A 71,466-nucleotide genomic window follows, 5' to 3' on the forward strand; every position below is an offset into this window, starting at 1 on the left:
GCTTGTAGGCCGAGGATATATGCTTCATATTCGGCTATATTGTTGGTGCATGGAAACATTAATTTTGCAGCCACAGGATAATGTTGCCCATTTGGGGATATCAAGACAGCCCTGGTGCCTGAACCTGACAAATTTACAGCTCCGTCAAAGAACATAGTCCATGTGTCCTCTTCTACTGTTGAAATTTGGTCATCTGAGGAATGATCCTCGCGTACTTCTTTAGTGCAATCTGCTAACATATCAGCAATCACCCGATCTTTAACTGATTTTTGCGACATCACTTGGATGTCGAATTCTGAGATCAGGATTTGCCATTTGGCCAATTTTTCCACCAAGGCCGGGCAACCAAGCAAATACTTGATTGGGTCACTCTCAGTTACAAGGAATATTTGGTAATGCAAGGTATACTGCCGAAGTCTGTGCAACACCCATATCAATGCAACGCATGTTTTTTCTGATTTAGAGTAGTTTTGTTCTGACATTGTGAACTTTTTACTCAAATAGTAAATGGCTCGTTCCTTCCCATTATGGGGTCCTTTCTGTGCTAACATTGCACCTAGGGATTCACTGTTGATGGTAAGGTAGAGGGTCAAAGGGTACCTTGGAGTTGGGGGTATTAAAACCGGGGGTTTCATCAGGTACTGCTTTAGATGTTCAAACGCCAATCGGCAGTCATCATCCCATTTGATTTGTGCATATTTCCTGAGAAGTTTAAAGAAAGGTTTTGCAGTTTCGGAAAGCTGGGAAATGAATCGCGCAATGTAATTTGATCTTCCCAGGAGGCTCTAGACTTCTTTTACAGTCGAGGGAGGAGGCATCTCGAATATCGCTTTAGTTTTTGACGGGTCCACTTCTATCCCTTCACATCTCACAATGAATCCAAGTAATTTGCTAGGAGTTGCCCTGAACACACATTTTGTTGGATTCAAGCGTAACTTGAACTGGCGAAGTCGATTGAATAATTTTTCCAGGGTCTTCACATGGTCTTCTACATGTCTGGTTTTGGCGATCATGTCATTGACATATACTTCAATTTCTTTGTGCATCATGTCATGGAAAAAGGTGACTATGGCACGTTGGTAAGTTGCTCCAGCGTTTTTCAGGCCAAAAGGCATGACCTTATAGTGAAAAGTCCCCCATGGAGTAATGAATGCCGTCTTTTCCTTGTCTTCCTCCTTCATTTTTATTTGGTTGTTTCCTGAGAATCCATCCATGAAAGAGAAAAGTTTAAATCCAACAGTACTATCCACAAGAACGTCTATGTGAGGTAGCGGGAAATCATCCTTTGGGCTTGCTTTGTTCAAATCACGGTAGTCGACACAAATCCGGATTCGACCATCTTTCTTCTTCACCGGTACAATGTTTGCTACCCAACTAGGATATTGCGAGACTTCGAGGAAGCCTACTTCCAGGAGCTTCATTACTTCTTCTTCAATATTTTTTGACAACTCAGACTTAGTTCTTCTTAGCCATTGCTTCTTGGGGGCCACATCAGGGTTGGTTGGCAAGCTATGCTCCACGATCATTGGATCAAGGCCTGGCATATCGGCATATGACCATGCGAATACGTCTTGATACCTCTTTAGGAGGGCAATTAAGCTTGCAGATTCTTCTTTAGAAAGGTTTGCGCCAATCTTTATCTCCCTTGGACCTTCTATGTTGCCTAAATTGACAATGACGGTGTCTTCAGTAGGAGGGGGCCTTGTTTCTTCGTGGCACTTCCAATTCCGTTGAATTTCGTCGGAATCATCAAAATCATCATCTGAGTCATCAGAATTGCTATCATGGCTACTTACGGTGTTGGTCTGGACCATTCCCATACCCTCGCCTACCGCTAGATTATTCCTGTGTCATATTGTAGATAGGCTAAGGGAACAAATAAGGTTAGTAGCATGCATGCTTCTTTCTTTTGAAAATGTGATAAATTGTGCTTGAAGATTTAGGACAAGGAAACATGAGGAGACCCGGGCCTTAGATTTCTTCTTTCATTTGACGGTGGCTATCATCAACGAGCCGGTTTGGTGTGTCTCCTCATGCCCTCAAAATGTTTTCAACTTTATTTATTAGTAGACGGATTTACAAGGTGATTTCAAAAAATAGTTCCTTGAGTGGAACTGATGTTGAAAACAAAACAGGCCAGACTTTAAAAAATATGTACAAGCTCCCACGTAGGGGAGTATGCAGAGGAATTAAAAAGGATTCTACTCGAGCGGGTCTGAACCCATTTCCCCTGACGGTCCTTCGTTAATAGCGCCCACGAAGAAGTCTTCATACTAGTCGCCAGCCATGTCTCCCTGTGCTCCCGGCTTTGCGGATTTCAGATCATCCATGCCTTCCCATCCATCAGGGACGATGTTGCGATGATGATCATAGAAACTTTGGGGGATTGAATAATCGACATAGTAGTCAAATTTATCACTTGGTTGGCCCAAAGTGTCCATGATTGCCTCTCCTGTACGCGCTTCCTTAGCATGCTCATGGAACATGGTACGAGTGCTGGGTACCACGAGGAGGTGATCATTACCAAAACACAGCCACGGAGAGCGGAACATGAATACCCCAGCATCCAAAAGATCTTGAACCTTGTCTCTCAGGATGGTGCAGTCATCTAGCGAGTGTCGTAATTCCCCCGAATGATAATCACATTGCTTGGATGGATCATGATCAATGAAGTACTTGGGAGTAGGATGGCTCAGTTCCCTACCGATTATCCCTTGCTCTAGGAGGATGGGGAAAATAATAGCCATTGATTTAGGAAGAGGCGAATATGGCCGAGTACTTCATGGGGATAAGGGTAGCCGTGCCCCTCGCCAAGTCGTGTCGGTAGGGTTTTCTTCATTTACTACCAGCTCCTCATTGTGACGAGAGCGGAATGCACGGGTAGCCCGAGCGAAGTTTTCTATCAAATGGTGTACAGTCTCGTGTAATTCTTCGACTTGGTGTTGAAGCTGAATGAACGAGAAGTTATCGCCTATCTCTTCTAACTGCTCCTCCTCAATGGCACCTATGAAAATGTCCCCGAACATGGTGGTCATGTCATCCGACCCCTCTTTCTTTATAAGTGAGGGCCAAGTTGTGTCTTCCTGGATTATGGGCAATTTGCTTTTCCGGGGTTGAACCATTTTGAAGTATTCACTTCCTCTTCCTCATGCATCATCCTGGCTGGGCCTCGGAAAGTTTCCTTGAGACGGGGATATACAAGGCCGACTTTTTTCTTTGCTTTTCTATCTGAGGAATATCCTAAACCAATAGTATAGGGTCTCCTTAGGGCTTCAATAGGCTGACGGATGCCCTGGCCTCTCCTACCAAGCCCTTGTCCTGGAAGGAAACCGTGTCCAACCATGATTTTTCCTACCATGATTGCAGCACTTGATATCTCGGGGACGAGGGGCAAAATCCCTCAAGTTTCGTGTATAGTAGACATGAGCTCAAACCATTGATAGTTGGCTTCACTTTTGTCACTAGGTTCAACATAAGGGATGACTGTCTCATGGTAGATGCGGTGATCTTCTTCTCCTCGGACCGTGATCAGTTTTCCTCCAACCACGAACTTCACACTTTGGTGGAGGCTCGAAGGTACTGCTCCTGTGACGTGGATTCGTGGGTACCCTAAGAGGAAATTGAACGCAGTGGGGATATCCATCACTTGGAACAAAATTTTGAATATGGTTGGGCCAATTTGAATGTCTAGCTCGATCTCTCCCACTGTTTCCTTCTTTGTTCCATCGAATGCTCGAACAGAAGTCTTGGGTACCCGGATCCATGATCTCTTTATTTTAAGGCGACAGAGTGTCGCTAGTGGACATATGTTAAAAGCAAATCCATTGTTAATCAATACTCGAGCAACGTGAGATGCGTTGCACTTGACTGATATGTAGAGGCCTTTGGTGTGTCCTCTACCCTCCTCAGGAATTTCTTCATCAGAAAATGCCATTTGATCCTTTAGAATGATGGTACTAACAAATTCCTCGAGTTTGTCATGCTCAATTGTTTCAGGGATATGTACTTCACTTAATACCTTCATGAGGGATTTCTGGTGCTTGACAGATGTCTGAAGCAATTCCAACAGAGAGATCTGTGCTGGTGATTTTCGTAACTGTTCCACCACATTATATTCGCTGGCCTTAACTACGGCCAAAAACTCCTTGGCTTCTTCGTCAGTGATGGGCTTAGTAGACTAAGTATTTGCTTGAGCATAGATTCGCCTAGATCTCGTGACTAAACCAACATCAAAGTCATAAGACCATGGTACTGCATTGTTGTATTCGTATTTGTAAGGCTGGGGGATCTCGATGACTATAGCTGTTTCTGTTGTTAATGCTTGAACAATGGCTCCCTTCCTTTCAAAGACGCTCTCAGGTGAGGTGGAATCCTTCTTCTCCTTTTCCGCATTTAGCGCGGCAAATTCTTCCTCCCAATTGATAAGGACTTGCGATATGGTAGAAACTATGCTGGCATGGCCGGCGTACACGATTATTCCGGCCTCTATCATTCTTAATACCATTTCCTCCATTATTGCAAAGGGTGATATTTCATCACCCGAATAATACCCGGTTTCTACTAGCCCTCGATAGATGTCAATAATATGTGCATTGACATTTCTAATTTGACCAGCTTCAGAACTGAATATTATGTTTACTTTGTCAGCATGATCAGGGAGCGGATTGCTTTGGACATTTGGTTTTGCAGTTTGGAATGAGAAGGCCTTAGTATCCAGCAGGTTTTGGATCCGATGCTTAAAGACGAAACACTCATCAGTTGAATGGCCTACTTGTCCCATGTGATAGTCACATTTTTTGGACGGGTCATAGCTGGAAAAGTTTTCAGCGTTGGGTCGTCTTGGCTCAGTCGAAAGGAGGCTCTTGTTTCAGAGGATTGCCAAAACCTGGGAGGGAGATCCAGAAAGTGGAGTGAATTATCTTTGGTTGTTGTAGTGCTGGGGTGGACGGCTATTAGTATGTTGTTGGCCTATGCTTGTCTGAACGGTCGAGAGGTGACCGGTGTTTGTAGTGTGGGTGGCATTGACATCAATCAGGGGTTCTTTATCTTTTTTCATGTTGAGCCTTCTGCTGACAGGTGCAAGCTCAGTGAACCAGCCATCCCTTAAACCTGTCTCAATCTGCTCTCCCACTAGAATGAGTTGATTGAATGATTCAACGATTGTAGTCACCATCCGATTGCGGTATTCGTAAGGGAGGGTTTTGACGAACATTTTTCTCAATTCAAAGTCAGTTGGCTCAGGAATGATCTGGGTGGCGATATTCCTCCATCTAATAGCATATTCTTTGAAAGATTCCTGCTTTTTTTTTTTTCTGTGCGATCGAGATCCTCACGAGATGGGGTAATGTCCATTATGAATTTGTACTGCTTGAGGAATGCTTTACTTGCTTTACTCCATGTCTCGATGAGGTTTATGTTCTTTTTGATGTACCACCTCAGGGCGAGACCTACCGGGCTTGACTGGAACAACTGGATCATTAAAGGTACATTATTAACGTACTGGGTCATTTGGAACCAAATACATTTGCAAGTGAGCCCTTGGGTAGGTCGTGCCATCGTACTTCTCAAACTTAGGCATTTTGAATTTTTCTAGCATTTTGACCTTAGAGTAGATGGAGAGGTCTGTTGGAGTAGGATCTTGAAGGCCCTGCAATTGTTTTAGCCTCTCTTCAAGTTTCTCAAGGCATTTGTCATGTTCAGTCTTAGACAAACTGTTGGGCTTTGCTTTCTCGACTACGATTTGGTGCGTATCATCCTCCAATTTGGGCATGTTATCATCGGTATCTCTTCCTTGATCACCTCGAATAGACGATTGCGGTAACAATACTTCGATTGAGGCTGGGGCGGGAGCCAATTTGCCTTGGATGGAATCTATCTTCTTTGAGAGTTGTTGAAGCACATTGAAGACTTGCTTCATTTCACCTTTCATAATCTCGACACAGCTTGGTACATTTTCTTCAGCCATTCTAGCTTTTGGATTTGGCGAATACGACTATGATGTGATTACCTGTCAGCACAGAAAATGAAGAGAACGTAAACGAGGGAAACACATGGAAAACTGGCTCATGGCAAGGGTTGAGTCATTCTTATTTATTAACAGGAGATTTATACAATGCCAAAAGGGCTTTTTACACAAGTCAGAACGACCCTAGATATTCACATTAGAAATATTCACATCAAAAGTCCCGTTGCCCATTTTTATATGCGATGGGAAGTTCCAGTCTTGTGAAGCTGCTTGCTTCTTCGTACTAGCTTCAATACGTGTCTCCTACTTGTCTCCAAGCTCTTTTCAAGAGATTTGATTCGCCCTTGTAGGGTAAGTTTATCAACTACATCGGGGATTACTGGTTGCAGCTCCTCGGGAATTATATGGTTGAGGATGTAGAATGTTGATGCATGATGAGCTTTTTCCTGCCCCTTCAACCTTCTGGGTATGACAATCTTTTCAATGTGACATCTACTCCATGCGTTCTGAATTATGCGGATTTCCTCCAAGTAGTTGTAGTCTGTACAGGTGAAAAGGATTCGGAACAATCCTGATTTGAGAGGTGGCGGGATTTCTTGGAGGACCCTGTACTGACGAGCCACTCTATGGATAATATGAGGTAGCTCCGGAGAGGCCTAGCAACGGGATGGGGTCGTAATAATTAAGCGCAAAGCGCGCCTCTCCTGCAATGAACCACTTAGTTCGCCATAAGAATGTCTTAGGGATCGAGTCTTTTAGCAAGTTAATCCACCGAGAATACTCTTCATTGGGAGAATATTTTTCCAAAGTTTGAAACTTTTGGAGTGGGTGTTTAAACTCGTTGATTTCAAATATTTGCATGAGGTGCCCAAATCTTTTGATATGGGAAAAGAACCACATTTGTAAAATTTCTGGAGCCGCCCTCATGATTTTTTCTTTTTGGTCCTTGAAACAATTAAGGGATAAAAAGGTTTAAGCTAAAACCATGTTTACATATCCTGCTCCGAAAGTGACTTGATTTACTACCCATGAGATTGAAGGATTTATGGCATTCTTTCTATATGGGAAGATGATAAGTCCAAAGAAGGCCAATAGGAAGATCTTGGTTTTTTGGGTCATTGATTGTTTTTCAAAACATTCAGTTAAGGATGATAGTGAGAAAGCATTGTTGTTGGCTCCAACAATTTCTCTTACCGAATAATTTTTTAAAAAGCATGATAGACTGACCACGGGGTCAATGCCAAATGGTGGTTTAGCGAGCTCCTTTCTAAAGGGCATTCCTATGGCAAGACTGTACTCTTCCAATGTTGGAGTCAGTTCAAATTTTCTAAACACAAAGGTAGATGTTTCAGGACACCAGAAATGTGGTAGTGCTTGCATGACTCCAGAGTGGATATTGATTTGGAGCAATGGGAGGAGATGACCGATTCTTGCTTTGACGTGCTCTTAGCCAAGCTGATCTAACTGCTTCCACCATCCGAGAAGCTCTTCCTTGGGGGTAGGAATGAACTGGATATCAATTCTTCCCATCGCATATAAGAAAGGGAAATATACAACATGACCCTATTTTGCCATGAGCCAAAAAAGACTGAATAAATTACTTTGCTTTTAAAGAAAATGGCAAGCACAGAGACATACAGATGGGACGTGCGGCTCGATTTCTAATTGAGAAGGTTTGTTGAAATTAAAAGGGTATCCGCTTGTCGTAGTCTCGCGTTAGCAGCATACCCTCCTAACATCGGCTAAGAAATTCGAGGAAAAGAAAGGCAACCTCTACATCATAGTCTTGCATTCGAGGTTGTATCTTTCTTAACACCATCCTAGAAATCCTATGGCGGCCCAGGTTCGGCGGCCGAGTTGTGTGTGTCATGTGTAGTGTTAAAACAATAAAGCATGCACAATAGTTTATAATCACAAGACATTTTATTTTAACAAAAATTAAGATAAACTTCTAAGCTACTAACCTGTATAAAGAAAAAATAAAAACAAGTCAGTAAAGTGCTTAAACAAGATAAAACGGCTTAAGTCCTCAAATGTCCCCAGCGAAGTCGCCAAGTTGTTGCGACCTCTCTTTTTTTTCGGCGCCTGATCAGGGGTGGGCGCCTTACGGAGGCTAATGGCTCGGCTGAATGTATTAGGCCCGAACTCTCCCAAGTCCACCAATTCACGACTTTAATAGTCTAAGTTTTTAACCTGTAAATTAATTTTAAAACGAAGTCGTCACTAATCAGTTTGGGGTGGCTCGATTAGAAACCCAAGCAAAGTATCGGGATAAATACTCGCTCCTACGCAACCAAAGAAATTAGGATCGGGGACTTGATTACACTAGTTAATCACTAATGCCCTTTCGGTACCTAATCTTGTTTAAACCCTAAGGCTTTTTGGATTTTTTGAGGGTTTTCCATGCATTTGATGGGGAGGAAAAACAATTTTGGGTCTTTTCCTATTTTTTGGACACAAAAGGGAATTTTTTTTTTTTTTGGATTTTTTGGTATATTTCAGAAAGTACAAGTCTTTTTGGCATTTTATGAATTTTTTGGCTTTTTCATGAATTTTTTGCTTTTTTTGGATTTTTGGCATTTTTTGGAAAATATGAAATATTTTTTTTTTTTGGAAAAATAAATATTTTTTAATATTTTTTTGTAAAATAAATTATTTTTCATCTTTTCTTGATTTTTTTAAAAATAAATATTTTTACTATTTTTCGAAAATAAATCATTTTTTGATATTTTTTTTGAAAATAAATTATTTATTTATTTATTTTTATTAAAACATTATTTTAAATAAAAACCGACCCGAGTCGGATCCACGGGTTGTGTCCGACTCGGGCCAGCCCAAAACGTAGACAAGCCCTCTGCGCGGGCCCGACTTTTTAAAAAAAAATTCTTAAAACGACGCTGCGGCCCAGGAGCCCGTTTTCGAAAAGAACCGAGCCGACCCAACGACCCGGTTCGGCGAAACCCTACCCGACTCATCAACCCGGATTCCCGCCGCCCCAAAAATCACAAAAACCCTACCCGAATCGATTCGCGCCCAACTCGGCTCCGACCTCGCGACCCGGTTTCCAGCCGCCCTTGATCTCGCGAAACCCTACCCGATTCCGAGACCCAGATCCAATTCGATGACCCGAATCCGCGGCGCCGAGGGGGGGAAACCGAGGTGTTACGGCGGCAACGGCGTCGACGACGGTGACAAACCACTTACGAGGACGGCAAGGACGAGCGACAACGCGGCTATGTTGGTGTGGTCGGTGGCGACACGGTTCGAGAGGGGGAATGCAACGGCGACAACGCGACTGGCAGCGGCGACGGCTACTGTTACCTTTCTGTGACGAGGTGGTGAACGATGGTGGTGACAGGGCAACGACGGCGGCCACTCAGCTTCCAGATTTGGCGTGGCGTCAGCAGATCGGTCACGGCTACCGCTTCGGGGGGGAACGACAGCGAGCCTTCAAGGTCGGGACTTGGTCGAGGCGACGGCATCAGCACAGCGTCCGGTGGCAACGACAGCAGCAAAAACTCCAAATCTGAGGCGCAAATCTCGGTCGGACCTTCCTCAGCCTCGATTCTCTCTCACTATGGCCAGATCCGAGCCTCCACCGGTCAGATCTAACCTTCTCGAAGTCGCTCGCTGCCGGCCTTCCCCAAAGTTTCTTGGTGGAGGATGGGCTGAGCTCGCAACTCGAGTTCTCCCCTGCGCTCGCCCTTCGATCTTTCCCGATGTCTCTCAGTGAAAGATCTCCGAGCTCGCCACGCCCTCCGATGATCAGCCACCTATTTATAAGCGAAGGAAATCTGATCTATGGAGGGCCTCGACTGCCGGCCTTTGGCTTGCCCACCGGTTCCACTCGGTTGAACCGGTGTCCCATCGAGCTTTCGAGTGAAGCCCGCTCAGCATTAATGGCGCCTGAGATCTTATCCTCTCCAACTGACGTCGGCCTACCCTCCTCGGCCGTAGGTCGTCCTTCGCGCGTCGGTGATGATGCGCGTGGAATACAGAGGCGGAGGGGGAAGGCGCGAGGAAAAAGAAGAAGGAAGAAGAAGGAAGAGAGGGGCCGGGCCAGAAAGAGAAGCTAGGCTTGGGCCTACGAAAAAGATGGGGGTTGCCAATTTTGCTTTGCTTTTCTTATTTTTGTTTTTGCTTGGTTTGCTTTTTTTTTTTTTTGCTATTATCTTATTTATCCTAAAAGAATAAAATAAAAAATTAATTAATTAAATAAACCTAAATAAAATTAAGGCGTCAATAGAACGTCTGCTAAGTCCTTCAAATACCCGATTAGTCCCTATCATTTTTTACTACCGAAACATTGATTCACAATTAGTGTTCTTTCCTTTATGTGCTTTCTACTCCGCATGTCCGAAGGGTTCTTGGTTCCAAATGATATCTCTAGAGCATGTCCGAGTAGCTGGTTAAGTTCCGCCGGGTGTGGTAGTTGTATGTTCTACATGCACTAGATAATTCCCAAAAAACGTTGATTCATACTATGATCAGGTATTATTTGTTACTTTGTTTTACGTGCTTTAGAGAAATGCAACACATTATGTATACTTTCTCCATCGTACTTTCCTATTTATTATGGTAGCCAGTAAAAGCATACTCGAATGAAAGACAGCTTAATGTTTGAGAACTCTAATTCTCATATTTATTTTATTCCTATTGCTGCAAATACCAAATTTTCAAGGAGAGAGAGAGAGAGAGAGAGAGAGTTTAATTTGGTTGTAATGCCTAAAATCTGTGGAAAATATCAACAGATGAATTCTAATATAATATACCGACCAAAAAAAAAATCTAATATAATATTCATGGTTTTCTATGTTTTATAATAGTTCTTTTTTAGTGGATAAGTCCATGGATGACGTTTTACTTAAAGAAGAAGAAGAAGAGAAATCAAATCCCTTAATTAAGGTTAAATTTAACCGACCAAAAAAAATTAAGGTTAAATTTATTTTAGACAGGTTTTGCTTTTCTTTAATCTCATATCTCATGAAATTCATTTTTATTTAATAAAATATACCTAAAATCTTTCAAATTTTTAAACATCATCCATCATATTTATATTTCAAATGCTTATATATATTAATAGTGGCCATTTGATATTCGGGTCAAGATTTGTGTGCATCGACTAATCCACCTTCTCGAGCAATCTTAAATATGTGTGAAACTTTGACAATGCCTGGAACGAGATCTTTTATCATATAATATATTTTTTCTAAAAGGAATTATTAGATTCAAATTATAATTCTTCTCGGATTTGCAGACTTACCATTTTTGTTGGCTCTTTATTATTATTATCATCATCATCATCATCATCATCATCATTATTATTATTATTATTTTTGCTTTCCTTGCATAAAAACAAGGTCGAAGATTCCACCCATGAGGTGTAATCACGATTAGAAGGTAAATGCCAATGGCATGAAGCAATAAAACACTTGGATATGAAATTAGAACGTAAAGCCCTACAAAAGCCCACTTTGGGCCGGATTGTGTAATATTTAAATCAGTTATCTCAATTACCATTTTTATTCTTATAGAAAAATTATGAGGTTGAGAAAATTTTCGAAATTAATTTTGACTTCCAAAGTCCTTCGAGTGAAATCATATTAGACCTTGACCTTTTTAAAGATAGGCGTATGAAAGCTTCAGAGTGATTTTACCAAAATCCAAATTCACCGTCGAAATCTGGTCAAAAAAGGGAGGAAAAAAATTGGGTACTTGAAATTACAATGTGGCCATGTACTTATCAATCATAAAAAAGTTATTGAAATATTTTTCATTTAAGAAAGAGCATTTAGAGATGTTAATTAATTTATAAAATCAATGTACGAGATAATTTTCAGTCTATTTGGCGATCCTCAAAGTATGCGCGCCTCTAATACTTCTCAAACACCAATCCAAAACCTAGTTGCAAACCCGAGCATCATCTTCCTTCTTCATTGTTATCTTCTTCCTTTGGCCAAGACAAATTTGGAGTCCGGTCATTCATGGCTAGATTCGACATTTGCAATGTGAAGAGATACCGCCGCTGAACTTGTCTTCTTGCCGTCCATGAATTTGTAGAGCCGAAAACTCAATCCTGATACAATTCGGAAAATGCCCAAAAAAATTTGTTCTAGATCCATCAAAGACTGCACACTACCTAATGATGTTGGAGTGGATCCATTCAACTAATTATTCGAAAGACCGAGCGATTCCAAATTTTGCTATTTTCCCATGCCTTAAGAACTAGAACCAAGATGGAATTCCCAGAAAGCCATAAATATTTTGAGTTCCTCAAGTGCACTAACCAATTCAGCGACCCATTCAATTGGTTACCCAGAAGATATGCATTTGGCGTATCTAATAATTCCGGGAAAATGACACCATTGTTGTGCATTTCAATTGAAAAATGGAATGGGAAGCTTTTTCTTTCAATTAGAGTTTTGTAAACTCAATGTCAACAAAAACTCCAAGTCAACTCAACGTTGATCGCTCTTCGCATAATCTCTTATCTCATCCTCATCATACTATACAACAACTCGGGTCTACATTCACCTGGTTGCATTTCTTTCGGATGAATCCGAATTCTAACAGGATATTAATGAAATGGACATTCTCTCTTTGTGTGTAAATCAGGCAACCTCCAGTTTAGTATATGTCAAATGTGATGGATGCTGTAGGATCATTCCATGTAAATGAGTAGGAGGAAAAGGCTGAATTTTTTTACCTTACAGCAATTTCATTCAGCCGATAATGTTCATATTACTGGCCTTTCACATTGTAGCACGTTTGCGGGATGTACATATGGAGGAACTATTGGAAAGGTCATTATACTTTCGCCAAAGGCAAACAAGAGTTTAGACCCCTAGAGAGGTTTTAAATAAAGAGATTGCAAAAAATGATGAAGTTTGCCAACGAAAAAAGATGAACCGTGTTACAAAATCATGCAACATTGTCTAATTTTTGGGATATAATATGATTTTTTTTTTTCAAAAAGAAATGACATTATCTCATCATACATCAAAATCCGACCAATTTATGGACAAAATTGAAGTGTAAGATTTCAATGTATAATGTGATCGTAATTACAAAGATTTGAGAAAGAGAATCAAGAAAAAAAGAATGTTTAAAGAGGAAATAATTAGAAAAGACATGAAATTATAAATATATGGCATGTACTTGAATACATTACAGAGGAATATAGTAGTTTGTGTTGGGTAAAATAGACTGACGATTCACTCTAGTTTCAATAAAATAAGACAAACCCATAAGGTGCAAAAAGAATGGAAGAACATAATTGACACCTTTAAAAAAAAAATTAAACATAATTATATTGTATAATAGAAATGAAAAAAATGAAGAGAAAAGGTGTAGGGAGTGGCATGGAAGAGACCTTTAGGGGGGGCGTTTGTTTTCGTTTCTTTTTTTTTTTTTTTAAAGCTTTTCTGTTTTTTTGTTCCTGGGAACAAAAAGGAACAGAAACGCGTTTGGGTGCGTTTTTGTTCCAAAATTGTTTTTTTGTCCCCAGAAACACATGGAATGTAAAAACAAGAAAAAAAAAAGTTGTTTCTTGTTTCTGAAACAAAATTTAGAAATATTTTTTTATTTTCTTCTTCTTTTTCTTCTCTCTTTTTTCTTCTTCTTTTTTCTTTCTTTTTTCTTTTGCCGGTTGCCGGCAGCCTTGCCCAACCACGGCGAGGCTCGGCCTCGTCGGATCTCGGCCTCGCCGGATCTGGGCGAGCTCGAGCTCACCCAACCAAGGCGAGGCCGAGCCTTGCCCATCGATGGTGAGGCTCGGCCTCGCCGTGGCTGGGCGAGGCCGCTGGCCCTCGTCGGCCGATCGCCAGCCATGGCCGAGGCTGGCAACCGGCCAAAAGAAGAAAAAAGAAAAAAGGAAAAATAAATAAGAAAAATAAGAAAAGAAATAGAAAAAATTATACAAATTTACCAAACGTGTTTCTGTTTATTTTTTATTCCCGGAACAAGTTTACCAAACGCCTTTTTTTGTTCAAAAATTGTTCCTCGAAACAGAAACACTTTTTTCTATTTCTTTTTCCTGGAACAATTTTTAAACAGAAACGTTACCAAATGCACCCTTAGTAAATTATAAAAGGAAAAGATAGAAGGGGACGAAAGAAGGGAGGGAAGGACATATGTCGTCTCAAAACCCTCGTTTAATGTAAAGGATACAGCATAAGATATAAGATGCCGGGCAAACTACTATGAACTCAATTCACATAATATGCACGCCCTACACAATTCTTCTTTGCAATACATAACTCGCATAATATTGAGAAGAGACTACATTTATTTCACTATTTCCTTACAAAAAGCAACTACAGTTTGCAATGCTAAAGAAGCTGAATATTGCAACAAGGGATCTTAGAAAAAACACTTGGAATTGTTCTTTTTATCATTTGCATCACCTCATCGGTGAATATAGTCATTTAATAGATCGTGCATGCAGAGAAACAAAACGAAAGCCTATGTTAATACATAATTCCAATCACGACAAATAAGATGAATAAGAAGCAAAGAGCTACAGAGACAAGCTAAGTGAAGCTACAAAAGGACCGTAATCTTTCCTTGATAGCATCGTCTTGCCACACCAATGTAGACCACAATGATTGCTCGGCATCAATGGATCTTAATTGGTAGCATTTATCCTGGTAAAAGGAAGTTTCAACAAAGATGGACATGAAGCTATATCTAGTCTCTTTAGAGAAGGCCAAATCAATAAGTCATCTGGAGCAATGCTTCTTAAATTCGGAAGCTCATGAAGTACTAGCGTTTCAAGACTCGGGAGTGTTCTAGGGTCCAAGCAAGGATTCTCAGTTTCAATGATGATCTCCTCAATTTTGCTGCAGTTTTCGACACTCAAATGCTTTAGCATGGATAGTTGCTCAATCAATCCATTTGAGAATACGTTCTTGAGCTCAGGGCAATTGAAAAAGGTCAAACTAGTCATTCGGCCTAAGCTTCCCACGGTCACGGAACCCTCCCAAATACAATCCAATTTTGAGGCATTGTTTATGACCATTCTCTCTAGTTTGAATGCATAATCTGGTGCTCCGTTACCATCGATGATGCATGTAATGTCCTTGCAGCCCTCCACTGAACAATCTCCGAGTTCACTCAAGTTCTCAGTCCCAAAATCTGATAAGCTCTCTATATTCTTGTGATCAATCAGTTCAAACACTTCGGTCTTAGCAAGTACTTTTGAGATCACATCATGTTTGCCTTCATCGTTTGCGTACTTCAAGCACTTGCACAATTGATATTCAAAATAATCAAGAATATGATGCTTGACCGAATTGCAAATACCAACCGAAAACTGAAATGTGAACCGCAGGTCCTTCCATAAAGGGCTTGATCTGACGAAGATTTCAAGGCACTCTATTTAGGAAAGGAAAATGTGAGTGAAGTCAACCGTGTCAAGGTAGAAACCTCCTCCGTGATAGTCCTCATGACCTGATCAGACCACGAAGTGTTCGGGTCTACATCAATCATGAGTTCTTCTAATGATGAAATGCTCGAAATCACCATGGACATTGGGTTTGTGGCGTCAAAATTTGACAATGACATGCGCAAACATCTCATCTGCGTTAAACTTCCAACTTGAATAGGTAAAGCGCTGATTCCGGTGCGTCGAATGTCAAGCACCTCTAGATGCACCAGTGCCTCTAAGCTTGAAGGTATTTCTATTAAGCCCTTGCATGAATTCAAGTAGAGTGCCCTGAGATGAGTCAAGCAAGGCAAAGAAGGTGGAAGGGATGTTATTGCCGTAGCATGTAAGTCCAATACTCGGAGTCTTTGCATAGACAAGAAGAAGCTCTCTGGGATATTCATTAAATTCTTGTTTCTTTGCAAGAGTAAAGTCGAAAGATTTTTGCAATTTGAAGTTGCCGGTAAACTGCACAAGTCATTATCTATCAAAGAAATTCGACTTGCAGATATCCATTCTTCTTCCTTTGGCGGCTTTTTTAGCCCCTCGCATGGTCTTGCCAGGATCTTATGGTCTGAGACTCCTCGTGAAATTTTAAGAGCCATATTATGAAGTACTTTGTTCATTCGGACATGTCTCTTCATCACACTTTTTTCTAATAAAGATACCTTAATCAGATTATCCAATATGTTGTGCCCTCTATCACGTGCATCTCGAAACTCATCAAAGCTATGGAGAAATCCCTCCGCCTTCCAACATTCCACCAGATAGTCCACAAATATGTCAGAGTCTTCGGGAAACAATGCTCCATAAAGAAAGCAAACCTTTTGATCCTCCCCATCTAAATCCTCGTAACAGAACTTGAGGAATTCGAGCATTTCATTCATGCCTTGGATTTTGATACTCGGCCATCTCTGCAAACGTCTCAATTCATCTCTCCAGAGAGAAACGTCATCCTTCTTTCCAAAAACTTTCGCCACTCTATCAATTACAAGTGGCAAACCAGCACACTCTCTAACCACAAGTTTTGCTACTGCTACAATGCTTGGATCTTCCATAGTTCGACCTACTTTTTCTTTGAACATTTCATATGCATCGGCATCGGATAAACGCTTCATATTGACAAACTCGTCAGCATCCATTTCATGACACACAGCACGGAATCTACTTGCAAATACCACCTTGCTGCCATTATCATTGTTGGGAATACCTATCTCATGGAGATCAAAAGGATCCCAAACTTCATCAAGGAGAAGTAAATACCTCATACCTCCCAACTCATTTGATATAAGTTGAGCTGTCTCAACTGCGTTTGCTCCGCCCTCCAATCTCAGCTTCAGACGCTGCGTGATTGCATCTTGCACCTTTTCAATGCTCTAGGCCTTCGACACTGATACCCAAATGACAATATCAAACATTTTCTGAACTTCTTTATTATTATTCAGATTCTGCATCACCGTAGTTTTCCCAGTTCCCACCATTCCCCAGAGTCCGATCCTGTTGATTTTTCTCTCCTTCAAATTACCCAAAATCTCTTCAACAGCCCAGTTTAGTGAAGGCTTATCCTCAATCCCGCAAGTATCAATGACTCTCACGTGCTCCGGGGATCTTTCAGCTACCACCCCATTATCAAGCTTTCCTTCTTCTAAGAGGACTCGCAATTCCTCACGCTTTGTGGCCATATGCTTGCTCAGATTAGCACGTGACCAGATTCGAGTGTATCTCCAAGCACGCACGATCTCTTTCATGTACTTGCTTTCCAAATTGAGTACTTCTTGTTCGGCCACCTTGACCCTGTCAATCCAGGCTTCACATTCCTTGGTAACCCTCTTCATCTTGTTTCTGTTTATTTCTGCCTCTACATCATCCCTTCTTGCATATAGCATTTTTGCTTGGTCGGTCATCTTCTCAAAATTGACCTTGAAATCGTCAGCATAGTCAAATTTTTTACTGAGGTAGCCAAAAATGCCACGTCCATCCTTGTACGCTTCGACTGCTATTGCGGAAGCTGCTGCATCAACCATGACTATCACAAGAACAAAATCAATTTGAAAAAGCACTACAAGAAAATGCAGATTACTTGAATAGAAAAGAGCAAAATATCCAGTTTAGTCATGAGATGTATATTTAGACAAGAGGAAAACAGAAATATGACTTTACATTTGTCAAGCGGACGTACAGGGAAACATCCTCGAATAAAGAGGAATGAGATTAACTTTTGCAATGATTCAGAGATTTCAACAGGGATGTCTCAACAACAAATAACGTAGAACTTCTGCATTTGGCTCAATTACAGTCTTAGTGAATATGACCCCATATGTCCAAACCTATGTTTTTGGTAAAGATCGGCACCTAAACTAGAACATGCTCATATGCTACTGTAATAAAAGAATAAGCCAAGTCAGAAAAATAAAAGAAGTCTCAGCAGCCACAACCCTGCATTCTTGGTTCAGCTCAAATACATTCCACAAAAATGGGCACTTAAAAAGGTAGACCAAATGCAAAGAGAGCTTTATCTTATAACCGGATGCTTAAAGGAAGTTGCTGTCTCAGCCACACAGAGCAAAAATGTCAAGTTTTACATGGACATCCACTGAGTTCAATTCGAAAGATCCACTGATTCAGAAGAAGACAATTTTAGACCATTAGGAATTAGGAGATGGCAAAAGATAGCAACAGTGCAAGCTGCAAAAGTTGCATTTTTTGTGATCGCACCATCGTTTCATCACAGAGCAGAGGATCAATCTTGCAACGCAGACTGGATTTTTTCAAGGAGAGTCTTAGGCAACGGAAAGGAAAGAAAGAACGTGAAGAAGAAAAGATAAAAATACAGTCGCAGAAGCAACATATGTTAGATTCAGAGAGAGTGACGAAGCATCTCGCGTACCTGATTCTGCAGAGATTGAGATTGGCAAGATGGGAATCACATTTTAGAAAAGTCGTCCCCAGTGCTAATTTCGTATTTGAGCAGCAATAATAAACAAACTTGTCATTCATCGAAGAGAATATAATACAAACAGCATTTTAGAAGCAATAATAAACAAATTGAGTGAGCTTGCTGGTTCCATATTTGCATTTGAGACCATCCATCACTAGACAGAGGTTAGCACAATCCAACAATAAGCAAAATGACTTGGAAGAATAATATGTATAGCAAGAGGCACTTGTGAGATCAAACAGGTCTTGGAGTCAAACTTTGGCAAAAGATAGTAGGACATAAGATCACCTGGGAATAACTGTTCTCCTCCCACGTGCAGTGATTTGGTGATGCACCTCTGATTTCATTGGATCAAGGGCTGGTTGTGATATCTCAAGCCCTTCAGTCTTGATAATAGATATATACCTACAAGAATATGAACAAAAAAAAAAAAGGTATGACACTCAAATCATTGCCAAAAAGTCGACTAGAAGTTTGCAAGGAAACATGAAGCTGAGTATGTCACTGCGCTACTACTGTGCTGATGAAAAAACCAATTATAGAGACAAGATAAGCAAATTCAAGGCATTATAAAGAGGATTACCCAAAGAACTCTGTAGCACTCGAGTGAGCTTGCTATTATAGTAAGGCACACGAGGACTCTTCTGCGAAAGAGCAAAAATGAACAAGAAATGTAAGCAAGTGAATTTTTCTCTCATACTTAAAAGACTGCACTTATAAGCTGGAGCTATTCCATATTGAGGTTTGCTCTTCACCAGGAATCAGCTAAGAGAAGCTGCTGAGAGCACTGGCCTTCCAACTTCCCTTAGGACCTAAAACGACTTTGTTGCCGACATTGCCAACAACCTCACCTTGCTCCAAAGATGCACAGCCAAGCTCTTCACTTTTTCTCTGGATAAAATCAACCAAAGTCGGTTGTTGCCTATAAATAAGCAAGGATCCTCGGCTTAAAAAGAGAGAGCTCGAGAGAAAAAATTCCCTGGAGAGGTTTGTGAGAACTATTAAAAAAAGAGAGTTCGTAGAGAGACACACGACTGGAGAGAAAGGAAGAGATTAAAAAAGGGAGAGACGCTCGTCAGAGAGAAACAAGAAAAAATGAAGTCAGGGGGAGGAGATTAAAAAAGAGATGAATAGAGAGTCTGTCAGAGAAAAACCAAAAATAAGGTGAAGTCAGAGAGGGCAACAGAGAGAGAAAGAACGTGAGAAAAAATAAAAAAGATGGGTTGTGTTCTTCCCATGGTGTCCTAAGGGGCTTCGAGCGTCCGTTCTCGTACGTAGCAACCCGCAGCCGACTCCATCCTTCCGGCGATCTGAGGACGTAGACGCTGCAGCAAACCTCTGCTGCCTTCCTGCTCCCGGCGAGTTTCGAACGCCGCTGCTGCTGTAGTCCCGTGCCTCCGCTCGCCCACCTCCTGCAGCTCGAAGCTTCGAGCGACGCCTGCAACTCCCCCACCGCAGCTGCTGTCTCACGGTCGCCGGAGCTCCGCCGCACCACCGCAGCACCTTCATTCCGTCTCCTGCAGCAACCCGCGCCCGACGTCAGCAACCCGCATCACCTTCGCCCGCCGGTCGCAGCGCATCTCCGCCCAGACGCCTGCAAGCTGCAGCACCCGTCGCTGCGCCCTACCCGTCGCCGCACCTCCGCTCGCCCGTCGCCGCGTCTCCTCCGTCTTCGCCTGGCCCGAGCTGCGCGCTGCTGTTTCTTCCCTGCAGGTGCACCAGCGACGACTAGACGACTAGCCGTGCGAAGCACCACCAGCTATAATCTTTCCCTGCACACGACCCCGACCTGCAGCGCCAGAAGCCCCGACGCCCTGTTCCGCCTCTGCCGTCGCCGATCTGCTGCGACTGCCGGCCCCGAGTCCTCCGCCCGAGCGATCCTGCTCCACCGGTCCTTGCTGCCCGGTGTCCCCTGCTCGCCTGAATCGGTCTTGCACCAGCAAACCGCACGCGACTCCTGCTGTGGTCTTGCCGGAGCTCCTCGCCGGCGTTTTCCCCCTGCCAGAGCTCCGACCAGTGTCACCCCTCTCAATTGATTGAGCTGCCAAGCCGTGCGTGGGAGCAAAACAAAAAGAAAAAAAGGGAAAAGCAAATTAGGTAGTTTTTTATTTATTTTATTTTGTTTCTTATTTTACTTTACTTTTTTAGTAGAATCATTCCTTAATATAAGATCGAGAATGTTGGACATGAAATAGCCTGTGAAATTTGTGATTGACAGTCCGATTTTCGCGCCCGAAATCCGATTCGCAATTATTTGAAAAATCGCCAATCCGATCTCACGTTCGAGATTCGATTTGCGATTTATTTAAAATTGGCCCACCCGATCTCATGCGCAAGATATGGTTCGTCAATTTTGATGTCAATCTTGCTCTGATCTGCTGTCGTGTCGTTTAAGTTAATTTCGCTTTCATAAAAAAAAAATATTCCAAAAAAATGTAGGCTAGAATTAGGTTTATTTCTTGTTTTAAGGTCTGCATATTTAGAATAGGAATTTCTTTTCGAATTTAAAAAAAAAATCAAAAATCAAAAATCAAATCAATCAATTTAGGTTGCTAGTTTTTTAACCTAGGTTTCATGTTTAATTACTTGACAATTTTTAATTTCGAAATTAATACGAAAATATAAAAAAAAATTAGAATTATGGCATTCTTTGCACGTCACTACATTTTAGGGTAAAATTTCATATAGTTTAATTCTAGATAATAGTTTTCTAATTTATTATAAGTTTAGATAAATTTTTTAGATAGATTGCATTTTAGTTAGGGATTTCTAAGTTAGGATAACATTCTAGTTTAAATTAGGATTTGGCTTAACCTCATTCCTAATACAAATTAGATGGTATTTTAATTTAGATAGATAATTTTCACATTTTTTAATTCCGAATTTCATGAAAAATACAACAAAAGAAAATGTCTTAGGATAAATTAGCTTTATTTTCTAGGATAAATTGCATTTTTTAAGAAAAAAATAAAAAAAATGTCATGTGCATGTCATTTAGTGATTGTTATTAGGTTAATTTAATTAGAAATTGCTCGTCATTAGAATTAAGTCATTAGGTTAATTTAGGTTGCACATTTAATTATTGCATTTCTAAAAAAAAAATTACTATTTTGCTCATGTTATATAGTTTAGGCTATACTACCATGTCATATCACGTTAAATTAGTAGCATGCATTGCATATTGCATGATTTTCATTAATTAAGTGGAAAAAAAAAAGTGCGTGTTAATTAGAAATCATATTTAGACTATTGATGTGAATTATGATGTAACAATGCAGATGCTTTCGTTGCTATGAGGTAAGTCCTGCAATTTATTCATCGCTTCTTTGGGTGTTAAATTGGTGGTTTGCGCATCTGCATGATCACCTCACATGTTCGGAAGATAAATTAAAATCAATTCAAGCTGCCTGCAAAAAAAATTTGAAATAAAAAAGAAAATGTACTGGAAGATTGTTAGAGAAATCTAGCGTAATCAAATCCCCGAACTCATTTAATCTCTGGTTCGTAGGAGTTACTTTACCTAGGTTTCTAATCGACCCACCAAAAATAAATTAGTAGCGACTCTAGGATAAAAATCATCTGCATATTAAAAACTCAAACCCTAAGTTGCGAATAGGTAAGGGCTTGGGAGAACTCGAGCTAAGTCTAGGCTTAGCAATCCATTTACAATTCTATTAATCAAGTAAATACAAAGATGATTTCAATTTTAACATGGTTTCTTGTTTATATTAGTAATTCGGGGAGGTTGCGACTAGAGCAATATAATGCTTCTGTAGAGAGAGACTACGAGCAAATCCATTGCGATTCCTAATATTTGCTAAGTAATCTTTATTTAGGAAGTGCACAATAGTACTATATTATTTTCATTCGATTTCAATATGTAAGAGCACGCAAGAATTTTTTTTTTTTAAATTATTTTTATCTTTTTCCTTATATCAAATAACAACATACAGTGATATAAGATAAGGGGTTATGTTTAATATGTCTATTGTTTTTATGGATGTAGTAATTAAAATTCATATAGTTTGATAGAGTACATGCATGTCACCTTTATCAGTCCAACCCGTCCTTATCTTTCTCTACATTGAGGCTTTGCCTTTACGAAAAACAACTTATTGTATATTTTGGCTTCTAGGGGTGATCGGTTCCCAAAATTAGGAATTGGAAACTGGACTAGTTTGTCCTAGAACTGGGAACTAGACTTTTTTCCTTCCACTCGATGCCTTATGTTATGAAGAAATTAAAAAAGAAAAAGAAAATGTCGGTCACTTGGATATTTTTGAAGAAATTTTTAAAAAAATATTTATAGTCAGTCTAATATAGTTCCCCTTTAGAATTGAGAATTGCTTGGACATTAGTTCCACTTTTAGGAACTAGGAGTATGCGGGATATATATCATATTTCAAAAATTGGGGAATTGATAGTTGGGTATATATCAAATTTAAAAAAATTGGGAATTGATTTTGATGGGTAGATAGGTTCCAATGGAAGGTGGACCGATTCACTCCTAGCTCCACCAACAAGAAGAAGTTCAACTCGGCCGAACGCACTTGACCGGTTTGTTGTTCGCGTTCTACATTTAAAAAGCGATCGGTTTATCTCGGGAAACAACCTTGAGGCCGGTTCTAGCTCCCCCCCCCCTTCTCCTCTCCTCTTTTGAATCGCGTTAGGGTTGGGAACGCCAAAATAAATAGAGACGGTGCGGTGCTTCGTTTGCCACTTTCTTCTTTGGGGTGCGATCATGGGGAACAGCAGAAGCAAGCCAGAGTCGATAGGTCCTGCTTCGGTTTCAGGTTCGTCTGTTCAAGCATCGGATTCCGACAGAGATTTTTTAATACGTGTTTGGTTTTCGGCTGGAATCTTCATCTGTTGTTTTACTCGCGTGTTTGAATAGATTATTTTTCCAGTAGGATTGTTCATCATCTTTACTCATCATCAGGTAGCCCGCAATCGTCAGAGGAAATTGAGATACGGTCCGAGGACATTGACTCCAGTCCTCCATCGCAGATCTTCCATTCAGCTCCTGCTTCGGTTTCAGGTTCGTCTGTTCAAGCATCGGATTCCGACAGAGATTTTTTAATACGTGTTTGGTTTTCGGCTGGAATCTTCATGTGTTGTTTGACTCGCGTGTTTGAATATATTATTTTCTAGTGGGATTGTTCATCATCTTTCTTTTTTCTTTTTTCTTTTTTGTTGAACAGGGATTGTTCATCAATTTTTCTCATCATCACGTACACCGCAATCGGTGGAGGAACTTGAGATATGTTCTGACTACATCGAAGGCGCTCCACCTGAACATGGCAGCAGCAAGGTGCTTATGCTTGGGAGTCTAGGATTGATGGAGCCTCCGGAGGTCACACAATGGCAGACTTACACGGAGATCTACTTGATGGAAAACCGGTTAACTGAGTTGCCCCAGGATCCTCGGTGTCCTGTACTCTTGGTCTTGTTTCTGAATAGAAATTACAAGCTCAGAACATTTAGTCCGTCTTTCTTCGATTACATGCCTGCTCTTGAAATCCTGAATTTATCCAGAACGCGAATCAAGTCCTTGCCAGAGTCTCTGTTCAGGTTAAGCCGCCTAAAAAGACTATTCTTGACTCACTGTGAGATGCTGAGCGTGTTACCTCCGAAAATTGGAGAACTTCAGCAGCTTGAGGTGCTTGATCTGGAAGGGACTGAGATCATGGATCTGCCCCAGGAGGTTGCCAAGCTAACAAAGCTCACTTGCCTAGAATTATCCTTTTGCCCACGCGTAAATCGGGGCACAAAATCTGCGAAAGCGAATGCATTGATTCCTCAAGGCACTCTTTCCGCGCTATCTCAACTAGAAGAATTAAGTATTGATGTAAATCCAGAGGATGAGAGGTGGGAGAGTGTTGTGGAAGCTATTATCGACGACGTTTGTGGCTTGATAAGTCTGGATACACTTAAACTGTACCTTCCACGAGTGGAACATCTGAGGAAATTCAAATGGTTTGGTACGTCCATGGTGTGTAGATTGTTGTCACATTTCAAATTCATTGTTGGCAGTCACGATGAACGCATCATGTCTTGTCTCCCGGTGGATCTTGAGTTTGAAATGGAACGCTGGGATAGATCCCTGAAATATGTAAATGGTGTCGGGGTGCCTATAGATATCCAGAAGATGCTTCGGCATGCTACTGCATTTTTCTTAGACCGCCATACGGATGTCACTAAGCTATCTGATTTTGGGATTGCGAACATGGAGCAACTGAAATGCTGCATAATTGGGGAGTGTAACGAGATTCGGGTTATTATTGATGGAACTGACATGTACGATGAAGCTGATAGAAGTGAAATTGTATCAGAAACATGGGAGGATGACACGGGGTTTCTCAAGTCACTTGAATATCTCTATGTATATCATATGAAGAGTTTGAGGTGCATCTATGAGGGGCTGCCGCGTCGAGGATCCTTGTCTCATCTTAAATGCTTGGCCTTAGTCACATGCCCTCAGTTGACTACCATATTTACACCTGACCTACTGAAAAACCTTGATAGCTTAGAAGAGCTCACAGTCGAAGACTGCCCACATGTCTCAAGTTTAGTGACGCGTGAAGATACTCCTATTGACGACAGTACTTACTTTCTCGCCAACATGAAAAGGATATCCCTATCCTCATTGCCAGAGCTCATTAGCATTTCCAGTGGCTTACGCATTGCACCAAACTTGGAACGAATGAGCATTATCGATTGTCCAAATCTCAAGAGTCCATCACCTGATGAAATCTGTTGCAATCATCTGACAGGGACTAAAGGTAAGAGTAATTATCAGCGGAGAGCATTGTCCTGTTGAGATGGTGCCTGTCGTTTTGTTTCCCTTCCATTTTATATATTTGGTTGAACAAGTTAAAAGCTGCAGGGCCCAGCCTTAATGAAGAGAAAATTGGAAATTTAACACATATCTGAATGAAATCTGATCTTCTTTCAAATCGTATATCTGGTATCATCCTTCACATGTTTATGAATGAGGCAGCGGCAGCTAACTATACAAAATTCTCGTCGTTCTGATGTTAGCTTCAGATCTAGGACCGCTTCTGATGCATATATTTTCAGTGTACAAAACCAAATATCGGCACAGCATTAGTGTGCAGTGATTTGGATTGCTAGTCTATTTTTGCCGCTGTAAACGTGCTTCAAGGTTGTAGATTGAGGTAACACTAGCTAACTTAGTTATTATTTTTTGGTAGGAGAGTTCTTCATTACAGTACCGAGGGAGTTATTATCAATGTCAATTGTGAATAGCTGATCGAAATTCCTGTTTTACAATCTGTGGAAATACCGTACTTTTTATCATGATATTCTGCTTGTGTTTGTTGGAGGTGCTATCAGGGAAAAAGGAAAGGAACATACTTTTGTGTTTATTATTGGTCTGGTGTAAGAATGAACTTGAAATTAATGTTTGGTTTATGTTACAAAGTCCAACCAAAAGGCTTAAGCTATAAGGCAAGAGAGATTACATATATATAAAATTTTCTAATTGTGTTACCGTTTGCCTTGCAATAATCATGGATGTGGCATATCAACCTCACTGGAGGTGTCATCACCACAATAGGGCCAACAGCGCCCGATATTGATATGAATTTCGTTCTTGCTGACTGCTATTTGCCGCTACTTAAAACGAAGGTTATCATAAGCTCTCTAAACAAGTGATGTTCAACATTTTAATACTCACTCTCATATGCAACCCCGGATAAAAATTATATGATAAATGCATTTAACGAGTAAGATAGAGAAAATAACTCACTTGAAATGAAAGTGGCATGGAAAATTGAGAGTTGGCTCTAGTACCAAATTAAAAGTTCAAAATCTGAAAGTTTAAGCATTAATTGGATGCAGACCATAGGACCATTATAAACCCCAAAAGAAGCAAAGTGGGATATTTTACTATCATATGTAGCTGTTATTGTGGATTTATAGTCTAATTCTGATTTTGCGTTTTGATGGGTTATGCATGTGCCCCAGTAAAGCCTGTCAAGTTGGAGTTAATTGCCAGTGTCCTTAGGAGTGCTCTCTGTTCCCAGAGATTTTTGAAGTGTCCTTAGGAGTGCTCTCTGTTCCCGGAGATTTTTTATTGGCAGAGTTGGTTTGGGAAGTGACCAACAATTATGGTGTGTTGTAGGTCATCTAGTAATGGATGATGATAGCGATGTATCTCATAGGAAGACATAAGTTTGTGACAGATCTAGAGTAGGTTGAGGGTGTGATATCACAGGAAGTGAGCAAAGTACGTCAGAGATTGATTGCATAGAATTATTTTAGTCTATATCAAGAGATCAGGTAGAGTTATTGCTGCTTAACTTTTTCCATCGCTTTGATTGCAAGTTGAAGACGTTGTCATAGTTTTCTCTTATAAACCACAACTATCCACTTAGGTGGCAACATACCCTCCTCTATTCGGACCGGATACTTTCTTCAATTGGAAAAGAAACAGTCGCTAGGCCGACTGGCAGATTAGTTGATTCATCTTTTAATTCCTGTTTAGATGAAGTGGCTTGGTGTTTGTTGTTCCCCAATGTGACCCAAATCGATGGTCATTTTTTTCGTCTGATATGCTAATTTTGTATTTGAGCAGCACAAAGCATTCCAAATGATGCAAGCAGAGAGCAGCCTGCTCCTACTGTGGTTTCGTATACAATTACAACCACTGTTAATGCAGACAGTTCAACTTCTAAACTCAAAAGAAAACCTAAAGTTGCTTCTTGGCTGCGGAAATTTAAATTTAATGATCTTAAGTTAGCTGCTGGAAAATTTAGTGCTGCAAGTCCTCTTGGTAAAGGTGGTTCTGGCTCTGTACGTGGATTGACGAATGAGGTAGTTAAAGTCACTCTTCAGCTGCGGAATTTTTCATTAGAGGATCTTAAGTTAGCTACAAGAAACTTTAGTCCCGAGGGTCTGCTCGGTCAAGGCGGTTTTGGCCGAGTCTTTAAGGGTTGGATTGAAGAAAATGGGACTGCTCCTGCGAGCCCTGGCACTGGGCTGACTGTTGCTGTTAAGATTTTCGAGCTAAGTGGGCCACTGGCTCACGGACGATGGCTGGTAATATTTCATGTGATGATCTTTTCTTTCTGGATTAATGCATGCTTGACAGTTAGTATGACTTTTGAACTGTTGCACTTTCCACGTGCCAGGCTGAATTGAGTATTCTTGGTCGTCTAGTGCATCCGAATTTGGTAAAGTTAATTGGATATTGCGTGGAAGGCAACCAAGGGCTGCTTATATATGAGTATATGCAACGAGGGAGCTTGGACAATCACCTCTTTGAAAGTATGCGCACTTGTCCTTTAATATGTGCTTGGTGCCCTTAATGGCTTGTCCTACATGTCCTACATTATGTTCATAGTATATAAGTACTCACGTGAAACAATCCACCCATAGCTGGATACGGAAGTCATGTCTCCCAAGAAAACTATTTGATGGCTGCTAGAATCTGGATAATAATTTTAAGGAGAAAAAAATGTTACTTCTCCTTATTGTGGACGTCTTTCCAGAAGATTGTAGGGTTCGGAACCGTAATTTCCTAGATAATTCTTCAATGCTCATACTCTGTTGAATGTTCTTCTGCCTGAAATGTTTTTATGTAAATTGCTTTTTTAACGTTGGTGCCACCGACCAAAGGGATGCAATACCAGAGACTTTCAATGTTTATCATATACTCAGAGGACATTATAGTTTTTTTTTTTTTTTTCGATGCCAGTAAAAATCAAAAAACAAAAAACAAAATAGGAAAGAAATAGCGGAAGATCATGTGATATGGTCATGAAATGTCACTTTCTAGCAGCTTCATCCGTGAGTGATTTTAGTATCGTTTTATCATCTTTGTCTCTCAGTAGTACATCTCAGGGAGTCCTGAGACTTAATTCTCTCTAACTTGGTCATTTAGGCGCAAGAACACCAGCGATGCACCGTATTGAGGATGAAACTCAGTACAAAGCTCGCAAGTATGCTAGTAATGATATTTAATGGAAGGGACATGCTTGCCGATTGAACAACTCTCGAAAGACAGTAAATTTTTTTAATAGCAGGGCATATCCTTTGCATAAGCATTAGTTAATGGAGATATCCTTCCTTAAACATGAACTAGCAATCAGGTCAACCGAGAACTCAGGAGCCGTAATAATCAACAGAGCATGTGTAATAGTATGGTGTTGTGAAACTTGCTTAAGATTATGAAACAAATAGAAAAAACAACCCACAGGCTATTCTTGCTACTGCAACAGCTTTTACAGCAAAGAAACAAACTTCCTTGATCAATTTGAAGAATGACTGACTACGCATCTAAAATGTCTCTCTACCTTCTCTCGATCTCAAAGAAAATGCAAAGAAGAATATTTAGCTTGATCAGTGACTATCAGGAATAGCAACCAACTTCCTTTTCTTTTTAATTTCAGTTAGGTCAGACCCTAGTCACAGAAATTTTATAGTTACTAACGACATCTGGAAAATTGGAGGGAGAAACGGAGATACCAGAAGCCTAGAGAAATCAAGCCGTCCTCTCGTATTATTCCACCATCCAGTGATACAGCACCGTGATCTATGCAGACACAGGCCTGCTTCATGTGTTCTCTGGTGTCATAAACCTGCAACTTGCCAAAAAGCCGATAAAATAGTGTTTCTCGTAGACCAAGGCCTTCAGTTGTTCTTGTTGCCAAATGATCAAAGTCTATGTCGACCATGTTAACTGCATATCCCATGAAGCCTGGAGGGATTTCTCCACTAGGTAAGGTAGGATGAGGAAAAGCCAGTTTCCTTTGAGGATCGCAGCCTTCAATCTCTCCTCTGTATGGGCTACCAAAGGTTTATTGCAAATGAATGAGGAAATGCTTTCAAGAACTCGATTAAGTTGGTCAAGGAATATGATCTTCCATAACAGTAAATGCTATAAAATTATAAAAATACCACTTATGTACCTTATTTCCTCAAGACATATGACACGAAATTCACCACTAATAGACTTGCCAAGTTCAGCTGCTTTTGCATAAACAGCATTTTGGAGATCAACTTCTCCGTTTTTGTCATATGTCTCGAGACTAAATGCCATCTCGGAGTTTGTGCACACGATCCCGAGCATTTGATCTTCACCCAGATACTTGGCTAAGATCCTCCAAAATGGAAAATGCAGCTCTAAGTATCAATTTGTCTAAAAGGTGAAAAGGCTATTCGCAACATTGAACAAGTGGGTCAAATAGAAGGGTCAGTGATAGTTTACCTGCTAAGCTCAATATTGCAAATTGTTCCAAGAAGTGCAACCACACCAATGATGCCATCTCTAGATCCTCCATGTGGTCGTTCTGAAGCAAAATTTCTGATCAGTTCACAGAGAACGGAAGCCGCCGAGCCATCTCTGTTTTCTATCATGTCTGTCATTTCCTCTTTGGCGAAAAAGCAGTCCACAATGTTCAAAGGGGAAGGCCCTGCATAAACTGCAAAAGTTGGTCATCCACATAGACCTAACTTAGTGATGTAGGTCCTACTTTTCACAACTGGATTTGCTAGGCAAAGTGAATAATCGCACCCCAGGTGATTTTGGTGAAAATCAGCCATTAACTGAGCAATCATTTTCGTCCTAACTTGATTCAGATCTATATATATTGTATGTTGGAGTAAATGGCAAATCGTTTTCTCAAAAAGCATCACATTTCTTCATCTAGAGACAAAGATGATAATATGATGAGAGAGTCATAATATGACAATCAAAACATGGATTTATATTCTTTAAACTTCCCAAACTAAGTAGCCATAGGTCAGTGATATTGACAAGACCACAAGGACAAAGAAATGCGCATCATTGCAAAACAGTGTTGCATGCATTTATAAAAACCAATTATTATTCAGTAATAGAATTAACCAAGACAAATCACCTCCTAACTCCACCAAAGATTGCTCTATTTCAACCTTCCGGTCACGCAGCAACTTCAGTACCCTTTCCCGATGTTCAATGCGCGAACCAGTTTCCTCAAGAACCTGTGAGAGGCAGTAAGTGCAAGTCACAAGGCACAACTGACCACATAAGTATGTGAGAATGATGGGCATTAGCTGCAACTAACTGACCTCATTAGAACATGAAAGAAGCTTAAATTTAGAATCTTAAAGCCAGGTACTTAAAGAATAATTACGACTTCAAGATTACAATAGGAATTTACCCTTTCCCGATGTTCAATGCACAAAGCAGTTTCCTCAAGAACCAGTGAGGAGCAGTAATTGTACGTCACAAGGCACAACTGACCATATAAGTATGTGAGGATGATGGGCATTAGCTTCGACTGACCTCATTAGAACATGAGAAGCTTAAATTTAGAATCTTAAAGCCAGGTACTTAAAGAATAGTTACGACTTCAAGATTACAATAGGAATTTACAAACCACAAATAACCAGATTTATGAGAGGGATGTAATGTGCAATAAAGATCTAACACAATACCTCATTCTTGATGATGGAAAGAACATTCCCTATATTATTAGGGGTTGATTTGTCCTGTAGCATCATTATATTCGTATTTGGACATAAGGTTTGAATCTCATGCTGCAAATCTGAAGAAGGCTGAATGCCAATCTGTGTATACAAATCAAGTTCAGTAAATGTACCACTGCAAATTACCAACACATTACCAGAAATAAAACGTTGCGACCTTGATGCTCAAAGATAACTCTCGGTGACGAGAATGAACAGCAGAGAAGCTAAAGCAACCAGCATCTCGAGGGACAGTAAGTGAAGGAATAGTGCATCGCCCCTTTTGGAAAGCATATAAAGTGGTTGTTTTTGTAACGGATGAGTCCAGTTTTATGGAAAGTGTATGAAAATGGCCATTTTCCTCATCATTGTGGATATTCTCATCGAGATTACCCTCTGTATCCACAATTTCGAAGACGAAATTCTCTAGTTGGGAACCAGCCGCACAAAGCTGAGGCACCTGTAAATCATGCCAACATTAAAACAAGTTTCTGAAATTGAAATCATTGTGCAACTAGAAGCAGAAGACTATACTAACTGGTTCTGCAACTCTGAGCTCCCTTTTTTCTGTTTGGAGCTCTTCCTTGAATATTTCTTCACCGCCGGTTGTAACAGACAGCGATACTGTATGCAGGTAATGAATGTAGTTATCCCCAGACAGTCAGTAGTTGCTATAAGTTTGAAACTTAAAACACTTGATAGTACAAATATTGAAGCTTCACTTTCAGCACAGCTGCTACGTGATGACCATATAAAATCTATTGGAGTTTCCTTCAATATAGTGAAATGTAAATTCATACCCTCCAATGAACTTAACGAAATAGATAGTTGTTGGTAAAGAAATTGCACCTTTTCTAGATGCCTGGTACTTCTAATCCTTATTATAATAGTTTAAAATTATGAGAACATTTTCTTACACATACAGAAATATAGACTTTGACAAAAGATTTGGAATCACTATTATTAAGGGAACATTACATTCTCAGATCCTTACTCTTCTCCCTACCCACAAATCTGATTACTGACTCCATATTAAATCTTTAGCAAAATTATTATGATAGATGCTGTGTGAACATGAAATACAAACACCATAATTTTAGTTCCTAGCAATAAATATCATCAACTGATATGTCCCAGAAGCAAGATTAAAAGAAAACACCTTTTAAATAAAACTGTGTGATTTTGAGTCCACACCGCAGAAAGCCTGCACTCCAAGAAAAAGGACTCTTATTTACCTCATAAATTGGGAGTACCCAAATCTTTGTTTATAGGTGTCGTGTTAAGCTTCAATCGATCAACGCTACAATGAATAACTAAAGTTGATCGACCTGGAGTGTAAACTATACTAATTGAATAAACTGTATGGTCAATTCATAAGTTGAAGAAATAAAAGGTGACTCAATGTAATTATTTTAAAATATTGATTCATCGAGTCTACTAGTTGTATTATGGTAAATTGAAACTCAAACTTTGTTGTGGTTACAGTAAACATCAATATGTGTCGATGATGCTACCTCTAATGTTTCTTATGTTTTACATAATCGCTAAATTCTTCCCATTCCCAATTCAAGCAAGGTTAAAGTAATTTCATCAAGAGATACACGAAAAATTTCCAAAAAAAAAAAAAATGAACGAGTTTTAGGTTTATACTAGCAGGATTTTTTTAACCCTCATCAAGGAAAAGGAATTAATTTGAAAGAATAAAAACAGGTATAGATTAGTTTAGAATAAGGATGAAACTTTTCAGTAATAAAAGGTAATAATGATAGGCTGAGTATGTTTTTCTTTTACTATAGAATTTCTGAGTTATTTGCTTCTTGTAACTTTCTTTATTATATTGAGAGTGATAAGTCCACCCTTGGTTCAAAATAAACTGCATTGATTTAATGGCAATGTAGGAACTAAGAAGTTAGTTGTGATAATCAAAATTTAGCAATTTTCAAGAGATTAATGAGCTTTGCGTAGAAAAGAAAATGCCCTATCGATGATGAATCCCATAATAGTTTACGAAGTGATTTTAATGGTAGAAGGTTGGGATTATAATTAAGACCATGAATGGGCGCATTTTCGAATGGCCATAGGCCTAGTAGTAGCATTCTTGGTTGGAGGCTCAATCAGCAAATCAATATGTAATAATGAGCTGAGCTACAAAACTGCAAAAAGAGAAGGAAATATGCCTGAAAGTAAGTCTTAGCATACCACCTGCCCCCTAAATGGTGAATACATGATCACTCTATCATGTTCATTAAATTTAGATATAGCTTGTGAAAGTTATTGCAAGAATTTGAGCTATACTCTACTCCACTTTACTTGATGTTCTTTTGTAAACACAGTTTCCTTCAACTAAAGATTACCCAGAAAACGTTTGAAGAGATCAAAGTAAAAGTCCAAGCTACAAACTCAAGGTTCATACCATTTTGATTGTAACCTGCAGTAACTTTCAACATGCCACTGAGATGAACAAATCCATCATGATCCACCTGAACAAGGAATTTATTCCTTCTCTTAAATAATTTTCGACAGAGGCTAAACCATCAGCAATGCATATGCTGTTCCAAATATGGTATGAATACACAATACACCTCTACAATGCGCCAAATCTTTTTGGGCCACCGACATGCTATTTCATCGCTTGAACAGTTTATGCCCTATATCTAAAATGCCAGCAGGGTCATTCCCAATAATAACAACAGAAATGTAGGTAAATGTGGGAGCAAAATCACCACAAAGTTCCTGTTGCTTCAGTTAAACGCTCTCATGCACCTATGCAACTATGGAAAGATAAATGCCCTGACTAACATGCTGAATCGGTGTCAACAAAGGCCATCTTTGAAGCTTTGTCTGGGAGAGTGGAGGGAAGAAAATTTAGGTGTAACTAAACAAAACTTTGAATTTTCCTTCCAAACTCTCACAAAATCCGAATTCTTACCTACCCACTTTCCGCCCAAATTTTCATTTCCCCCATTTTCCTTCATCTCCCAAACATAGAATAAGAGAACAAATAATTAATTACAGAATTTACACAATAGCACCACAGGGAATCTGGGAAAGCACATCACCTTGTGCTTTTTACCCATCTGATCTTTAAGGGAAAATCCCTCAACCTTCAAAAGAAGTTCAGAGCCCTTCAAAGCATGATTTCCATAAGCATCAAACATCTGAAGGAAATGAATCAAACGAAAGACATAAGCAAGAGTGGCAAAAATTTCTTCTGCAAATATACAGCGAATTATTGGCTAAACATAATGCTATTCCAGTTTGGACCAGGTTATCTTACACTGCTTTTTCTGTCGTATGGTGAAGTTCTACAAGGTACGCAATTAAAAAGTTCAAAGAAGTTATGTCTCAGATACTTGTTATTTTTCAATTGAAAAGAGAAAGACCAGGCCTCAATTTCCATCCAATAAAATACCTTATGAAAGACTAAGAACTATACATGGCAAGTAAAATAATTGCCATTGCGGTCAGGAAAATGTACTGAGGACCACGACTATGCAATATGTGCACGCTAGTAACAGTCTGCACATGATTGAGTATTTTTCTCGTACAAATAGTGCTAGAAACTTCATTCACAATTGGGCTTAAGCACAAGGCTTGAGAGGATGTGCTTTTACCTCCAATTTGAGTTCTTGTACTATGCACCCAGGAAGCATTTGGATACTTCGCATGGATGGATGTGCCAACACTTGCCGCACATGTCCAGGAATAACTATGAGAATGTTGAGAAAATAATTTCCAGGCATATCAATAGCTAAACAATTAACAAATCTCACGCTCATGCTTGTAAAGGAATTTAATCCGGAATGCGATACCTTTACATGGTATAGAAATGGACAAAGATTCATCTGGTGGACATAAAAGCATTGTGCCCTCATAGTTTGGCCGGATGATGTCTAAATCCCCACTTTCTATTAGTATATCCTACACAATCAGAAAATCTGAGTTACCACAACAATGCTTGAGATACTACTATATCTCGATAGAGTTAAATTTTAGTAAAGTGTGCAAATCTGAGATGGGCCGGACATATTAAATAGATGCGCATGGCACCTTAATTCTTAGAGTCGTTTTGTCAGATGAAAGGCCTGCCTTCATTTTCTTTACACAAATCAACATGCCGTTACCCATCTTGAATTGCAAATTGACTTTTGGAGTTGATGGGAATGGAATGAGGTTCCCATATTTGTCATAACATGCAACATCTAAAGGTGAAAAGCATGATCCAACCCTGTCAAAATAGCCAACAAATTACATTACAAACCTGGAGCTCCACATATACAACAAGAGAGTAAAAAGTTGGTACTATCAAAAACTTCTTACCATCCTTACCTGACTCTAAGATGCTCATTCTTATCATAGCCCAAAAGTTGCCACCTTCCAACCTCAGCAGATGCAAGAACTGTCACTTCTTTTTCATAGTTTTTACAGCTTGTCTCATCCTGATCAAAAGTACATGTCAACAAAATTATGTTTGAGAGGTATTACACAATAAAAAGAGCATTTGGTGATAAAGTTTGTCCCTGTTTCTTTAGCTGGCCGAAAAGAGTTAAAAGATGCTTGCTTACCATATGCAACAGAAATTTATATATACCCGATTTCTGAAATAGTTCATGAGACTTGTGCTGCAAGGAAAAGATGTATAGACCATGATATCCTCTATAATAAGATGGTGTCACGCGAGATGAATAAAGAATACTTTCTCGACAAATATCAGAATCGCCACTGAATTTGACTTCCATTGACATTTCCATTTTATTTTTGACAATGTACTTCTGATCCAAGTTCTTCGGAGCAGTGGAGTAACTGAAATTTGCTGGCCGAACAATGGCTACAATTTCCTTTGGAGGGTCTTGTCCAGCAGGAATGGGTGCATGAACTGGTAACGCCTGAAAACAAAAAGACAAAAAAGAAAATATGAATAGGCTAGTAATATAGACGGAGGACAGATAAATCTCAATAGTATTCTCAGGTCAGCAGTTATTCTAAGGAGAAGGAACACAATATGTAACATCATGCAAAAAATCTCCTTAGCTCTTAAACCTTTCAGACCAACAGATTTCACCTAGATGCTATAAAATGCTCGAACAAGCTTATATAGGATGCTTCAAGAACTACTTTCTGCAGTCACCTGTGAATTGAAGATGGATTTACAAAACCCTAATTAGACACGTACCTCATGAATTCCTAACTCTTCACATTGGTTGGCATCTAGCAAGTCAATTGAAGATGGAGCTTTCAAGCGCTGCTTCTCCAACTGGCACTCCCACTCGAATTTTCCAACAGCTACTAATTGGATTTGGAAGCTCAAGATTGAGTAGAGACCACAAAGAATCGTGATTTTAGACATTATATGACATAAAGAAGTAAAATGACATTCAAATAATCAAATAGATACCTCTCCAGAGTCAATTACTCCGATAGGTATAGATACGTAACTCGAACCTCCAAGCAAATGTTTCCATCGTGCTTATTGAGGATGCAGCCTTTCTCATCAGGCACCCCTAGTGGCCTTTCACGCAAAATAATGCAGGGACAGCTTGTTAGCAGAATCTTGAGGTATCCAATCAGTTGATGAAAACTGAAAACACTTCAACCACAGAAAATCGAAAAGTGACTCACCTGCATATGATTCGTGCTTCCCCTACAGAGAGAAGACGGTCAAATCAATTAACCAATACACTTCATTGAATAGAATAGAGAAACATCGTCACAATGTATAAACTGTTTTCTCAATCAAGTTGAGGGATCTTCCGATCCGGAAATCCCCTATGAGCGAGATAGACAGACGGTTAAAACTTGATCCCAAGATTTTTCTCCAAATTAATACATGATCTAATTCTTTCATTTCAATCCTAGTGAGCATAAGTACTGACTGATGGTTTGAATGCAAAATGCTTCCACTGATCAATGTGGGACACTTCTAAGGAACCTCCTTTTCTGTCCAAGTCTCCTTGGAAAACATAATAAAAATCAAGTCATTGATGGTGAAATAAATTGTCTGAAAAATCATTTGACTACTATGGAATAGGCACCGGTTTGAAACTTAGAGTTACCATAGAAGCTACAATGTCTGTACATATTAGATGCAGAGTATCTCTTTATGCTTCGAATCGCATGCTCAAATAAAAAATTTATTCTGTTTCAGTATAAACGTTATCTGTTAGACATACTGAGATAATCTAACATGCCCACAATAAAAGTATCTTTTCGCAGAAAGCTCGAAGTAAAAGCAATTAAATAAACGCAGGTATATCATTTCTTACCACCTCCATCTCCTTGAAGTCCTTCAAGCAAAAAATATTCCAGAGTAGCATAGACATTCTTCTTGTGCACTCCGGCACATGCCCCTTTGAGAATTTTGATTTTCTGGCCAGATCTCCAAGACACTCCCTTCCTTTTCATCCGACGGTGCACTCTCACAACTAAGATATAAATTTTTATATTAACTAATTGCACCATGAGCAGCAAAGCAAACAAATAATAGGTAAAACAGGAAGTAGTGTGGTCAAAGAATTTCAAATAATATCAAACATTTTGCGCAAGACAGGAAAAGACTGAATAGCGAACCACTATCATGTGACATAGCAGAACTTCACCGGTAATCCACCAGATTATGATATATATCACTTCTACATACCGTTAGATGATACACCAAGTGCCTTCTTGTTTCCAGGGTTGATTATGAAAACAGCTTGGTCCTCGCCGCTGTCAACCTCTTCATCATAACGATCATGCATTTGGATAATCCAATCAGAATACTCCTTTTCCAGTTGCAAAGGAGTCAACAACTTCTCTTCTCTGTAGATTTTAACATTTATTCCTAGATAATGGACAAAAATTCATTAAGGACTTTGGAGTGGAAACCACGTAAGTTTAAGTTGAAGATAGTGGAAATATGTACAAGCATGACCTTTTACTCCATCAAGAGGCCTGCCAATTTTTCTAAGAGCACTGGTAAATGGGCTGTGCTGGGCCAGATCTGTCTGTCAAAAGAATGGAGCATTGAGCATCTCTATATGAAAAGTTCCACAAGAAGATGAGCTATTTACATTTCTCAAGCAATTTAGATGATGACTATACGTCCTTCAACCTATTTTTGGTCCTTTGATTTGACAGAATATTGAAATATCAAAACATGCATTCATCTACTAGCTTAAGCTTTCAGAACAATTGATAGTGATCTTATAAAATCTCACATGGTATCAGAGTAGGAGGTCCTAATTCCGAATCTTTTCAAACCCCTATTTGCCTCCCAATGAAATTTTTTCATGCTTAATACTCAGCAAAAAAGACCAAACTAAGCATGAGGGTGAGTGATAGGATATTAAAATATTAAAACACGCATTTATCTACTAGCTTAAGCTTTTAGAACAATTGATGGTGGCAGTCTTACAAAATCTCACACATAAACTCTTTTGCTAAAGCAAAGTATTTCAAGTAATGAACCACTTACATAAGATAGACATGTTTCGGTTTCGATGTTTTCCAAAAGTACATTATTTACTTATCAAACAAAGAGTCAGCTCAACAGATACTAGACAAATGAAGAACCAAAAGAAAAGGAAGTAAAGAAGACCTGTCTTTGAAATGTTGATCATCAAACTTTTGTCATTTATCATTAATTGAATTTAAAAAATTTATTAAATTATTTTAAGATGTCATAGAAAAGGTACTCATCCTAAAATCTACAAACGGCAACTCAAAAACCTTTAAATTTTAGTAAGAACAATATTTTACTGCAAAGGCTTACAGCTACTGTGTATGCATACTTCTAACCTCCTCTCCAGCTAGGTAACAGCGATGAGAAAGATTGGAAACATCACTGTCAACTGACAAATAACAGACGAATGACAACATGTTTTGCCCTGAGATATAACACTGAATTCATATGTGCTAATATGACAACATAAAGAGGTCTCAACTCTGATCAAACTTATGACAGCCACATTCAAAATGCTACCATTTTATCCATGAAGAAGCCACATTCCTACCAACACACATCAAGAAATTTCAGAAGAATCCCTCTGGCAACATTCAAAATGCTACCATTTTATCCATAAAGAAGGCACATTCCTACCAACATACATCAAGAAATTTCGGAAGAATCCCTATGGAAAGACATGAATTAGCTGGAGACATTTTTTTTTTTTTTTTTTGTGTTCCTGCTCTGGTTTGCACCTCCAAAACCGCACACTCTGTTTGGCCTTGCTACGAGAAATCTCTAGTTCCTAGTCCATATGTTTTCAGTAGATTGAAGCATTTGAAAGTCTTAAGTTACATAAAAATGTCAGAACTGGGACCACTAAGTATTCTAATAATGAAAGCCTGATGGCCCATGAATAGGCAGTAGAGTTCCCCTCACCTTGGAAGGTGTTGGAGAAAATCCAGCATCAGTCTCTGCATCATCAAAATATAAGTAAGACATCTCATGATGTATAGAATTAAAGAAAATGCAGTCCCACTAGATAAGAAAGGTCCTAATAATCAGTGATAACCATACCAATAAAACATTTAACTCTAAAGAAAGATCTCCTGAATAAGTGAGCTTTATCTCCTTTCTTATGTCTCTCCATGAATGGAAGCAAACCCTGTAGTAGAAAGCAACTATGAGAACATTACTTACCACAGTTAAAGAGAGACAGTGGACGCATCAAATACTTGACAATGACGCTTGATTTAACCCAAAATTTTCAATTACATCAAGTTTCTCAGACAGGACCTTCTCAATGTGCACATGAAATTTTTATAAGATAAGCCACAATATGTTTAGTATTTGTGTTTTCTTGTGAATCTTGTCAGAAATTCCTTCATTTTGGAAGAAATCTTAAGTTTGATGATATTTCACAATATACGAAATGAATTACAAAAAACCTTGACTGTTAATAGAGTGAAAATCGAGAAAAATACAGGTATAAGCATGTTTCTTGCAAAATGCTTCTTATTAGCTGACTCACTAGCTTGGAGAAGATGATGTCAACATTTGCATATATGCACTAAAAGGGAGGATAAGAAATGATCAAAATGCAATTGACGTGGGCAAAGATCTGAAACAAGAAAAGTTCATTTTGGTGGTTGTCATAGACATAATGGGTTGCCATGGGCATTTGCTGGATGTAAAAGCACATAGACATAGACTAAAGTTTTGGGCAAGATTACCTACCAAGGAAAGAGGAAGAGCATGATTTGGTGGGGTTACCATTTGAAAAATTTACTAGAGTTGATAACATGAGTTGCACTGAAGCACAACAGCAAAGAAGTTTTGAAATGTCGGGATGTCATTTCACCATTGTTCTAACATGCAACGCACACAACCGGTTACATGATGTCTTCTATTCCCAGCACAGCAGCCACAACATAGAGGTAAGAAAATGGTCTCATCAAACCTATAAACCAGCCTGGCCAAAAATAAAAAACTTATAAACCAGCCTAAGAAGTTATACTTAATACCAGCTTTAAACATGACCGGGTTTGCTTAAAATTCATGCGAGGAATGAGCAACGACTGTTTGACCTTTCATATTAGGGCAACTAGAGGCAAGAAATATGGATCACACAAACTCCATCTGTTGAATATTTTAATCAGACTTTTTCCAGGTTTGCAGAATGCTTGCTTTCTTGATGTATCCATTACATGAGCAATTGCAGTCATAGTCGTCCAACTTCCGAAAGGATAACCATGGGGCCAGGTGTCTAAACCTCGCTTCTTGGATGGTTTGTGGAAAATGGATTATGCAAGACTACTGGGCCACTAGATCTAGATAGTGACAAAAAAGAGGTTTAAATATCCATCTGTTAACTGGGGGCTGTATACAAAAGGATAAAGGCTTGAAGATGTGTGATCAATAACAATGTAAGCTGTACTATTTTGGAGCAGCATAAGTTTTAAGGACCGTTAAATGTGCTATTGCTTCTAGGCATTTAAGCCTGCAACTCACTATCCTTATCTTATGTAATGCAAGGGAGATGCCTGGGCTTTTCGTTTCATCAGCTTTTTTTAGTTTGATTATAATATCCAAAAAGATCCACAACTCACCCAGCAAGCATCTGGAAGCAGTCGGCCAAGACGTCGGATTGACACTCGACTGAAAGATTCATAGCTTTCAGCCAGTCTGCATCCATCAGCTTCTAACTTCTCTAAGATTCTCTCAATGTTTTCCTTCCCCTGGAGTACTTATATTAAGAACTTCCTCCACAGGAAACTGAAAAGAAAAGAAACTATAAGAATATACTGCCATACCTGAACAACAGGAAAGTAGACACACTTCAGGCAAGCATTAGCCTCGTGAATTGCTGTGGAACCTGAAAAGTATTGCAGCTTTTATATTAGAGAAAAGCACAATCTAAGTGACATTCTTAGGTAAAACTAGTACTAAAAGCATTGATGCCAACAGATGAAAGAAGGGCCTAAGAAAGATAAAAGGTGGACAACCTAGAATAAAAGATGATATAACTCTGTCTCCTCTTCGATAAAGAATGGGACAGAGAACTACAGAAACTTACCTAGTTTTTTATTTGCGTCAGTGTCCTATGTGATTGAAAAATGGACTTGAATTATAAAATCAGGACCATTGCATGAATGCAAGTTGGTAATTGCAACCTCCCTCCTTCAATTTCAGCTAAATCAATACCATTAACCTGACAAAGCACAAACTTATTTCACGGTGCAAAAAGCTTACTTTGAGATCCCATTAAGCCATAATGGGTACTATTTTTTCAACAAACCATACACTATGACACGCTCATATCATAAGCGTCTAAATAGCAAACCTTCTCAAATTAGTTTATATATTTGTAGGCATAGCAAGAACACAAAATCCGAAATTGTTAATAAATCTGAACGACCTAGTTACATAGCTGGATTGTGCCTTTTCTATCCCAATATTAAGAATGTACAAAACTACCTGTTCATAGTGGACAAAAAAGACAAAAGCAATAATGCGTATTATTGTTTCTGCAAACCATACACTATAAAATAGCAAGCCTTCTCAAATTACTTAATATATTTGTAGGCATAGCAAGAACAAGGAAATCTGAAATTGTTTGTAAAGCTGAACAACATAGTTACATAGCTTAATTGAGGCTAGCTAGCTAAAAAGTAAAAGCATTATGTGGCCATAGGAGTTAATATTAGAGTCCACCGTACTAACGGTGCATTCCATACCTCGAAATGGACTGGTCTGATAGTCCTCCTCAAATTCGACAAACCATCACACTGCAAACATTCAAATTAATTAGATATAAATCAAATTCAGGCATCCTATGTAATCCTTACAAAGAAGAAGCAAACTTGCATAACTCTGAAAAACCATTTTACCTACTACTTGCTATCTTAGACATTGCTCTACCTTGATATCCCCAGTAATCCAGAAAGTCAGTAACAGTTATGAATTCACCAGAAGGGAGAACTCATTAGCATAGTTTTAAATCATAGCGAGGAGTAATACTCTAAAAAATATTGACCAAAGCCATACCCCCACATTGGCCACAATGCTAACTGAACCCAACTTTGTGGTCAGTAGTAGCATTTATGAACATTGTGCAGTGATGGCATTATAGCATTATTGCATGTGCCATAGCAGTAACTTTTCATAGGAGCAACACAGTAATTATGATACTGTATTGATATTCTATTTGGCAAAATCAACAGCAGTGTTTGATTTACTCCAATTTCTGCAGTACTTAAACTTTCCACCACCACAAGTCCAGGCAACGAAGATGACATAACGCAGATCTGTCTGAAAAATCTAGCAAAACTCTTTAAAATGTTAGAAAATTGAGACATCATTTTAAATTTCAAAAAAGTGATACGACTCCTTCCCAAATTTAGCTGATGAACCCCATAAAGCCAAGAGAAAAAGACCAGCATGACTTTCTCCACTTGTAATGAAATAACATCTCTATAAAAGTCTTGTCGAAGAGTGCCCTGAGGCACTTACTAAGCATACTTGTATGAAATGTTTCAATTTCTAAAGCATTAACTACACATAACAAAAGTAAAACAGTGCATAAAGAATGGTGAACTTTCCTCAATCTGTAGCTTAACAAGAGCCCTGCAGACACTCTTTAACAAAACCCTAAGCAAAAATAGATATGATTTCAGCAAACCTGAACGTATGGGAAATAGATGTCCTTCAGCTTGCACGAGAGTTGATATAGATTCACGTTTTTCATTCTAGGCTTGAAAATCTCAACCTGTACAGATTTTATACGACAAGAATGCATGAAAACATCACAATGTATTGTCTAGGTATCGAGAATTCACAATATTTACCACCTTGTGACAAATCAAGAAATACCTGAAAATTTTACCAGCAGAATGTGTTTAGAATAATACATAAAATTCATTAACTACATATATATGCCCAAGGCAGTACACGAAAGAAATAAAATATTTGCTTCAAACTTCATAGTAGAGGCTTTCCCCCATCAACAGACACCGACATGCATGAAGAGGTGTTCTATCAATCTTTATCAACTTCAAACTGTTCAAAGAGTTATGTCTCAACTCACAGTAGCCGCCAGTTTATGTGTTTCATAATCCTTGTGAGGGTGTTTCATCTCTCGCTCACGTATAGTTCTCAACTCGCCTCACATCTTATACACTTTAAATTCTCCCTATCTCCTCCCACTGCCTAACGTCTTCTTTAAATATTTCAATCATATATCTCGAAAAAAATATCTATTTTATCGCCACTATATTAAAGTGACATAATAGACAATCTAAAGCCTAGGATTCCCTCAAGAAGATTGACTTTGCCTTGAGAACAAAGTAAAGACATGACCTGAGGAAGTCTTCGACTGGCATAATCAGAGAATCTAGAGCCTAATAGTCACTCAAGACGGCTGACCTATGACTACTTCCAAGTCCTGTGCCGTGGCCAAGCCAAAAACAAATTTATAGAGCAATGGAGGTTACGTAAAACGACATGCTTTCAATGGATGATGCCCGGTCAGAGCATGACAGATAACATCCTAGACAATGGTTTTTACCAGGTTTGTAGAGATTAGCTGAGTAAAACCTTCCCAGGAAAAAAAAAAAACACACACAGGCAAAAATTTAGTTGCAAATATAAAAAGAAAAGACGTGCATATGCACCATGAAATGTCCAATGAGTCAATGCGATTGACACTGAAATACCACAATAGAAAGAATTTATTAAAAGAAGTCTACCTTCGTGAAGCTTCCTTGAGGTGCTCTTGCGCTTTCATTTTCTGAAGGAACCCTGACGCCACCATCAGTCTGAATAAACGACAAAGAAAATGATGACGGATTAAATAAATCTATGTACGGAACCTAAGGGAGTCCAGTCGAGAGAAAAATATGACAACAATGAAGAAATCAGTGATCTTGCATACTTTCCAAGAGTGTTGAGAACCAGATCTGCTCAATAGAGCTTCTCTCTTCAGATGTAACGTGTATACTCTTTTAGATTGCATAGTCTTGGAAGAAACCATGGCATGCCTGTAAGTCGTTAAAAGGTAAAGAGGTGTAAATTACCTCCACAAAATATAATGGACTACCAGTTTCTACAACTACAATACTCTGGAATGTACCTTCCCAAATGCATAGAGGCAATTGGTCCTCCAAATCCAAACAAGCCAAAGAAAGGCTGCACCACGCTCAACAAATTATCCAGAAAATAGAAGCAATTTAAACTTTTAGAGATTCAACACGGTTTAATTTTCCCCATTCAAATCCATGTCCAGCACGTGGAAAGGTGAATTGTCAGCTAGTTAGGAACATACTGTTGACTTCTCTCATATAATTCCGACTCATTGAAAACAGAAGTTTGTGTTTGCTTTTTATCGGGGGAGGATAGGGAAAAAATGTTTTTTGTATTTCAACGAAGCTAATGCTGCATGGCGCAATGTTGCTTTGAAAATTAATTCCGCCTATGAGAAGTGGAAGGTATCGGCAACATTTTCAGGAAGAGGAAGTTGATTCTTTAAGAACATTGATTATGCCAGGACATACTTGACAGTGTATGAATATGGCAGCGGAAAAATCGATTCACTCTAATATATTGCAGTCAACCAATCGTTCACATGTGATATTAGCTTGCATCAATTTACATCTCCTGAAAATACCAATGGATTCCTGCAACTAGCAAAAGGACATTTTGCATGTCTTTTTCATGCAGAGACTACAATATTCAATTAATGTCACGTGTTTGAAGAGAAATTACCATTAGATACGGAGGTTTTCCACCTACTGCCTTAACTTTATACTTTCTGTGAAGTGAGGCACCCATCTTTCCCCTAGACAAAAAGAATGAACACAAATCCACGAAAAGTTACAAAAAGAGAATGAAATCAGAAACCAAGGCTTGCTAGTGGATGGAATTTAATCTTGTAGTTAAGCATATCTGTTTCTAAAAATAAAATAAAAAAAAGTTCTGTTCTATCAAGTATATTTCTATTAGGAATAACTGGAAAGGATACAGTCAGTTTTCTCCATGAAGAAGCCATCATTTTGCATTTAAGTAGCACCAGCCTCTTTCTGGAAATAGATAATTGACTCAAGTAATCATCTGAAGACGATGTAACTCCACATTATCAAAGCATGTTCAAAAAGTCATGTCGCCAATGTTATTTCTTCGTTTTCAACTAGATAACCAAAATTTACCCAAAGCACAGAATTCTCTCCTAAAATTCTGTCCCCTCAAGCCAAGATACAGTTTATGGTGTAAGTTGCCATGGACAAGTGAGTGTGTGGGTGCGTGTGTGGGTTCGGGTTAAATAGGGAAGAAAAAACATTGCTTTAGAGTACTCAATACCACTTTGCTATAGAGTTCTCATCACTGTCATCCATTCCAGGGCCAGTGTCAAAGATGGAGATCTTTTCATCAGATATATCCAAGCTGCAATTTCAAAACAATAGTGAGTCAGGCTCCAAAGTTCAAACCCAACAAAATTTCAATAAGAATGCAACTAGCAGAAGCATCAAGATGAAAGATTAAAATATAGTTAGCCCATGATCATATGGCATCAAACGCCCATCATGTTGAAGTAAATGCAACAATCTCCATGTGAAACTTATGATTCATAATATATGGCTGAAAGATGTCTGCATCTGCATCGATGAAGTCCTACGTGGTTCAGACTTAAAGAAGAGTTTTGCTGGCAATTAGCAAACTGGCAGCGATACTTCCAAACAAAGGAAAAGCTTCAATGTTGTTTTCCATTACTCTCATTTATTGTTCACTAATTTAGTTGAAACAACAAGAATGCATGTTTACAATTGTTCATATTTATCCAGTAAACAAGTCATCAATCACCTCCTGTAGATTTGCTTAGTATAAAATTTCTATTTGAAAAGAAAAGGTTCCTTTTATAGGAGAAGTTCTAAGATGCACCCAGTTCAACAACTAGATCAATGCAAAGAAGCATCATCCTTCGTACAGCTTCCACCATAAGCCACAATATGGATTCTAATGTTCCACAAATTCTCAGCCTTAAGCCACAAAAGGGTCGATGTTCCAATCCTAATGGTAACGTGACAAGATCAAGAAATCACCTAATCAATCTTTTAGATTTCAGGGGATTAGCCCATACAGCTTGCAAGGAATTATCCTGGCGAAAGGAGCAGCAGTCAGTTTGGCATCAAACAGGGATTATAACTTCCAAAATCATCAGGACAACTTACTATCAAATCTGCAAGAGCAGTTTCAAAAGTATATTCTTCAGGTAGCTCCTTCAACAATTCCGTGTCAGGCGTTAAATCCCACATATTCTGTGAGAGATTTCACGCATATATCAATGCAATCGCTTGAAGAAGCACAGAGAACTAGAGAAACTCCATCATAGCATGCGTCATGTGTTCAAAGGCCATGATACACCTCCCCCCCAAAGGGTACTATCAAAATCCACAACAAGAGAACTCCTAAAAGGCAAGTGAAAGTGATACCCATTATGCAGAAAGGAATAAAATACTAACCTCAAAAGTATCAGTTGTGTTGCCAGAGCCATCCTAATTGGAAAAAGACAATGCATACAAAAGAACAGTAAAATAAGTAGAGCCATTAAAGTGAATATGCACGCTCTCAGTAAATTAGAAGACAGAGCAAGCGAACAACATATGACTTTTGCCCAATACTCACGTGAAGACGCAAGATGTGGCGCTTGTGAGGCTTAAAGTTGTCGAAAATAATTCGACTTTTGATCCGGTTGCCATTTGCATCTTCGAGATGCAACTCATTACTCTCCCATGCGATGGGACGCTTCAACCTTAGCGATGGATCTTGCGCTTTGGCTCGATTGTACCTTTCTTTGGCCATCAGCATGAAATCTCCGGAGGCCATCGTCGGGTTGGGTTCCCTTAACGCGATTCCCAGGGTAGTCCCATTAGGCAACAATATGGTGAATCTATATATCCTGTCGATATCACCATCATTCATCGCCTGCTCCGCAGGCCTCTTCCTGATGCTCCCGCAATTCTGGCTTGGCTCCATCCTTTAGCCAGCCCGAAACCTGTCATGGTGCAAAGAAGAGCAGAGGAAACAACCATCACCCCCTCAACACATTTGACTGTAGAGGTTCAAAACTGCATGCACGATTTCAGAAAAGATCATATTTTTCGTGATTTTCCCTTTCCCCTACTAACATTCTTTCCCGTCTTTTCGTTATCCCACAAACCAAACGAACACGCGTCACCAGGATATTGTAAACACGAGAACATTACGCGAATTAGCTGATAAAATGATCGCTCAAGCAGGGCTCGAACGCGGGTCGGCAGAAGCGGGTAAGAAGCCAGCCAACCCCTTTCCGGCGTGCGTAACGTCCTCGCCAACCGACTCCCAGCTCCGGCGATAGGAGAAAGTAGTTAAACCCCGGGCACACGTCAGGATCAACGAGCTGCCGATCGAAGCTCAAGCGACACGTTCCCCGCAAGAACGTCGGAAAAGCCAAAAAAGGCGGAAGGTTGCCTGAGGGAGCGGAGGCAATGCAGCATAACAGAGGTAGAGCCCCCCGCTCTCCCGCCTCCCTCACCCCGGCAGCAGCTACAACCGTCGTCCTGCGCGATCCTCGACCTCTCTCGAGGGTGTCCAGGAAGGACGGAGGAGGAAGAGAGAGAGAGAGAGTCGCGGCGCTGCGGGAGACGAAGAAGACGAAGAAGACGAAGAAGATGGAGACGAAGACGACGAAGCGCGACGTTCTCTGCACTCCCCTGCAACCGAATGGTCGTACCTGTACCTGACTGGTGTTGCTGCCGCGCCGATGGAGGACAGGCCCCTTTGAGATCGCGCCACGTGGGACGTGGCAACAGCGACCGGCTTGATGGCATTGAAGCTTTCCTCCTGCAAATTTGCCGCTAATGTAACCAGATCAATTACCTTTTAGTTATGATTATTGGATTCTTTTTTTTATCATTTTTATTGTGAAATATTCGAAATATCAAAATAAGAATTTAAAATAGATCTTGTTTTAAATTAAAAAATATATATATTAATTTTAAAAAATGAACTAATGTGATTATAGATGTTTCAAATAAGAATCTAACATTATTGACCAGCAAAATATTTTAACTAATTGGCAGCTAAGGCCGGGAGGGTTGCCAACGCCTATACAATGACCTCGCCTCTAGTTGGTGAAAGTCACCAACCTTTGCCGCCGCCCCACCGGCAATGGGGTGGTGACTCTATGTTTCTCCTTTTTGCTGTTTTTTTTTTCAAGAAAATAAAAAAAGGAAAAAGACAAAATTTCAAAAGACAAAATTGCCTTTCATAGCCAATGAGTTCAAACCCTTCTTTGAAATTGATATGGGCACTTCAAGCCTTTATTTGATAAAATAAGGGCATTTCAAGTCCTTATTTGAAATAATGTCTATTTTAATATCTTATTTTAAATTAATATGAGCACTTTGAATCCTTATTTGAGAAAACGATAGACTGTGGGCCATTGCTAAAAAAAAAAAACCCACTTCAAACCCTTATTTGAAAAAAAAAAAAAAAAATTGACATTTTAGGTCATTGTTGAGAATTTTCCCTTTTTATTGTGATATAAATTATATATTTTTGTTTTTCTATTAGTTCGGTTTAGTTTGATGGAAGATAAAAACTAATAGATATTACCTTTGAACACATTAATATATTAGTTCGCTTTTATGATCGCGTTTAATTGCAACCCATTAATAGTGCAATCATTCGCCTTCTTATTCGTTTTTCTTAAGCAGCGACTCGAGTTGGACCACATGCGATATACTGCATTGTAAGTGGAGAGTCAATGTCGTGACTAGTTTCATACAAAAATAAAGTTAAATGTTTTTTTACGTAGAAAAACAAAAAGTCGCCTCATGGTAAAATCCATCCTCGTAACACCTTTATCTCAAGAGAATTTTGTTATACAAAAAAAGTCAAATTTATACGAAGGTAATGTGTACCTGCATTACACTTTTTTTTTTGGCCGAATACCTACATTACACATTTATCTTAAATTTTTGGGTTAATACCTTGAAAAATCCCAAATTGGTACACATGTGACAAATTTACCCCGATTAACCATAAAAAACCATAAACTGGTACTTTTATGACAAGTTTACCCCCAAACTAATTTATTCGATCGCAAAAAACTCCAAACTGGTAAATTTATGACAAATATACCCTATACTAAATTGGATTAATATAATAAAAAATCACAAAAATTGTAAACTGTGACAAACGGAGTGTAAAATCCCAAATTTGTATATTAATCAACTGTCACATATCAACCACTGGGATTCGCCCCAGTGGCTACCCTTCCAATATGGAAGGGGGGGTGAGGGGTTCAAATCCCCACATTCTCAAGGGGGGATGGGGTGGGGACGAGTAAGTTTCAGGAGTGGGTTTCGACTCTCACGCCCTGAGGCAAGGTAAAAGTCTAAGAGTAAGTGTTAGAGTAGGAATAGAGTAGGACTGACAAAAAAAAAAAACTGTCACGTATCATTTAACTTAATAATTTGACAACAAAATTTAATAAAAACTAACAGAGGGTAAATTTGTCACAAATGTACCAATTTGGGGTAAATTTGTCAAATATATACTAGTTTGAGGTTTTTGGTGGTCAAAAAAATAGTTTGGGGTAAATTTGTTACAAGTGTACTAGTTTGGGGTTTTTCAGGGTATTAACCCTAAATTTTTTTGTGATACAAAAATTTTCAAACTTATATTCACACGACACATTTATCCAAACATTGATTTAACTATGTTGAAAATCCCAACATTAGACTCACGCCACACATTTACTATTCATCAATTTTTTTCTTTCATCGCCGCTACCCTTATCATGGCCTTTGCCACCATCCCCGCTAAACCAAGGAATAAAACGAAGGAGGAAGTTTTAAAAACAAAAACAAAAAAATAAGACAGACAGTGGGTTGACATATTATTATCACGTGAATGTCACATTTGTATCTTTTGCTTTCCATCGTTCAATATATAATAATCAGTAGCGGGATTTCATTCCTTGGTTGTTATTTCCGATATTTTCATCGAGACATGATTAAAGCTCTAAGCATGCTCAAAAACGCAAAATGCAGGTAGCCGGATAATTTGTTAACTTAAATTAATTTAGGATATATGTTTGATACCAATATAAGCTTTGGGTTTGTGATTTAATGGAAGAAGATTCAAAGTAGATGTACTGCAGTGAACATAATTTAAAGTACTTTGTGGCTTTTTTAGCTATTCAATATGATGCATTAATGGAGATCCGTGCAAATATTGTCTCTAGGGGGAGGCAGTACTACCTGATAGATGCATGATTTGAAGACTATTCATTTGAAAAATTGTCATTGAACTTTTACGAAATATTGAAGCACATAGTATGTTAACAATTAATTTTCCATGGTCAAATCAAATTTATTAATCACGTACAGATGTCAAGTCACTGAAAAACCTCAAACTTTTCAAACTATAATACATTTACCTAATTAAGAGCATTTTTGTCTTTATATATATTTTTTTCTTTTTCTTTTTTTTTCTTTTTTTTTCTTCTTCCCTCTACCGGCCATGGCGGAACTGGCGGAGGGAAGCTAGCGTCGAGCGAGGGTCGCCCTTGCCTGAGGGGTGCCCTCGCCAAATCTGGGCAAGGGCACAAGGGAGGCCCTCGCTCGACCCAATCAACCATGGCGGAGCTGGCGTAGGGAAGTCGGCGTCAGGTGAGGGTCTCCATCGCCCGGGCTGGCTAGAGCCGCCCTCACCAGTGTTAGGCAAGGGCCTCCCTCCCTCGACCCAGCCGAGGGCCGCTCTAGCTAGCCCAAGCGAGGGCAACCCTCGCCCGACGTCGGCGAGGGCAGCCCTCACCAGATGCCAGCTTCTCTTGGGCAGCCCTCACCAGACGCATGCTTCTCTCTGCCGGCTCCGCCATGGCTCGCAAAGGGAAGAGAGAAGAATAAGAAAAAAAGTAAAAAAAATTAAAAAGTAAAAAGACCAAAATGCCCTATAGTTTAGGATAAATGTGTCACACGACAAAAGATCAGGAAATGTGTCACGGTTGACAAAGTTTAGGATTTTTCACATCATAAAAAAAAAGTTTGAGGCAAATCTATTACTTTTGGCAAAGTTTAAGGTTTTTCGTGATTTTTCTCTCTCTTATATATATATATTGGGACTTATCAATTAGGTGGATATGTCACTAGATACGCATAGACTTCTATTTTCCAATCGAGAAAGTTATTGACTATATAAGCAAATTACCGACAAGATTATCATTAAAGTTGTTTTTTTTTTTTTTTTTTACATGTGGAAGCTTGCTAGAGCTGGCAAAATGAGTCATAAACCCATATTATGACCCATTTTTAGTTAAATGGGTCATATATTGGTCAAGTGAAAGCTAAATATAGGTCAAAAATGGCTTTGAGAAAATAAAGCACAAAAAGAAATGGGTCTAAATGAGTTTGAGAAAATAAACCCATATTATGACCCACTTTGAATCCATGGGCCATGGCCTTCTTTAAATTTATAAAATATTTTTTTACAAGAAAAATCGAATTTTAATTAATTTCATATTTCAATTTTTTTTTTTCTTCCTTCCTTAGCCGATGGATGGCGGGGTGATGGTTGGCAACAGGCCAGGCGAGGCTCAAGTTCGTCGGCGTCGAGTGGGGCCTCACCTCGCCGGATCGGCAAGATCGAGCCTCGCCCGATGCTGGCGAGCTCGAGCCTCGCTTGTGGCTAGTCGCTGGCTATTGTCGGGCGGTCGGCCCTAGAAGAAGAAAAAGATGAGAAAAAAAGAAAAATAATTATTAAAAATTAAAAATTATATTTTTAAAAATAAAAATAATTAAAATTATATTCTAAAAAATTAAAAATTCGATTTAAAAAATTTATATTTATAATAATTATAAAATTTTCCATTTAATTTTTATTGCATAAAAATTCTTTAAAAAATTTGTATTGCATACAAATGTTTTGACAATACTTTTTTTAATAAAAAATCATAAAAATGAGTTTTTTTAAGTTTAGTTAAAAAATTTAATGTCATAGTTTTTAGTTATTCAATGGTATGTTCATTTCAAATAAGGGAAGCGTGTTATAAATATTTCAATTTATAGGTTTTTTAAAAAAAAAAATTATTTTATTTTATTTACTATTTTTAATTTAATTTGAAGTTTTAATCCAATTAGCATATAGTAGAAGTGAGTTTTCCTAGAATATTAATAGGTTTTAGCAATACGGGTCGGGTCGGGAATGGGCCGGGTCAGGTATAGGTCACGTGATTTACACTACATGAATATGGGTCAAAACATGTTAAATGGGTCCAATATGGGTTGACCCATATTCGACCCAACTCACCCATTTGCCACCCCTAAAGCTTGCTAATGGTGTGAGAAGTAGATGTGATGACTAGGCATTGTTGAGGGTTGGGCTCAACATGTCACTCATCTGTAATGCCCGATGAAAAATACACGTTGAATCTTCGTATTAGACTCAAATTACTTACCTTTTTCGATTTGAAAAATTTCCTCGCCACACGTGCGATAATGGTGCAATCAAATTTATTTCGTATTCGAAGTTACTATTTAAATGAAGAAACTACCATTTTTCGCCAAGTTAATATTTACTTATTACAATGAAACTAATCCATCGATAGTTGTTGTCGTTGATAATGACCGAGTACCCACTACGTTATCAAATGAAAAGCTTAGCCACGAGACAAAAATAACTACTGTCGTGTAATTTGAGGATTACTTTTCTCGTTGGAGCTAACTAATATTCTCAATAAACTACTAGTAACGGGTGGACAGACAATCTTTTTTTCTAGGGTTAATACCCCGAAAAACCTCAAACTGGTATACTTGTGACAAATTTACCCCAAACAACTTTTTTGACCATGAAAAACTCCAAACTGGTACACCAGTGACAAATTTACCCCGACTGACCATAAAAAACCATAAATTTGTACATTTATGATAAATTTACCCCAAGCTAATTTATTTGACCGCAAAAAACCCCAAACTGATAAATTTGTGACAAATATACCATTCGCTAAATTAGATTAATACCACAAAAAAATTTATAAAAATTGTAAATTCTGACAAACGGATCGTAAAATCCAAAATTGGTATACTAATCAATTGTCATGTGTCATTTAACTTAATAATTTGATAAAAAAAAATTTAACAAAAACTAACAGAGGGTAAATTTGTCACAAGTATACGAGTTATGGTAAATTTGTCAAAGGTATACTAGTTTGGGGTTTTTTGTGGTAAAAAAAATAGTTTGGGGTAAATTTGTCACAAGTGTACCAGTTTGGGGTTTTTCAAGGTATTAACCCTTTTTTCTAATGCATAATTTCATTAATCAAAATCAAAAAGTTACTTAGTAATTTTTTTTATGGGGATAATAATACAAATGATCGATAAAATTTGACCAAATGTGTAATGTAGTATTTGAACTTTTAATTTGTTGCTTTAGTTCGATGTTCAATATGGCTCATAAACTTTTAGTTTGTTTAATATAACCCATAACTTTTTGTGACAGGGACTGAAGGTAAGGGTAATAATCAGCGTAGAGCATTTTTTTTGTGGAAATGGCGTGTCTTTTTCTTTCCATTTCATTGGATACATTTGATTGAACAAGTTAAAACCAGCTTTGATGATGAGTAAAATTGGAAAGTCAACACCTATCTAAATAATCTCTTATCTTCTTTCAAATCAGATTTTTGATCAATTACTGTTTGAAATGTCTATGAATGAGGCAGTGGTTACTGTACAAAACTTGGGCCAGTCCACTCTTATCTTCTGATGCTTATATATTTCAGGGTACAAAACTAAATGTTGGCATAGCATTAGTATGCACTGATTTCGATAGCAAGTTCATTTTTGCCTCTTTAGATATGCTTCAAGCTTATAGAGTGGCTTAACAATAGCTGGCTTAGTTACTTTCTTTGGTGGGAGAATTTCTTCATTAGAGTGCCTAGGGAGTCACTATCGATGTCAAAATTTTGGTTAGGTTATTGGAACTGCTCTTTTACGTTCTGTACAATTATTGTGCTTTTTATCTGGTGATATAAAGATGTTACTTCTTGATACTCTACGAGTGTTTGTTGGAGGTACTATATGGGAAAAAGGAAAGGAACATTCTTTTTATTTATTTGTGGTCTAGTGAAGGAATGCATTTGAAGTTAATGTTTGGTTTACATTACGAAGTCCAACCAAAAGCTTAAGCTATTGGGGCAGGGGAGACTACATGACACATGGTCATATCAAATTTTCAAATTGCAATGCTGAATGCATTGCCGCAGATTCGGGCATATCTGCTTCAAAATAGTGGATATGGTCACAGTGGGCATGAACTTTTAAAATAATGCATCGACATAATGCAGTAATAAGTTAACTTTAGTAACTTGAGTGGGGTTGAATATATCCTTTAAAATGAGGTTGTAGTATTGCATAGAATTATTTGAGTCTATATCAAGAGATCGGGTAGATTCATTGCTGCTCATCTTTTTCCATCTCTTTGATTGCAAGTTGAAGTATGTTGTCATAGTTATCAGTTGCAGACCACACATATCCACCTGGATTGCTACATACCCTCCTCTATTTGGGACTGGATGTTTCCTTGAACTGGAAAAGTAAGACATGCTAGGCTAACTGGCAGATTAGCTAATTCAACTTTAAATTCCTGTTAAGATAAAGTGGCTTGGTGTTTGTTGTTCATCTAAGTGACCCAAATCGGTGGTTACTCATTTCATCTGACAGGCTAATTTTGTATTTGAGCAGCACAGAGTTTTCCAAATGATGCAAGCAGAGAGCAGCCTGCTCCTGCTGTGGTTTCATCTACAATCACTAGAAAACTTCTCAAATCAAAAGGAAACCTGAAGTTGCTCCTCGGCCATGGAAATCCTTATTCAATGATATTATATTAGCTGCAAGAAACTTTAGGACTGAAAGTCTTCTTGGTGAAGGTGGTTTTGGCTGTGTACGTGGCTTTACAAAAGATACAAGCAGAGAGCAGCCTGCTCCTCTTGGGGTTACATCTACAGCCACTTGTGATACAGAGATTAACTCCTCAGTTTCATCTCCAACCGCTAGTGATAAAATGCCAAAGCCTTTCACCTGAACTGGATGCTGCAAAGTGTGTTCCTTTTTTGCATGAGGATGTAGAGCGGCTTGTGATATGTCATGATTATAAAGCTTACAGTATCCTATTAGACGCCGTATATAGCATTAGTTATGGTGGCATCTGATTTACGACCCCAATGCCAAGCTTTTCTGGTTTTGGACTTGCAAACATTTTTCCCAAGGGAAATAACTCTCACTTCACCTATGTCATTGGAATGTACAGCAATATTGCTCGGGAATATATGATGCAGGATACAAGCCATTTCAGGATGAGAATTGCACAAGTAACCTGCATAAATGCGGTCGAGTATTATTTTTGACAAGTCAAAGTAATCCCATTGTATAGAAAAGAAGAGAACAGCCCCAATCTACACACCTCACGCACAACATGTGCATCAGTTATGATTAGGAACTGAATTCGATTAGGTAGATATCAATCCAACCAAAGACAAGAAAATGAGAGCGATGGTCATATGCGATGCACTATCTCGTCCGATCTGTCCCGATACATGTGGCCACGATTTGCGGGAATGGTAGAATCAGCTGTAGTTCCTGCAACCCATGCTAAAAGGTTGCCACTTTTTGTTTTCTTTGTATTTAGTCCAGCATGTAGTCTCTAAATGATGCTATTCCCTCACCTTCCAGTCCACCATCTATCTACTCTTTCTCTTATTGTTTGCCTGGGGAGGAACCTAGAAATTTTGCTGGACCCTCATGAGTTGGTGTTCCTAGGTGATCTATATCTACTTTGTATGGTGCGCACAGGCTCTGGAAAATACATGAAAGTTGGATCTTGAGGGTGCAAATCAGGCAAGTTCCTAACCCACGTCAATAGAATGTCTGCTAAGTCCTTCAAATACCCGATTAATCCCTATCATTTTTTCCTATCGAAGCACTGATTCACAGTTAGAGTTCTTTCTTTTAGGTGCTTTCTACGCCGCATGTCCGAAGGGTTCTTGGTTCCAAATGATATATCTAGAGCATGTCCAAGTAGCTGGTTAAGTTCCGCCAGGTGTGGTAGTTGTCTGTCCCACATGCACTAGATAATTCCCAAAAAATGTTGATTCATACTATGATCAAGTATTATTTATTACTTTGTTTTTGCGCTTCAGGGGCATGCAGCACATTATGTATACTTTCTCCATCATACTTTCCTATTTATAATGATGGCCGGTAAAAGCATACTTGAATGAAAGACTCCTTGGTACTTGAGAACTCTAATTCTCATATTTATTTTATTCCTATTGCTGTAAATACCAAATTTTCAGAGAGAGAGAGAGAGAGAGAGAGAGAGAGAGAGAGAGAGAGAGAGAGAGAGAGAGAGAGTTTAACTTGGTTGTAACACCTAAAATCTGTGGAAAATATTAACAGATGAATTCTAATATAATATTCATGATTTTCTATGTTTTAAAATAGTTCTTTTTTAGCGGGTAAGTCCAACGATGACGTTTTACTTAAAAAAGAAGAAGAAGAGAATAAATCCCCTAATTAAGGTTAAATTTATTTTAGATAGGATTTTCTTTTCTTTAATCTCATATCTCATAAAATTCATTTTTATTTAATAAAATATACCTAAAATCTTTCGAATTTTTAAACATCATCCATCGTATTTATATTTCAAATGCTTAGATTTCTTTTTTTCTTTTTTGAATAGCGGCCATTTGATCCTTGGGTCAAGATCTGTGTGATTGACCGATCCACCTTCTCGAGCAATCTTAAATATGTGTAAAACTTTGACAATGCCTAGAACGAGATCTTTTACCATATAAGATATTTTTTTCCAAAAGAAATTATTAGATTCAAATTATAATTCTTCTCGGATTTGCAGACTTACCATTTTTGTTGGCTCTCTCTCCCTTAATTATTGTTATTATTATTATTTTTCTTTTTTTCTTTCCCTGCATAAAAACAAGGTCGAAGATTCCACCCATGAGATCGACCACGATTAGAAGGTAAATGCCGATGGCATGAAGCATTAAAACACTTGGATGTGAAAATTAGAACGTAAAGCCTACAAAAGCCCACTTTGGCTCGGATTGTGTAATATTTAAATTAATTATCTCAATAACCATTTTTATTCTTATAGAAAAATTATGAGGTGGAGAAAATTTTCGAGATTAATTTTGACTTCCAAAGTCCAAGTTAAATCATATTAGACTTTGACCTTTTAAAAGATAGGTGTATAAAAGCTTCAGAGTGATTTTACCAAAATCCAAATTCACCGTTGTCATTTGGTTAAAAAAGAGAGGAAAAAAGTTGGTACTTGAAATTACAATGTGGCCATCTACTTATCAATCATAAAAAAGTTATTGAAATATTTTCATTTAAGAAAGAGCATTTAGACATGTTAATTAATTTATAAAATCAATGTAGGAGATAATTTTCAGTCTATTTGGCGATCCTCAAAGTATGCGCGCCTCCAATACTTCTCAAACACCAATCCAAAACCTAGTCGTGAACCTGAGCATTATGACCAAGACAAATTTGGAATCCGGTCATCCACAGCAAGGTTCGACGTTAGCAATGTGAAAAGATACCGCCAAAGTGAACTTGTTTTCTTGCCGCCCAAGAATTTATAGAGGCCGAAAACTCGGTCCGATCTAATTCGGAACATGCCGGGAGAATTTGTTCTAGATCCGTCAAAGACTGCACACTACCTAATGATGTTGGAATGGATCTATTCAACTGATTATTCGAAAGACCGAGTGATTCCAAATTTTGCAATTTTCCCATACCTTAGGAACTAAAACCGAGATGGAATTCCTAGAAAGCCATAAATATTTTAAGTTCCTCAAGTGCACTAACCAATTCAACAACCCATCCAATTAATTACCCGAAAGATATGCATCTGGGCGTATCTAATAATTCCAGGAAAATGACACCATCATTGTGCATCTCAATTGAAAAATGGAATGGGAAGCTATGCGTTTCTTTCAATTAGAATTTTGTAAACTCAATGTCTGCAAAATCTCCAAGTCAACTCAACGTCGATTGCTCTTAGCATAATCTCTTATCTCATCCTCATTATATTAACAGGATTTTAATGAAATGGACATTCTCTCTTTGTGTCTAAATCAAGCGATTTCTAGGATAATACATGTCAGATATTATGGATGGTATAAGATCATTCCCTGTAAATGAATAGGAGGAAAAGGTTGAATTTTTTACCTTACAGCAATTTCCTTCGATCGATAATGTTTATATTATCGGCCTTTCACAAATATGCTATTAATTACACATTTGAAAATCTTATGACTCGATTACATTTTATTATGAGTTTTGTCACTTAATTATACTTTCATGAAAATAGTTTTTTTAAAAAATTTTAAGATTTAATTGCATTTTCGTAACAAATAAAATTCCCAAAGATTAGGATAAATGTTTGAAAGTGAAAGTAGAGTAAAATCGATCAAAAAGCAAAAAAAGCCCAGAGATCAGGTGGACCGTGTATAGATGGGCTTTTCGGCAGAGACATATGGGCCGATGCAAAGAAACCCAAAACCACTAGCGATGGCGGTTCCCCGACAACCGCCACCGCCACCGCCACCGCCCCCCCCACTCTCGCCTACGGTTTTCTTCGGCTCTCTCTCGCCGCTATATATTGAAGGCTTTCGGCAGCCTCCCAAAACCGTTGTCGCGTCTCTGCTTGGTGGTCGCTTCTCTTCTCCTGCCGACGAAAATGTCGAAGCGAGGTCATCCCCCTCTCCCTCTCCTTCTCTCTTTTCTGCTTTGTGTCATATGGCTTTGCCTGGGAAGATGCGGCGATCAATCTATGGCCGCAGTGTTCGATTTCATTTGCCTCCTTGCTAGGTAGTTTTCTCGTAAAAGATCTTGCTTTTGGACTTACCCATTTGAATTAGCTTGAGAAAAAATCGATGCTTGGTTCATGGCAGCTTAAGTTTTTACTCGTGGGTTTAGACTGGTGGGATCTCTTGAGATAGACAAGCTCTCTGTGTTGATCGGGCGTTGTGGGTGCTTTTGGCTGAATATGATTGTAGCTTGAGAGGGAACTGGATGGTCCAAATTCGGTTGCCATTCGTGTGATTCTGGGGAAATTTGGTCTGGGTAGTCGGGATGGTGAAACGGGCAGTTTGGAATTTGTGTTTCTGATGATCTGTCGATCTTTTAGGACGCGGAGGTAGTGCGGGTAACAAGTTCAGGATGTCGCTGGGTCTGCCGGTGGCGGCCACAGTTAACTGTGCGGACAACACGGGGGCCAAGAATCTCTACATTATCTCGGTAAAGGGAATCAGGGTCCTCGAACAGGTTGCCCTCTGCCTGTGTTGGAGACATGATGATGGCCACCGTCGAGAAGGGGAAGCCCGACCTCAGGAAGAAGGTCATGCCTGCAGTCATCGTCAGGCAGCGCAAGCCGTGGCGCAGAAAGGACGGCATCTACATGTACTTTGAAGGTCGGGATCACTATTGTCTTTTTGTTTAATTGGATTATATGCTTCGGTTGTCCACTTGCCTCTTAATTGGGTTGTTGTGGTTGCATGTACCAATGTGCATCTGAACTTTTAGTAAGTTTCCCTTCACGTTCTCATGGTAAGGTTGATTGTGATATTTCAAGTAAAATCAATGGGAAGGCCAATTGTGATATTTCAAGTAAAATCAATAGGGAAGGTCAATGATATATAAATTAATATTCACTATCTATTATTAAAGTATTTATTTTGATTTAGTTAGATAAAACACATTGACTATATAAATAGACAACTATCGTTCGTAACTTATATGTTTTTATGATAGGCCAAAATACTTTTTCTAGAAGCTAGGTCCATCCCCTATTCAATTAGGGACATATTGGATCGGCAGTATATTGCTTCACCTACACGAAATGGGCTAATTTGTTACATTGACATTAGACTATACAAAAAACTTGTCTCGTGATTGCTTGCCACTCTAATATGAGGAACTAGACATTTCTTATTGGAGGAAGACAAAGTCGTGTTGGCAAGGAGAGAAAGGGAGAGGGGGGAATGATCAAAGCGGGAGTTTTTCTATTAGATAATTTGTTTCAAACTTACGAAAACTCAAAAAAAAAAAAAAAAAAAAAGGAATTGGAGCTGCATTAAGAAGATAAAAAAAGACACTACTGGTCTTTGAATGCATTCATGCTTTTTTTGCCTACAAAGACCAGTAGTGTCTTTTTTTTATCTTCTTAATGCAGCTCCAATTCCTTTTTTTTTTTTTTTTTTTTTTTTTTTGAGTTTTCGTAGGTTTGAAACAAATTATCTAATAGAAAAACTCCCGCTTTGATCATTTCCCGTTTTCTCCTTTCTCTCCTTGCCGACAAGGCTGTTTTCCCCCCCAAGAAGAAACTAGATCGAAATGTCTTCTTCTTTGAATAGAAGAAGTGTTAAAGTGGCAAGCAATCACGGGCAAGTTTTTTTGTATAGTCCAGTGTCAATGTAACAAGTTAGCCTATTTCGTGTAGGTGAAGCAATATACTGTAATCGAATAGGAGATGAACCTAGTTTAAAATAAAAGTATTTTAGTTATAAATGATAATCGTCCTGATACTATTTATATACTCGACGTGTTTTATCTAACTAAACTAAAATAAATACTTTAACTAATAGATAATGAATGTTAATTTATATATCATTGGCCTTCCCCAATTGATTTTACATGAGATATCATAATCAATGTACAACCTCAAATCTACCCAACACTTCCTATCCCTCTGGAAAATCAGACGCGACCGGAGCATGAACTTTGGCGGGGGTCGCACGGAGGTAATGAATAAAATGGCTGCTTGTGTGACAGGTGGTCTGGTCTCTTTCCTATTCAAGAAGTCTACACACGTTCTCAAAGAGCGGTTGACAAAGTTAAGTTTGTGTTAAACTTGCCATGGCACGGGCCCCATGTACAGAAAAGATTCGTGCGTAGCTCGTTCATACCCCCATTATCCATTATTATAGTCAGGTTCGTCCGGAAAAAATGTCAAATTGGAGAAAATAAAGTCTTCTCCCAAAAAAGATTAGAAGAAAGTAGATTTTTTTTTTTTTTTTTTTTCACTCAACTTGGAAAGTTAATACGCAATGAAATCGTGGGTTATGCCAGGGTTAGCTAATGGTTTTAGTCATCAGCTTCCTTGATTGAAGCAGGTTTCTATCGCGCATCCAACATCTGAAGCACATTGAATTATCTCCAAGATGATAAGTCATGATTCAAAGTGACCGACACTAGACGGTGACTGAAATTGCTGGCTACTTTTGGTCATGAAATTCGTCCTCATTATGCCCCCACCCTCAGTGAAACTATGAGAAGAACCTGCAGTACCCGTGGCACTGGTTCGTTGACTTGGGCGACTGATGGTTCGTCCATGTGGAACTCGTGCAACACATCTGGCATCGTCATTTCTCCAAAAACCACGGGCCAGCACAAACCTTTGTGGTACGCGTGCTTGCAACATGCAAGCAGTAGACACACTTTGCCGTCCTTGAAATCCCTCGGTGAATAGCAAAGTCCGTGTTCCTGGCCTTTGTTTCATTGCTATTGCATGCGACGATCACCTGCGCGTGCACACCAAAAGACGACAAGCTCCGTTGCCGCCTTTCTGGAGGATCCTCAGCTCCGGCGAGGAATCACAGAAAAGAAATACGAATATGCAAGCGATCGGATTGAGGAAAATGTTGATTTCGCCGGCAAAGCAGGACTCGAGATGGATGGCGACGGTGGTGGCGAAGATGGGGACGATGATGAAGATGATAAGTGAGAGAAGTGACGAGGTCATCGTGCAAACGAAGAAAGAGCCACTCGGCAGGAGAAAGGAGAACTGAAATGCACGTCAAACGCTTAGGAATTGGAGCAGCAACAAGCCTCTCTCTCTCTCTCTCTCTCTCTCGATCTTCTAGGCGTTCCAGAAGCCTTGTCCACCGTTGATTGGTGCCGGAAACCACCGCCTACCATGCGACATCCGTGCTCTGCAAATAACGGTGTTCTCGCGCTTGAGCTTCGAATCTGGGTGCTCCATCAAGGAACTCGAGTTTATTGAACCAAGGAGAATTTCTTTCGACTTTCGATAACTTGGGGCCTTCAAGCTTTCTGATTTTCATCGAGTGTGGAAGTTGAGAACATCATTCCATTTACGCGCGTATGTTGAAGATATTGTTGCCCATAATTGATCATAATTGATCTTTATTGATCTAATTGGTATATTTAGAGAAAATTAGAATTTTGTATATTTGGGAAATTATTCTTTCCTCATTTTGTATATTTCTTTTCTCTAATTAGTTCAGGCTTGTACATTATTAATAGGGCTGTAAGCTGTATAATTCTCGACTTCTTTCCATCTAATATTCTGACATGGAGCCCATCTTCTAGCTTCCGCTCCTTTTTTGTCTTCCCTTCTTCTTCTTCTTCTTCTTTGTCCAAACCCTTTTTCTTTCTTTATGTTCTTTTGTTTCCTTTCTTTTCCCACGTCAAGCTTGCAAAATTTTTCTGGGCTAAATCAGCAAGGAAACAAAATGCCGAGAAACCAAGCTTCAAAATCCGGTACATCCCAAGATCCAGAAATTTCTTCTAACGTCCAAGGATTCACCTTTGGATGAACAAACAAATCTGGTGACAGAAAACCAGACGCAAGAAGAGAATCAATTGCCGACCCCTGAGGAGAGACAAGGTTTTGTTTACCCCAATTCAGGGCAAATTTTTCGGGCCCATATGTTCAATGGGTCCCAATCCAAGTTCAACCTATTCCGGGCCAAACGAGTCAGATGAATTCGACCCAAAGTTCCACTAGCTTTGCCGAGAGAATCAATGGCGGGCAAGGGGAGGAAACCCACAACTTAATAATGAGTCTAACTCCGGTGGAATGGGTTGGCCCTTCTTGAGTCAAACCGGTTCGGGTACATCAGGATTTGGGGCAAATCCTTACCTGACCTATGGAATTGGATTCCTTCTCTTCGCAGGCATCATTGCAATCCATATTAAAAGCTAACCCGGTAATTTAAAATCACTTTATTCGGAAAAAAAGAAGAAGGTAATTTATTGTGTACTCATACATATTCAAATCCAGTGAAAATATTTGTAATTGGATCGAGACATTAACAATATATCTCAAATTTTTACTTTCATTAACCAAAACTTCAGCTTTTTGTGGATATGTGCACTACAAGTCCTAAAATTTTTCGCAAAAGTACAATTGAATCATAAAATTTTCAACAAATCTAATTAAGTCTTAAAATTAGTACAATCAAGTCATTTCGTTAACACCGTCAATTTATATAATGGAAAACACTAACGTGGCTTTTATATTAATTTCTCTCTCCTACGTGACATTTTTATTAATTTTCCTTTTAAATTTTATTCAAAATAATTAAAAACAAACTAGAAAGAAGAACAAAAAGGCGCAAGAGCTTGCCAATGTGTGTTGCCATCACTGGGTGACCGTTGCTACGCCCAAGCAAGGCCCCCTGGGGGCTAGCGAAACTCGCTAGATCTAGGCGACGCCTCACCGGCCCTCGCCTAAAGCTAGGGCGGCATGCCCATATCTAGGTGACGTGGGCCCCCACTGGGCCGGCGATGGGCCGCAGTTGCAGCCCCTGCCCCTTTTTGTTCTTCTTTTTCCAGTTGTTTTTTCTTAAAATTATTTTAACTTTTTTTTTAGTTTTTAAATATTATTTGAATAAAATTTAAAGGAACAACTTAATAAAAATGCCACATAAGAGAGAGAAATGAATTTAAAAATGCTACGTCAACGTTTTCCGTTAAATAAATTCACGGTGTTAACTAAAGAATTCGATTACACAAATTTGACAGGTTTTGAGACTTGATTGAATTTTTTTGAAAGTTTTAGGACATAATTACACTTTCGCGATAAGTTTTAGAACTCATACTGTACATGTCCATTTTATTTGAAGAATAAAGATCTAGCTCAATAAAGTTAAATAATGTCTCTTTCGCTACGTGTAAAAATTGAAACTTTCATTTGTAAAAAAAAGAAAGTCTCCTCTCATTAGATTATATGTTCAAAAGTCTACTTTTAGTATAATTTATTAGAAAGGTTGGATCAGAATGTTACTCACGAATAGAAAAATACATATTTTCCCAGCATGGAAAGTTAGTAACGATGGTGGGCAGCATAAATGTTCAGCTAACCGTACCGTTAGCTTTTGAAACAAACGGTCATGCTTGTGCCGGAGAAAGGAAACTTTCGTGTTGGGTCCCTGCACCGTTGGCTTACCTATTAACAAACTGAGCAGGTATAAACTAGGGCGCGCATGACAACATTTTTGAAACAGAAATCAATTTTTATTTCATGGATGAGTTTCTGAGTAAAGAAACGCGTTTGATAACGATTTAAAATTTCTATTTTTGAAATAAAAATTCTTTTGGTAAAAGAATAAAATTTCTATTTTTAGGAACGGCGAATATCGGCATCCGGTGGTTGGAGCCAACTTCCGGCGAGCGGCGGCAAGCAGCCGGAGTCCGACGTGCGGTGAGTGGCGGCGAGCGGCCGAAGTCCGGAGTCCAACGTCCGACGTCCGGCGTTTGACGTCTAGAGTTTGGCATTCGACATTCGGCGGTTGACAACCGGCATCCTGTATCCTACGTCCAAAGTTTGGTGTCTGACGTTCAACTAGCTGGCGACCGGCATCCGACATCCGGAGTCCAGTGGCCGGTGGCCATTGGTCGAAGTCCGGCGGGCGGCCGAAATCCAACGGCCGGTGGCAAGTGGCGAACGTCCGGTTGTCGGCGATGGGCCTCCAGCGTCCAACGGTTGTCGATGAGTAGCTAATGACCAATGGGCATCGGCATTTGACGGCCGATGGTTGACAATGGGTGATTAGAGTTAAGTGGCCGACGGTCGGCGGCGGGCGTCTAGCGTCTCACGGGAGGCCGGTGGGCGATGGGCGGTGACAAGAGTAAATGATGAGAAAAATTTTGATTTCTCATTTTTGTTTCAGAAATATAAAAGTTAAAAATTTTAACTTCAGATTTCTATTTTAAATCTATTTTTGGAATAGAATTTTTTTGCAGAAATAGAAAAATTAAATTGCATTACCAAACGGATTTCTGTTCCAAACATGTTCCGAGGAGTAAAAAACAGAGAAATCGAGAGATAGAAATGTTGTCATGCGCACCCTAAGCAACTCTAGGAGGCGAAAACTAACTTCAAACCTCATAAGCGATTATTGCCGAAGTCAAAAGAAAAAAACGAAGACATAAAGAGCCGAGAGAGGACGGTGGACTTCCCTTGGAAGCAAGATGTACGGCAAGTCTCTTTGCTTTCCTTGTTAGACTAAGGACTCGTTTGGTAACGATTCTATTCCGAGAAACAATTTTTGAACAGAAATAGTTCTTTTTTTTTTTTTCTTTCCAATGAATAATTTCTAAGTATAAGAACGTGCTTGGTAATTGAAAAAAATTTCTACTTCAAGAATAAAAATACGTTTTGTAAACTTGTATAATTTTGTTGTTTCTTTTAATTTTTCAATATTTTTATTATATTTCTCTTTTTTTTTTCCTTTTGGTCGGTTATCGGCCCTCGGGCGAGCTCGAGCTCGCCCAGCCAAGGCGAGGCTAAGCCTCATCGGCCGGCACGAGGCTCAGCCTCGTCGGGCCATTGTTGGGCGACGTTGACCTGGCGATGGCCTGGCCAGGCTAAGCCTTGTCGGTGGCTAGGCGAGCTCGGCCTCGCCGGGGGCTGGTGACACTCTGGCGAGGTCGCCGGCCCTCAACGGCTGGCGGCCAGCCACGGCCAAAGGAAGAAGAAGAGAAGAAAAAGGAGAAGAAAAAGAAGAAGAAGAAAAAATGTTTCTAGGAATTGTTCCCAAGAACAACAATAAATAATTTTTTTCTAGTTCTTGTTTCTGTTCCAAATCTGTTTCCGGGAATAAAAAATAGTTTTATGTTCCCAAGAACAAAAAATTTACTAAATGCGTTTCTGTTTTTTTTTCCTCGGAACAAAAGAACAGAAATTTTTGTTCCAGGGAACAGAAACAAAAATAAACAAACAAGCCCTAAAGAACCATCTCGACAATACATATTTTGCTCTATTGTTTTCACGAGGAAGAGGAATCATGTTAGAATCATTGTGGCGGGGCAGGTCGGGCTCCCGGAGACGAGACGGATGAGCTCCTCCCCATTGAAAAAGCTCGATCTAGAGATCCCCATGAAGGACAGAGCGGAGGAGGCGGGGCCGTGGAGAAGGAGCCACTCGGAGGCCGAGGGGCCATCCGCCGGGCTCCAAGAATAAGTGGAAGCGGCCGATCTTTGTGACTATACATAGTTCTAACGCACTTCACAGCCTTGTGATGGAGATAGCCAGTGGTGCAGATGTAGCTGAGTACGTGGCCTAGTTCGCTAGACAGCGACAGAGGGGTGTCCGCGTGCTCAGCGGGAGGGGCACGGTCACCAATGTCACGCTCCGGCAACCCACAGCCACTAGAAATGCAGCAGTTAACCCTTCAACTTCTCAAATCAAAAGGAAACCTGAAGTTGCTCCTCGGCCATGGAAATCCTTATTCAATGATCTTAAATTAGCTGCAAGAAACTTTAGGGCTGAAAGTCTTCTTGGTGAAGGTGGTTTTGGCTGTGTACGTGGCTTTACAAAAGATACAAGCAGAGAGCAGCCTGCTCCTCCTGGGGTTACATCTACAGCCACTTGTGATACAGAGATTAACTCCTCAGTTTCATCTCCAACCGCTAGTGATATAATGCCAAAGCCTTTCACCAGAACTGGATGCTGCAAAGTGTGTTCCTTTTTTGCATGAGGATGTAGAATGGCCCGTGATATGTCATGATTATAAAGCTTACAGTATCCTATTAGACGCCGTATATAGCATTAGTTGTGGTGGCATCTGATTTACGACCCCAATGCCAAGCTTTTCTGGTTTTGGACTTGCAAACATTTTTCCCAAGGGAGATAACTCTCACTTCACCTATGTCATTGGAATGTACAGCAATACTGCTCGGGAATATGTGATGCAGGATACAGGCCATTTGAGGATGAGAATTGCACAAGTAACCTGCATAAATGCGGTCAAGTATTATTATTATTGACAAGTCAAAGTAATCCCATTGTATAGAAAAGAAGAGAACAGCCCCAATCTACACACCTCACGCACAACATGTGCACCAGTTATGATTAGGAACTGAATTCGATTAGGTAGATATCAACCGAACCAAAGACAAGAAAATGAGAGCGATGGTCATATACCGATGCACTATCTCGTCCGATCTGTCCCGATACATGTGACCACCATTTGCAGGAATGGTAGAATCAGCTGTAGTTCCTGCATCCCAAGCTAAAAGGTTGCCACTTTTTTTGTTTTCTCTGTTTTTAGTCCTGCATGTAGTCTCCTAAATGATGCTATTCCCTCACCTTCCAGTCCACCATCTATCTACTATTTCTCATATTGTTTGCCTGGGGAGGAACCTAGAAATTTTGCTGGACCCTCATGAGTTGGTGTTCCTAGGTGATCTAGATCTACTTTCTGTGGTACGCACAGGCTCTGGAAAATACATGAAAGTTGGACCTTGAGGGTGCAAATCAGGCAAGTTCCTAACCCACGTTAATAGAATGTCTGCTAAGTCCTTCAAATACCCAATTAATCCCTATCATTTTTTCCTACCGAAACACCGATTCACAGTTAGTGTTCTTTCCTTTATGTGCTTTCTACGCCGCATGTCCGAAGGGTTCTTGGTTCCAAATGATATATCTAGAGCATGTCCAAGTAGCTGGTTAAGTTCCGCCAGGTGTGGTAGTTGTCTGTCCTACATGCACTAGATAATTCCCAAAAAACGTTGGTTCATACTATGATTAGGTATTATTTATTACTTTGTTTTTGCGCTTCAGGGGCATGCAGCACATTATGTATACTTTCTCCATCGTACTTTCCTATTTATTATGCTGGCCGGTAAAAGCATACTTGAATGAAAGACACCTTGGTGTAAATACCAATTTTTCAGGGGGAGAGGGGGGAGAGGGAGAGAGAGAGAGAGAGTTTAACTTGGTTGTAACACCTAAAATCTGTGGAAAATATTAACATATGAATTCTAATATAATATTCATGATTTTCTATGTTTTAAAATAGTTCTTTTTAGCAGATAAGTCCATCAATGACGTTTTACTTAAAAAAAGAAGAATAAGAGTAAACAAATCTCCTAATTAAGGTTAAATTTATTTTAGATAGGTTTTGCTTTTCTTTAATCTCATATCTCATGAAATTCATTTTTATTTAATAAAATATACCGAAAATCTTTCGAATTTTTAAACATCATCCATCCTATTTATATTTCAAATGCTTAGATTTTTTTCTTTTCTTTTTTTTAGTAGCGGTCATTTGATCTTCGGGTCAAGATCTGTGTGCATCGACCGATTCTTGAGCAATCTTAAATATGTGTAAAACTTTGACAATGCTTGGAACAAGATCTTTTACCACATAAGATATTTTTTCTAAAAGGAATTATTAGATTCAAATTGTAATTCTTCTTGGATTTGCAGACTTACCATTTTTGTTGGCTCTCTCTCCCTTTATTATTATTATTTTTATTATTATTTTTGCTTTCCCTGCATAAAAACAAGGTCGAAGATTCCACCCATGAGGTGTAATCACAATTAGAAGGTAAATGCCGATGGCATGAAGCAATAGAACACTTGGATATGAAATTCAAACGTAAAGCCTACAAAAGCCCACTTTGGGCCGGATTGTGTAATATTTAAATCAATTATCTCAATAACGATTTTTATTCTTATAGGAAAATTATGAGGTTGATAAAATTTTCAAAATTAATTTTGACTTCCAAAGTCCTTCTAGTGAAATCATATTAGACTTTGACCTTTCAAAAGATAGGCGTATGAAAGCTTCAGAGTGATTTTACCAAAATCCAAATTCACTGCTTGAAATCTGGTCAAAAAGAGAGGAAAAAAAAAATTGGTACTTGAAATTACAATGTAGTCATGTACTTATCAATCATAAAAAGTAATTGAAATATTCTCATTTAAGAAAGAGCATTTAGACATGTTAAATTAGTACTTGCTCCCCTCTCGACTTGCGCTTTGCCCTCGGGGAAGGTCCTAGGTGACCAGTTATCGGCCTTGGCTGCCCCTCTCCCCGTCAACGGCGGAGCCCTTAGTGCAATCATGGTGGATTTGGGATGGTGAAATGAAAAGCTCAGCCGTCGCCCTCCAAGCACCACACCAAGATCGCCGTCATGGAGGTCAGGAACATCGGCATGGCCATCACCCAGACCATCCTCACCCAGGACCTTGCTGACGAGCTGAGCCTCAACGATGCCAAGCCCGACAAGCTCCCTGGCGAGACGCTCGACCTCTAGCAAGCCACGGCGTTCCTCCCCACGTCGACTACTGCATCGCCGGCCGGTCGACCGAATCAGAGATAGATGAAGGAAAGATCAACTTCCATAAACGCTGAGATCTCGGCCTCTCTCTCTCTGAAGGGAAGAGACGACGGAAGAAGAAAGATGAAGGATGGCATGTGAGAAAGATTTGTGAGAATCCTAATAGAGCGGGTCCCGTGGGACATCTGTCAATCAACAAATAGACTATTATTTTGCTGAGTTGTCAATCACAAGTGTACCCAATATTTGAGTGATGAATTCAACCATTTGGCAATCGATGTCAACCGTCCAGATCTGAACGATGCGATGGACAATCAGGTTCTGGATTCGTCCACCTCCAATTGCCTGAGCATTGTCTGTGCTGATCAATCTGGAACTGATTCTTTGCTATTCACTGGCATCGAGCTGATGGAACTCAACGAAGGAGACAAGGTCCACTCCTATATCGAGGAGAGACTCGCCTCACGTCTAGTCGGGCTTGGGGCGCAAGTTACCGTGGTGGCAATCCTACTCCAGTTTCTCGGCGAAAACGCAGACCCAAGCTTTTCAACTTCACTCAGAGGCAGTGCAGAAGAAAGGCGGCATTGACACCGCCAACGCGAGGTGCACATGGTATGCGACCTCGAACGAGGAAGTCCCCAAGATCTTCTCCTATGGCTTTGATTACAGTGACAAGCCTGAGAACAATGGCTTCTATGGTTGTGGAGTTTATTATGCTCCTCTTGATCATCCTCTCTCGAAATGTACGTGAGTTCCTTTTAACATACTTTTTATAAAGTGGTACGATGATGAAGATATGTTAATATAGCATGTTACTAGATTTCCTTTGTCACATATGATCAGTTATATCTAATAGAACTAGTATATTTCACGATCATGTTGTTGGACTCGTGTTAGAATGTTGTGCGTAAGATGATATTGGCCTTAGATGGTTTCTCGGTGATGCCTTGGCAGCGTTAAATCTGCCACTATTAATTGCACAAATGATGGGATAGATATTGTTTGGAAAGTCTTATTTAGAGCGTTATTGTATTTCCTTTTATGCTATGATTGGTTAGATCCGATAGATTGAGTATGATGATCGGTGAAATTTGATAAATCGAGTATGTTTCGTGAGCATAATGTTTCTTGACTTACATTAACAAATGTGCATGTGATGATATTGGCCTTAAATATTTTCTTTATATTGCTTTGGCGGTACTATGACTGCTCCCATAGATAAAGATGGCGTACGACATTTGTTGATTTGCCGTGTCACACTGGGGAAATCAGAGCTTGTTAGTCATGGCTCAAAACAGTCTCATTCTAGTTTGGAATAGTATGATTCGAGCGTCGACGACTTATAATCTCCAAGAAGATACATAGTTTGGAGCACCCATAAGAACATTTACGTGTTGCTGGAGTATGTTGTCAACTTTAGAGCCCCTTGCTGCTCAAGAGGTAATCGGATTTTCTTTTCCATTCCTGCTTTTGCATTGGTGATATTTGTGTGTTTGACTTTATCTGTCCTATCAACTAGCCGGATGATTTGTGAAATTTATATGCAATAGGGCCGTTGAGAACTCCGGAGAAGTCATGGAATCTTAACGCCCCTTGGATCCCATTTAAGGAACGAAAACCTTCACTGCATCTGACATCAATTTGGTCTCCAAGTATTATAAGGCTTACAGGGTAAGTGCCACATCAACATTGTCATCACAAAATTCTTGTCTTGCAAGCATTTTTCTTTGAGAAAAAGTAAATGAAAGCGTGCGTGTGGAAACATCATCTTCCTTCCCTTAAGATCTTAATTTTATTCGAGCATAATTC

The 71,466-nt window shown here is 39.2% G+C and overlaps 4 protein-coding genes and 1 non-coding gene across 7 annotated transcripts; 2 read left to right on the forward strand and 3 right to left on the reverse strand.

The window, feature by feature from the left end:
• Positions 1–14,232: 14,232 nt before the first annotated feature.
• Positions 14,233–19,659, reverse strand: LOC104430052. Its single transcript, XR_005552682.1, has 4 exons — positions 19,083–19,659; positions 18,911–18,971; positions 18,277–18,732; positions 14,233–17,415 (listed from the first exon to the last, which is right to left on the reverse strand). It is a non-coding gene; the product is annotated as a probable disease resistance protein At5g43730 (transcript).
• Positions 19,660–22,933: 3,274 nt separating this feature from the next.
• LOC120296404 (disease resistance protein At4g27190-like) lies at positions 22,934–27,999 on the forward strand. Of its 2 annotated transcripts, XM_039318336.1 has the most exons (5): positions 22,934–23,120; positions 23,267–23,365; positions 23,529–25,109; positions 26,927–27,390; positions 27,483–27,999. In XM_039318336.1, exons 1-5 carry the CDS (start codon positions 23,069–23,071, stop codon positions 27,657–27,659), a joined length of 2,373 nt encoding a protein of 790 aa, XP_039174270.1. In that variant the 5' UTR covers positions 22,934–23,068; the 3' UTR covers positions 27,660–27,999. The 2 variants fall into 2 exon arrangements, with proteins under 2 accessions (XP_039174270.1, XP_039174271.1); XM_039318337.1 differs by lacking the exon at positions 23,267–23,365.
• A 736-nt stretch (positions 28,000–28,735) lies between these two features.
• LOC104432128 (structural maintenance of chromosomes flexible hinge domain-containing protein GMI1-like) lies at positions 28,736–39,226 on the reverse strand. The gene is made up of 20 exons (XM_039316951.1): positions 39,164–39,226; positions 37,712–37,784; positions 37,439–37,621; positions 36,197–36,243; positions 35,975–36,091; positions 35,367–35,687; positions 35,131–35,240; positions 34,852–35,029; positions 34,614–34,722; positions 34,416–34,510; positions 33,861–33,959; positions 33,215–33,281; positions 31,340–31,425; positions 30,980–31,261; positions 30,772–30,903; positions 30,495–30,614; positions 30,213–30,315; positions 29,561–29,765; positions 29,262–29,453; positions 28,736–29,139 (listed from the first exon to the last, which is right to left on the reverse strand). Exons 1-20 carry the CDS (start codon positions 39,224–39,226, stop codon positions 28,779–28,781), a joined length of 2,943 nt encoding a protein of 980 aa, XP_039172885.1. The 3' UTR covers positions 28,736–28,778.
• LOC104417888 (structural maintenance of chromosomes flexible hinge domain-containing protein GMI1) lies at positions 37,567–47,962 on the reverse strand. Of its 2 annotated transcripts, XM_039318338.1 has the most exons (18): positions 47,482–47,962; positions 46,901–47,270; positions 46,738–46,770; positions 46,447–46,533; positions 46,318–46,373; positions 45,578–45,661; positions 44,987–45,059; positions 44,355–44,410; positions 44,157–44,262; positions 43,972–44,040; positions 42,906–42,992; positions 41,962–42,012; positions 41,038–41,099; positions 40,834–40,962; positions 39,302–39,389; positions 39,164–39,198; positions 37,712–37,780; positions 37,567–37,621 (listed from the first exon to the last, which is right to left on the reverse strand). In XM_039318338.1, exons 2-13 carry the CDS (start codon positions 47,249–47,251, stop codon positions 41,064–41,066), a joined length of 1,089 nt encoding a protein of 362 aa, XP_039174272.1. In that variant the 5' UTR covers positions 47,252–47,270; positions 47,482–47,962; the 3' UTR covers positions 37,567–37,621; positions 37,712–37,780; positions 39,164–39,198; positions 39,302–39,389; positions 40,834–40,962; positions 41,038–41,063. The 2 variants fall into 2 exon arrangements, with proteins under 2 accessions (XP_039174272.1, XP_039174273.1); XM_039318339.1 differs by lacking the exon at positions 37,567–37,621 and having other exon boundaries at positions 37,711–37,780.
• An 11,004-nt stretch (positions 47,963–58,966) lies between these two features.
• LOC104452476 (60S ribosomal protein L23) lies at positions 58,967–59,879 on the forward strand. Its single transcript, XM_018859845.2, is given in 3 exon segments — positions 58,967–59,033; positions 59,471–59,591; positions 59,593–59,879. Coding segments are annotated over 3 exon segments (324 nt in total). The 5' UTR covers positions 58,967–59,020; the 3' UTR covers positions 59,783–59,879.
• Positions 59,880–71,466: the final 11,587 nt, after the last annotated feature.

The sequence above is a fragment of the Eucalyptus grandis genome, chromosome 7, assembly GCF_016545825.1.
Source record: "Eucalyptus grandis isolate ANBG69807.140 chromosome 7, ASM1654582v1, whole genome shotgun sequence".
NCBI classification, from domain to species: domain Eukaryota; kingdom Viridiplantae; phylum Streptophyta; class Magnoliopsida; order Myrtales; family Myrtaceae; genus Eucalyptus; species Eucalyptus grandis.

Coding starts and splice junctions, on each gene's coding strand:
- LOC120296404 (XM_039318336.1), top strand. CDS start 23,069: ATGGGGAACAGCAGAAGCAAGCCAGAGTCGATAGGTCCTGCTTCGGTT. Junction 23,121..23,266: donor AGGTCCTGCTTCGGTTTCAG/GTTCGTCTGTTC, acceptor ACTCATCATCAG/GTAGCCCGCAATCGTCAGAG. Junction 23,366..23,528: donor AGCTCCTGCTTCGGTTTCAG/GTTCGTCTGTTC, acceptor TTTGTTGAACAG/GGATTGTTCATCAATTTTTC.
- LOC104432128 (XM_039316951.1), bottom strand. CDS start 39,226: ATGTCTTACTTATATTTTGATGATGCAGAGACTGATGCTGGATTTTCT. Junction 31,426..33,214: donor TGCAGGTTACAATCAAAATG/GTATGAACCTTG, acceptor ACCTGCATACAG/TATCGCTGTCTGTTACAACC. Junction 30,904..30,979: donor AGTTATCTTTGAGCATCAAG/GTCGCAACGTTT, acceptor TTGTATACACAG/ATTGGCATTCAGCCTTCTTC.
- LOC104417888 (XM_039318338.1), bottom strand. CDS start 47,251: ATGGAGCCAAGCCAGAATTGCGGGAGCATCAGGAAGAGGCCTGCGGAG. Junction 45,662..46,317: donor AAATCTAAAAGATTGATTAG/GTGATTTCTTGA, acceptor TTGAAATTGCAG/CTTGGATATATCTGATGAAA. Junction 45,060..45,577: donor GAGAACTCTATAGCAAAGTG/GTATTGAGTACT, acceptor CTTTTTGTCTAG/GGGAAAGATGGGTGCCTCAC.